At 40.4% G+C, this 72,089-nt stretch overlaps 3 protein-coding genes across 10 annotated transcripts; all 3 read right to left on the bottom strand.

Moving 5' to 3' along the window:
* Positions 1 to 2,944: 2,944 nt before the first annotated feature.
* Positions 2,945 to 4,963, bottom strand: LOC135767073 (polymeric immunoglobulin receptor-like). Its single transcript, XM_065276673.2, has 3 exons — positions 4,664 to 4,963; positions 4,216 to 4,545; positions 2,945 to 4,012 (listed from the first exon to the last, which is right to left on the bottom strand). The coding sequence occupies exons 1-3, from the start codon at positions 4,881 to 4,883 to the stop codon at positions 3,972 to 3,974; spliced, it is 591 nt and encodes a 196-aa protein (XP_065132745.1). The 5' UTR covers positions 4,884 to 4,963; the 3' UTR covers positions 2,945 to 3,971.
* Positions 4,964 to 11,927: 6,964 nt separating this feature from the next.
* On the bottom strand, positions 11,928 to 68,901 carry LOC135767072 (uncharacterized). Of its 2 annotated transcripts, none has more exons than XM_065276671.1 (11): positions 68,749 to 68,901; positions 21,538 to 21,855; positions 21,152 to 21,448; positions 20,806 to 20,896; positions 20,634 to 20,690; positions 20,388 to 20,491; positions 18,501 to 18,553; positions 18,210 to 18,290; positions 13,258 to 13,341; positions 13,071 to 13,129; positions 11,928 to 12,978 (listed from the first exon to the last, which is right to left on the bottom strand). In XM_065276671.1, exons 1-10 carry the CDS (start codon positions 68,840 to 68,842, stop codon positions 13,106 to 13,108), a joined length of 1,203 nt encoding a protein of 400 aa, XP_065132743.1. In that variant the 5' UTR covers positions 68,843 to 68,901; the 3' UTR covers positions 11,928 to 12,978; positions 13,071 to 13,105. The 2 variants fall into 2 exon arrangements, with proteins under 2 accessions (XP_065132743.1, XP_065132744.1); XM_065276672.1 differs by having other exon boundaries at positions 20,634 to 20,687.
* LOC135767070 (uncharacterized) lies at positions 33,130 to 51,900 on the bottom strand. 7 transcript variants are annotated; one of them, XM_065276665.2, is made up of 19 exons: positions 51,081 to 51,887; positions 50,695 to 50,721; positions 43,821 to 45,819; positions 43,519 to 43,590; positions 42,231 to 42,305; positions 42,055 to 42,138; positions 41,865 to 41,939; positions 41,689 to 41,772; positions 41,499 to 41,573; positions 41,335 to 41,418; positions 41,145 to 41,219; positions 40,969 to 41,052; positions 39,718 to 39,792; positions 39,542 to 39,625; positions 38,897 to 38,971; positions 38,368 to 38,451; positions 33,958 to 34,038; positions 33,735 to 33,812; positions 33,130 to 33,502 (listed from the first exon to the last, which is right to left on the bottom strand). In XM_065276665.2, the coding sequence occupies exons 1-19, from the start codon at positions 51,435 to 51,437 to the stop codon at positions 33,267 to 33,269; spliced, it is 3,804 nt and encodes a 1,267-aa protein (XP_065132737.1). In that variant the 5' UTR covers positions 51,438 to 51,887; the 3' UTR covers positions 33,130 to 33,266. The 7 variants fall into 7 exon arrangements, 4 of the variants coding, with proteins under 4 accessions (XP_065132737.1, XP_073671115.1, XP_065132738.1 ...); XR_010541882.2 differs by lacking the exons at positions 33,130 to 33,502; positions 33,735 to 33,812 and adding exons at positions 38,544 to 38,618; positions 38,733 to 38,816 and having other exon boundaries at positions 33,985 to 34,038; positions 51,081 to 51,900; XM_073815014.1 differs by lacking the exons at positions 50,695 to 50,721; positions 51,081 to 51,887 and adding an exon at positions 49,613 to 50,000.
* Positions 68,902 to 72,089: the final 3,188 nt, after the last annotated feature.

Genomic DNA, 72,089 nt, shown 5'->3' with positions numbered 1-72,089 from the left:
ATATAGCAAGATTACGTCCTATGCTAAGTTTTTCAGTAGCTGAAAAGCTAATGAATTCTTTTGTCGTCTCTCGGATGGATTATTGTAACGCCCTCCTAGCTGGAATCTCAAAATCCACACTAAATCGATTGCAATATGTGCAAAACTCGGCCGCCAGGATATTGACTGGGTCCAGGGTTTGCAATCACATTACTCCGGTCCTGGAGTCCTTACACTGGCTCCCAGTCCGATTTAGAGTGGATTTTAAAATTATGATGCTGACATATAAAGCATTGCATGGTTTGGCTCCTGACTACCTATCTGAATTATTAATTCCCTATACCCCACCCCGGACACTTCGAGCTTCGCAATCCAACTTGTTGGTTATTCCTCGTACACACTTGCGATCTATGGGTGACAGGGCCTTTTCTTCATATGCTCCTGTTCTTTGGAATTCTCTGCCTCGTGATCTTAGGGAAGTCCAGAGCTATGATATTTTTAAAGGTAGACTTAAGACTTATTTTTTTAAATTAGCCTTTGATTGTTGATGCTATTGTACTATTTGTGTTTGTGTTGTGTAGCTTGTGTACAGCGCTTTGAGAAGCTGCTTATAAAGGCGCTTTATAAAATAAAGTTTATTATTATTATTATTGCAATCGCAAAGAATCGAGTTGATCATTCAAGTACTAAGCATACAGACATTCGCTATCCTTACATTCATGAATGTGTGCAGAATTAACAAATACAGTACAGCTGCAATAGACCTTTTGCGAGTCGACGTCACAGTTACGTCACGCGCGCATGTGGTGGCAGAAAAACAGTGGAAATGAATGAGACACGAGTGAAACGAACAATATAACTCACTAGAAAATGTTTTGTTGTGCTGTTGAGTGTCAGAATAGGAATGCCAAAATAGATGACCTTCATTTTTATAGTATACCGTCGTCGAAGACACCATTTTAAGATAAACGTAGGTGTTTATGGTTGCAATAAAAGCCCTGAACCGGACAGACTGGAGTGATGAAATCATCTGAAAATCTTTTAATTATTTGAATAGAAAATAATTAGAGAAGATATCCGGTGTTCTGTCGAAGTCTGATCCCTCTATGTGTTTCTTATAGCGTTTTCATCACGTTACGTTTATAATTTATTTAGAAAGATTAAAGATTTGCATTAGTTCATAATATCAATAATATTACCATTTATTAAAGTTTTCGTATTTTTTTTCTTTTTCTATTACTTCTTTTTACCTTATATCTTAGCCTATGTCTTCTTCCTGTTTGTTCTATGATGTTTACTAAACATATATAAACAGGAAATGATGAAATATTTAATAAATGATATTATACAGAATACATAATAGTATTGCTCTTATAAGTACTTCAGCAATTCATACTGTAAAAATAATTGATTTACCAATAAAGAACAATACATATACATTACATACATACATACAATTAGTAGCCAAGCCATTTAAACTTTTAATTTATTTAAAAAATAAACGTAACTTGGTGAAAACGTTATAAGAAACTTTACACTTAAGAGAAATATAGGGGAAACAGACTTCTACAGAGACCGGATCCTTAAAAATCACAGTTTAATGCTAAAACACTTCACACAGCTATTAAGAAGCATTCACTTTCGTCAGAGCCGATGGTGTAGTGGGCAGCGCTCCGACATATGGTGCAAACGCACTTCCGGCTACCCGAGTTCGAATCCCGGCTCGAGGTCCTTTGCCGATCCCATACCCCTCTCTCCACCCTCTAATTTCCTGTCGTCTTTAAATCTACTGTCTATCAATAAAAGGCAAAATGGCCCCAAAAAATAATTAAAAAAAAAAAAAAAAAAAAGAAGCATTCACTTTCTGCCACCAGTTGGGCTCCGCCCACAAAAAACGTCATCTCTGTTTGCAAACACGCAAAAGGTCTATACTGCCCAACAGATGACATTAAAGGAACATGCCCACATTTTGGGAATTTAGCTTATTCACCGTATCCCCCAGAGTTAGATAAGTCCATACATACCTCTCTCATCTCCGTGCGTGCTGTAACTCTGTCTGACGCAGCCCCCGCTAGCTTAGCTTAGCACAAAGACTGGAAATGCATGGCTCCAGCAAGTATACTGCTCCCAATAAGTGACAAAATAACGCGATCATTTTCCTATTTATGTGTTGTGATTTGTATAGTCAAACCGTGTACAAATAACAAGGTGATATGAGACACAGCGATCTTTTAACAGTATACATACTGAGAACTATATTCTCTGAAGACGAAGCACTGCCACATGGGCGGAGTGATCTGCTCGCAGCACACGAGAAGCCCCTGGTGAGGAGCAGAGAGTTCGGTCAGAGTTGTGCAAATCACTCCGCCCATGCGGCAGTGCTTCGTCTTCAGAGAATATAGTTCTCAGTATGTATACTGTTAAAAGATCGCTGTGTCTCATATCACCTTGTTATTTGTACACGGTTTGACTATACAAATCACAACACATAAATAGGAAAATGATCGCGTTATTTTGTCACTTATTGGGAGCAGTATACTAGCTGGAGCCATGCATTTCCAGTCTTTGTGCTAAGCTAAGCTAGCGGGGGCTGCGTCAGACAGAGTTACAGCACGCACGGAGATGAGAGAGGTATGTATGGACTTATCTAACTCTGGGGGATACGGTGAATAAGCTAAATTCCCAAAATGTGGGCGTGTTCCTTTAAGGCAGATATCTTGACCAAACCATTGGCAAGAGAGAAGTTTGAGAATCATAGGAGTAAGATTGGACTTTGTTTCATTTTGTTCTGTTTAGTCTAGTAATAAATGGCTTGGCTGTGTTTAGTGTTAAAAAGGTTACAATTCAAAACTGTTAACATGGTTAAAAAAGGAAGCTATTTTTTGTTAAATGTAATATAATTTACAATAGTATGGCTTAATGCTATTGTAAAATTAAGTGGGAGTGTTTTTAATATCGTAATACGTGTAATTGTTGTGCTTCAATTTTACTTCCTTAATGATGCACTACAAATAACACATATGAACAAAAAACACATATGAAATTTCAACACATAATTTTGACACCATTTGCACCAATATTTTGAAGAACCTACAAAGTTAATTTTTTTTGGATGAGTCAAGTCCTGTTCATGTGACAAGAAGTAATCAGCTACATAGTAGAATAATACATTTGTGAACATAGAGACCTCATCAAAGAATTTAATTTATGCATTATTTCAATATTCAAGCTATATAAATTTCATAAGTATTATAAAGGTTTTAAGACATAATTGCTGCTTAATTTTGCAGGAAAATGAAGAACAGGCCAGACTTGACCAGCTTGTGATGGCTGTAATTGTAACAAATGGATCTTCTACAAGTGACAGCCCAAAGGATGCTGGAATTGTTATGAAGGGAGTAAAGGTTTCGTCATGCCTTGAAGGTGTTCCCAGGGCATGCTATATCCTCCTTGGATTGACTTATGCATTGAATCTCCAGTATCCCAGGCTAATGTTTTTATTTTGAGGTGTTGAGTACAATATCTCAAGCCTACTTTAAATTGCCGTCTTAAAATGAGATGCTTTGAGTGTGGATCAATGTTGCAGAAAACAAACATGGTACCATTGTGTTCAGGAAAGGTGGACGCTTCTCTCTAAGGACTGTAAAGTAATTTTTGAAGTTTACACTGTTGCAAATACACCTTTAAAATGAGATTCTTTCCTGCTCTTTGAATTGATTCATCTTTGTCTGTCGTTCTTAAATTAGATTAAATTAATAATACTTAATAATGTAATATTAAACACTTAAAATTATTAAAAATATTAATAACTGCATTTTAAATCAGGATGATACTAATCAAAATAATATAATTGAGTAGAATTTATTAATATAGTGCTCTTTGTCTAGTATACTCAATATTTTAGTTTAAATTTTAATTATTCTTTTGCAAATTGCAGTATATCTTTTTGAATAGGTAACTATTAAGGTCAATGTTGAGAACAGCTTGTGAATTTATCTGGGCTTGAGACAGACAGAAATGGGCCATGTGGCATCTGAAAAAAATAAAACAAACATTTAGGAGAAATGAATGATAGAAAAACACTGTCAAGAGCCAAATGTGAGCACTGATTAATAAAAGAACAGTTTTTTAATGTGGGAACCAAACAAGTCTGTATGATTCATTACAACAGAAACAGCAAATAAGAAGGAAAACATTTTAGTTTATTTTTTTATCTTAGCAGGAAAAGATCTGCACCTGTAGCTTTGATTATTGACTGAGTTTTAGCAGTGACTGTGAGTTGAACAGGAACCTGTAGATCTTGAAGAAGACCATCATGAACTTTAACAGAACAGTAATACCAGCCAGAATCACTCTTCATCAGTCCAGACATCACCACAGTCAAAGATCCTCTCCCATCATCACTGATCTCAACTGATGCATTCTGGTATGTGTAACAGCTCTTGTCTTTATATCTGCACCACTGTTTGTGTTTATTCTTATATTTAGTGCTGTAGAGACACTGTACACTGATATTACCACCTTCATCTACAGTTACACTGCTGGACATCACAGAGAGATCAGGAGCTGTCATCACAGGAGTCATATGTCATCATTTACATGAGGAACGTGAGAGATAAATTAATATACATTAAAGTAATTTTCCAAAAACAACTGTACTTTAAAGTAAATAATTGTACAATACCAGGTTGAACATGGAGATGAAGCTCATCTGTGGTGGTCATCTTTCCTGATTGTTCATCAGTCTCTACAGCACAATAATAAGTCCCATTGTGTTCACCCTTCAGGTTTCTCATAGTGACAGTAAAAAGACTCTGAGCAGGATAATCAATTACTCTCACATCTCCAGCTGTAGTGTTTGTGTAAATGCGAATGTTATCATTTTCGGAGTACCAGAATTTCATCTGTTGTGTGTATTTCCTGTCATAAAAACATGGGATAGTGACTGATCCTCTAATCTTAACTGAAAGCTGTCTTGTACCATAACTGTATCCATCACTAAAGCATTCAGGACCTGAACAAACAACACATCAACTATTATTAGCTTAACACTAACACAATAACAATACATGTCACTGTAACAATATTATATCATCACAGGAAATAAAAATGAAATTATACACTTGAATGTGTATTTATAAACATGATCAGTTAACATTAGAAACAGCACTGAACATTGAAAAATCTCACCTAAAATGAAGCAAAACCAGATGATGGTGTAGGAATTAGTTGCTTTTCTGTATGCGATCATGTTTCAACTTTCTTGTCTTGTTGTGAACTGTGGCTGCAAAACTGTACATTTCCTTTTTATTACTAACCTTTTTAGTCACCTCAGACAAAATGCTCTGAGATATACTGTGTCTGGCTAAAATCCAGAGTGGAAAGACAAAAAAGATTCAAGGTCATGTGTTTGGTAAAGTTAAGCCATAATATAATATTTATTTTGCATTCATCTTTATTAATCTCTAAATATTCACATTCATGAGCTCCTCTATGCGTGTGAAGCAGAGGTTTAATTGCACACCAGACTGTAAACCACTATGAAGTCCTGTTGATGACTTTACAATAACAATATCTGGATATTCATAAATGTTGTAATATTTCTATTACTGTACCATTTTTAAGTTCCCTTTCAGTTGGTCACTACAACGTCCCGTCGTGGCCGACGTTGGGAACACGCAGGTCAGTGGGACAACACCACTGTCATTAGGTTTCTGAGAGGAGCGCGCAGATTGAATCCCCCATGACCTCCCTCTATTCCTCCTTGGGACATGTTCGTGGTGCTAAAAGCCCTTCAGTACGCTTCCTTCGAGCTTTTAAAGTCAGTCAGTAAGTATCAAGTATCTCTCTATGAAAACTCTGATCCTGGTTGCATTGGCCTCTGTGAAGAGGGTAGGGGACCTCCATAGATTTTCGGTCGCCGATTTGTGCCTTCAGTTTGGACCTGCTGTCTCTAGCGTTACACTAAGACCCAGGCGCAGCTATGTGCCGAAGGTTCCCACCACTCCTTTCTTCTACTTCTTCCTTTATTTCTTTACGCCATTCCAGTATCTATGGCTATATTTATGACGAGAACAAGTTGATCCAAACACAAGTTTTATTCAGACAAGTTGATCCATACACAGGTTGAGGAGGGACAATTTGGCATGTCCAATCTGTCTAACTTGCATGTTTTTGGCCTGTGGGAGGAAACCAGAGTCCCCGTAGTAAACCCACACTAACACAGGGAGAACCAACACTCCTTTCAAAGATCAGCTGGTGAGCCTGCAAGTGCAGCCCTCGGAGGAGGCAGACCCAGCCTTAGCTTTGTTATGTCCTTTACGTGCACTGCGGTTGTACGTGGACCTAACTCAAAGCTTTAGGACCTCAGACCAGCTCTTTGAGCTACACTCATAGTGCCATTATGGAGCTAAATTAGTCCATAAATGTTACACAAAAAGTTTGGTAATCCTCCACCGCCTTTGGCAGTCAATGTTGCAGAGTATCGGCTGTCAGCCATTCATCAGCTGTATTCACTGTAGCCTGTGTTAAGGTCTGGTGTCCATATAGCATCCTCTACATGGGGTTCCTATGTGTGTATTTTCTGTGGGGTTAATACTACCAGCCTATGCTTTTCCTTAGCAGAGTCAACTCTGCGTCCCCGTTTCAGAGACGTATATATGCAAGAACTTATCGGTTGTTCCATATTATATTAAGCCACCCCGTAAACCTTGTTAGGGGGTGGCTTCTGCAACATTCCTAGTTCTGCACAGACGGTTTCGCTTCCCAGTTTGCATAGTTCACTATCGTGGGTTAAGGAACAAGTAGTAACCGGCCTTCTGCAGTTTCCTTTCAGTCGTAGTGACCGACTGAAAGGGAACGTCTCGGTTACGTATGTAACTGTCATTCCCTGAAGGAAGGAAATGAAGTCGTCACATTGTGACCGAACTATTGGGTACGGCCTTCGTAGAACCAATCAACTTACATATGTAACCGAGACGTTTTCTTATGTTACATTCTTTTCATTTCACTGTGTAATTCCTATGTATGTCTGCAGTATGTTTGTCTTTTTTATGCACTGAAAGCTCCTATAACCAAGACAATGAAGCTTTGTCAGATTCTGTATGTATTTCTGTCATTATAATATGAATCCTCCAGATTGAATACAGTAACTATCCATCTCAAGAGCATTCAATACCTGAATAAAACATGTACTACTAGAAGTAATACAACAAAGGATAACATATATTTGTATTTGTGTATTTTTCACAGTATAGAATATTTTTTAATAAAAACACAACACAGTGGTACTGGTATCTAATAGTAGCACATACAGCCATAAAAGACACATTCTCTTACAATCCTTAGATATACATACGTAGACATATAAAATGCAAAAACAGTATAATAAGAAGAAATTATTTGGAGTTAAAAGGATATATCAGTCAGTGAACATCTTCCAGAAAGTTTCACAAAGACGACCAAGTTCGCAGATGCAGATTGTAACTCAGATAGCATGCAACATTGAAACAATGTTAAAAATTGTTGATTTGTCAATGTTAACTGCATTGAATCAATATCAGGTTTGCAACCTCCATTAATATTGAAAAAATATAGAAATTTCAACAAACCACCATTATTGTGATCAGTGTTTTCTTTAGTTGGGTCATTGACTCTTGACATTAACTAAGTACATTTTTTCTTTTCTTGTTTTAGTGTTTGTATGTATTTGTGTAGAAACTCATGTGCATTGGAAAATAAAGATGTGTTTCAAAGTTAAGTTGAACCTGATTGCTTTTTGTGAAGATGTTAAGATTATATCAAATTCAGCTGCTTTACATGATTATGTTGATCCGTTTTTGACAATTATAATTGTTTTGGTGTGTGACAAGACAAACAGAAAAAATGCTGACACATTCAGACATCATTACTCATCCTACAAATCTCAACAATGGTGACAATCATCAAACAAATTCAGATAAAACAATCAACTGCAATGCATGCTGGGAGTTTTAAATTAGTTTAGTACTACGATGATACCCAGCATGCATTGCAACATGAAGCTTTCTTTTGTTGATCGTCACCATTTATGAGATTCATAGACCGATTCATGATGTCAGGGATAGATTCAGTATTTTAATTTTTTAAATGTGTTTTTGTAGTCCTCAAAATAACAGACCTGACACTGTTTCCAACTAGTACTGTAACATCCATTTCTTGCACAACTTTAACAGTATTTAATTAATATTATTTAGATATATCTACAAGAACTAAACTACTTCATAACATTAGATCTTCGTTTTCTTTGCAATAGCAGATGTATTTTAAAACTCTGCTTCAACAGCGAAAGAAAACTTACTATTAAAACACAAAGTGAAGGGCCCAACTAAAGCAAACACGGATCACGGTAATGGTGATTTGTTGACATTTCAATATTTTTTCAATATTAATGGAGGGTGCAAACGTGATATTGATTCAATGGTATTAACATTGACAAATCAACGATTTTTAACATTGTTTCAATGGTTGCATGCTATGTGGGTATGTTTTTCCAGAGGTAGAAGAGTTATGGCCTGACATATCCACATATTAACTGTGGGTATCTGAGGAGTTGACCATTGTAATAATATACTTTTTTTCGCTAAATATATACAAAAGTTCAGTACACTTTCTTTGACACAGTCAAGGCACAGACCAGCTTTACAGTTCAAAAGGTAAACATTTGGAGATAATACAAAAGTCTTTCCAATAATCTTTTGAAGAATCTTAGGGATCTCTTTCCAGAAACTGTTTTTATCACAATCCCAAAACACATGCATCGCTGTGTCAATATCTGTCCTACATTTTAAACATAATTGAGAGGAACTGAGGCCCATTTTATGAAGGCGAACTGGAGTTAGATAAGTCCTGTGGATAAATGTATAATTTTATTCGTGGGCCGATATTGAGACACCTTTGGGGAAAATAGATGTACAAACAGATAACCACTTCTCATTACTAAAATTTGATCCTAAGCCCTTTTCCCATATCACCCTTAGAAAGTCAAAAGTTGAAGGACAAACACTGGACAGCAAAGCATATAACTTATAATAAATAAAATAAGATATCTTCTTCTTAAGAGTAAATAGAGAATCTGTTTTTCCACTTCAGTAAGATCAAATCGTATATTATTTTGACTCTAAAAAGTGCCGTAATTAAAAAAAGTATAAAAGTCTTTACTGGGCAGGTTAAATTCCTGCTTTAATAACTGGATTGACCTCATTTGACATTTATTAAATAAATGACCAATCTTAGACCCTCCTCTCTCTTATCCTCCAGGACAGAAGACCAATATTTTTTACGGTTGGGGGAGATCAAGATTGAAAGCGATGGGAGACTTAAAAGGTATGTTAATTGGAATAGCTAAATATTTCTTATTATCCTTCCACACAAAAAGAGTATTTGAAAATATTAGTCAAAGATTCAATTTTTTGTATATTATGAATAAATGGCAGTGAACATAACAATCTAGGAAAGCATCTTATATATTTTATCCCAGTCTAGTGTGAATCAGATCTGTTAAGAAACCACCTTAACATGTGTTTAATTTGTGCAGACCAAAAAATATAACTGAAAATTAGCGAGTGAATCCCCACCCAATTCCGTTGGTTTCTTAAAAAACAGAAAGTTTTGAGTCTAGGTTTTTTATGATTCCAAATGTCGGATAATTTTTTTTATTAACTGGGAGTTGGTCAACCAAATTAGGCATGGCATTGATAGCTAAATATTGAAACCCAGATTTTGTAATGGCTTCAGAGGGAATGTGCAAATACAAAGCTTGAGATTTGTCCAAATTGATTTTATATCCTGAGAGATTGCTATATTGACCATGTAAGGCAAAACAGTTTCGAGCCGACGAGCTAAAGATTTGGCTATAATTTTATAATCCACATTGAGTAAACTAATTGAGCGATAAGAAGAACAATTTGCTGGGTCTTTGTCTATTTTCAGAAGCAAGCTGATCACAACCAAATCACCATGATTCAGGCATAGAATTTGACTATTTAGCTTGCCGTTAGTTTAGCTGGCGACTGACATATTCCTGTGAGCGGAGTTTAGTCAAAAAACTGTTCTACTGACGTCATTAAAGCAGGTAGCAGAGGCCTGTAGTCCAAACCGGCCGTTCACTGTAGGCTTTGAAAGAGGAATTCTATTAAAGAATATTGCTTGGCAGTGAACTTTGAGCTTTATTATTTTACAGGTATTATTTATGCTATTATAGCAACATTACACACCAACTAGGGTTTAAAAAATGGGATCAGGAAGAACGTGAGCTTTAAAGAAAATATATTGGCTGGCAGCGAACTTTGAGCTTTATCATTTTACAGGTATTATTCATGCTATTATCGCAACATTACACACTAATTAAAGTTTGGAAAATAGGATCAGGAAGAACGTGACCTTTAAAAGTGGACAAAGCTCAGGTCAGATTTGATTATAAAACTCTAACGGAAACCCGTCTGGGCCGAGAGCTTTACCAGTTGGCATAGATTGTATAGATTGACCAATTTTTATCCTTAGTAAAAGGGGCATTAAGCTTCCGAAATGCTAGGAAGAGAAATCTAATTTAGAAAATTGTTCAAATCCTCACTTGAGCCACTGGACCCAGCTGTATAAAGAGTTTTGTAAAAATCAGAGTAAGCAATGTTAATGTCCAAGGGATCATAGATTATTCTGCCTTCAGAAGTCTAAATTGCTTTTATTGTTCTTTTTTCTACTCTTTTTATAAATAAATAAAAAAGGCAACTTGGCTTGTTTTCAAACTGTTTTTCAAACGCTGTTTACTGAAAAATAATAGTTTTTAACATGTTCTGTATGATCTAGATTAAGTTTGGCTCTGGCATTATTTAACAATAACAATATTTAACAATCATCTGCAGCTTTTTTCTCTACCAGCGCATCCGCGAACATAACTGTCATTAGAGTTTAAGCATACTTCTAAAACACAATCGATCAAACAATTGCAGAGATATGACTTCATGAATCTTTGCAAATTTACCTCGTAAATCATGTCAATGCGTGCCTCCGCGCATAGCTGCAACTCCTCCTTCTCATCTTCTACTCATTTTTTTCTTCTGTTCTGTTACTTGAACTTGGGGCTCGAGCCCGACCTAAGGTTCGACCTGCCTTCGAGAACAGCAAGTCAAGTTCGTTTACCGTTAATTATTAAGACTAAATGGGCAGGTAAATTCGTTAAAAAATGAAAGCAATCCGCCAAAATACGGGTTTACAAGTCTATTAAAATAAAGCCATTATTAATTTTCCTAACGCATAGTTCTTTGATCTTTGCCTCCATTTAAAACGTTATAAATTTGGCAAAGGAGGATTTTCAGCAATTTGTTTGAACAGCAACTCCGCAACCAACTATGGTTTCGGTTTATGTTGGTTAGAAATTTGAGTGAGAGGCTTTGTCCTATTTAATTTGTTATTTATATTTCATTATTTTTTCTGTGACATTTTTTCTCTGCTGACAATACAATGTTAAAATAATATTTATATTGGCACGAACACAATTTTTGTATTGCATTTATAATTGTTATAGGCTACTTCATCTCTCTCTTTTGGTTAGAGACATTTGAATGTGAGATTCTAGAAACGAGATCTAACGTTAAGTTTTGCGGACCCGTCAGGTCGGGAAATAAATCGGGTGAACACAGAGTGTATTTTAAGCGGTTTACTGAATAGAACCTTGTCGGAGCTGGACAAAAAAAAAAAACAGTCCAGCCGAGACCTCCTTAAACCTAAGTTGTGTATGTGTGTGTCCCGGATAAATATTAATTAAAAATGAATACAGTTCAAAAGTCGGACTGTAAGTCTTTCATGAGAGCATAAATGCCTGTAATATGTTACCACTATAGTACTTGTGTCACGATGTGCACACGAATTAGGAGAGAACAGATCCAAGTGCAGTTAAATGATTTAATCCACAGGTAAGCAAAGCAAACACGGAAAAAACTCAGGGCACAAACACCGTAACATCAAACACAATGGACCGTGACATGGGAGTGAACAGGCAGTCAATAAATACACAATGTAAACCAATGAAATAACCAGAACAATAAAACACCATGACAACAAACAAGGGGGAGGAGCATGAAGACAATGAGTAACAAATGACTAGGTGGTAACAATAAATCAACACGAGGAGACACAGGCAAGACTCAAATACAAACATAAACACTAGAAATAATACTTAAACCACAGGAACAATACTAATTAAATACAAATACAGGATAAGAAACAAAACAAGATATGATGCAAATCAAAACCATAATCAAAGACAAGACCCCAATCAAAAACAGTACCCAGTACAATAAACAAGAAACAAAAGGTAGCAATAAGTAAAATAAAACAAAGCATGACAAGGAAATAATAAATCTCAAAAACACACAAACCGAATCCCAACAACTTGATCTGTTTAAAATGATTTCATTGATATATTATGCCTATAAAGGTGTTAAAAAATAAATACAAAATTTGTTTTTATCCAGTAATTAATTTTTTGATCTGAGCACACAATCAGAAAACCCGTGGTGGTTAATTTTTTCATTTTTGTTTTTAATTTGAAAAAAAAAAAGATTGAACGAATGATACACAGACCCATAACCATGTTTTTCGCAATTTTTAATGCCGTCTTTCGTCTTTTAAATAGAAAATAAAGACAATGTTTCTTGACAAAAGATCAGATAGCTTATACTAGGCTAATTTAAAATAAGACATGTAAGTGTGCCAACAGCAGTTGGCCCGCCATCTACTGGCTAAAAAAATATTGGCCCGCGGCCAAAGTTACTTGCCGACCCCTGCCCTAGGGGTTGATAAAACAAACAAAATATATTCAGACTGAATTGTATATATAGAGGTGGGTGTGTCAAAAGCTACAATAACTTGATAATGTTTTATCTTATCAAAACAACTGTTTGTTTTGGTGTTTTCCATCAATGTGTTTATATTTTGTCCATGTATTTAATCCAGATCAGACACCTGTGTGATAAAATTAGAATTTATCTTTCCAGTATTTACAGTGTATACAACATTGTGTGTCTATTGTGATTAACACAACAGTAACATCTCACCTATTCACGTACAGAGCTGTAGATCACATTTTCCTCTACAGCACATCTGCTGGTCCACACTGAAAATAATACACATCATATAGAGTCAAACTAATAATAATACAAATGTTACTGCAACATAAACTAAAGCACTGTATTGAGATGAGAGATTTATTGTGTTTGTGTTTATTGTTATGAATTCACTTACTGCTTCAGTCTTGGTAAGTTTAATCACACAACTGTACGTCAGATCACATTCAGGATTCACTGAGGATAAATTAACTGAGTCGTCCTGTCAATAAACACACATCACTTTTAGTCTCTCACATACTTTACTGTCACACATGTTTATCAAGGTACACCAGTAGTAGTAGCAGCAAGAATTCAAGGACCTGTAGTTAACATTGTACACATTAATTTTACACATTAACGTTAGCTCAGTGTAATAGTTGAAACACGTTTATTTTTCTTGTTATCAGAAATAAACTACTCTAAATAATCAAGTTGTTATTGATTTTATGTGAAAGTTGAGATTGGCCACAAAAGCTGTGGTGTTTATGTTGTTTTACTGGAACCGTCTATAGTAGCTTTGATTCTGTGTTTCCTATGGTGATTTCAAGTCGATCAGAGTACCTCTCACGAAGATATTCGCAAATGCATTTTAAACACTATATCGCAACATTGGACTTACCTTGAACTCTGATATGTTTTAAAGAGGCCCGTATAAGGGGCCGATCACACAGAACACGTTTATGGCAGTGGCAGGTGCCTTTTTTGAAAAAGGAAGGGGGGCGCTTCTTTTTATGAATCTCTACCTCCCCTTTATTGCCAAGATTCTTTCTACTGGATCTATCTTCCGCTTTTGACACTGTCAATCTCCACATCCTCCTGTCGACGCTCAAGGCTATGGGTGTTTCTGGAACAGCGCTACTATGGTTTAAATCTTACCTCTCAGGCAGGTTATTTAGAGTATCCTGGGGAGGGGACCTCTCTGAACCACAACGTCTTAATACCGAAGTACCTTAAGGCTCAGTGCTTGGACCCCTGCTCTTTTCTATATGACATCCATAGGTTCTGTAATTTGGAAACATGGCTTTTTCTACCACTGCTATGTGGATGACACACAATTCCACTTGTCATTTCAGAATGATCATCCAGCGGTTTGTACCGGCATTTCAGCATGCCTGAGTGACATCTTATTGACATCTCAGTGACATAATTTGCAGCTGAACCTTGCAAAGACAGAACTGCTTGTCATATCGACTGAACCTAAGATTCATTACATCCTTTCCATTCAACTAGGTTTTTCAACCATTATGTTTTCCATGAAAGCCAGAAACCTCAGAGTGGTAATTGATGATCAGCTAAGCTTCACGGATCATGTTGCCAGTGCCGCCCACTCCTGTAGTTTCATCCTTTACAACAATATTAGACCTTTTCTATCTGAGCATGCTAGTCCTAGTCCAGGCTCTTGTCCTATCCAGACTGGACTATTGCAATGCGCTACTGGCTGGACTCCCAGCCTGCATAACCAAACCCCTATTCAAATCCAGTGGCAAGAGTGGTCTTTAATGAGCTGAAGAGGGCGCACATCACTCTTCTCTTTGTCAGGTTACACTGGCTTCCTATAGTAGCCTACATCAAATTAAAATCTGCTCCTGGCCTTTAAAGCCACCACTGGGTCAGCACCCCCTTACCTTCACTCGCTTATACAGACTTACCAGTAGGAATCCTCTAGATCCCTGTGTCACAGGTCGGAGCGGACCACCAATGTCGTGAGTCTCGCTCCTCCCTAGTTTCCACCTCGAGGAGGTCCCAAAAACACCCCAATGACCAGACACACGAGAGAAAGTACGTTTAAAACAATCTTTATAAAATTATTTAAAATGGTTTAAGGGGAAGGGGAAAAGGGATCTCTAAAATAAGTTCTTTAGGCCTAGAGAACTTGGGCTCCAAGTCGCTTCTGACTCTCACGGGGATTTATGGGTAGGCTTTCCGACTTCCTCTTCTTCTTTATCCACATGTGAATTATCAGTGAATCTTCTTGCTTTTATTCCTTGTGCCTCCCAGGCGAGCTACAGGCAGAACCTCTCGACCTTCCTTCCTGGACGTAAAGGATGGACACAGGTAAGTACACAGGTAAGTGGATGGGTAAGTACCTTAGATTGGCGGCCTTGACGAATAAGTGGCACACTGGCTCGAATCTTGAGCGTCCAGAAGATTCACAAGTACGTCCCTGGGTTTGGAGCTAAAGACGCCTGAAAGGTACATAGGTACTTACACTAGGTTTCCAAAAGTATCCACTAGCTTGGCACTTGGGCTTGGACCTTGGTCGTGCGGGTATGTATATGGAAGTATACTAGGCTTGGTACTGGGCTCTTGGCTTTGGGCGTATAGGTGAGTATACAGGGAGGTACACTGCGCTCTTGGCTTTAGGTGTACAGGTGAGTATACAGGGAGGTACACGGGGCTCTTGGCCATGGGCGTACAGGTGAGTATACAGGGAGGTACACTGCGCTCTTGGGTTTGGGCGTACAGGTGAGTATACAGGGAGGTACACGGGGCTCTTGGCCATGGGCGTACAGGTGAGTATACAGGGAAGTACACTGGACTCTTAGCTTTAGGCGTACAGGTGAGTATACAGGGATGGGCTCTTGGCTTTGGGCATACAGGTGAGTATACAGGGAGGTACACTGGGCTCTTGGCTTTGGGTGTACAGATGAGTATACAGGAAGGTACACTGGGCTCTTGGCTTTGGGCGTACAGGTGAGTATACAACACTCTTAGATGGAATAATTGTAACTCACAGACCTGTAGGTAAGCAGACGTCAGGCTTTAGCTCTTTGAGGCTTAGGTGGCTGGAGAGGACGTATATTGCACACAGCGAACTTCTAGCATTCCACACTAGGACAGACTTCTAAGGAAACACTTGGACGTTGACTTCCAACACGTAGTGGAACAGTGCCACGTCGACACAGAGCCCCTGGCTCTAACCTGCAGACTGGCAGCAGACAAACACACAGAGTCTCTTTAACGATATACTACTTCAGTGAACATGTAGGGAGAGATATAACACCTCTTGACTTCAAACAGAAGAACAGATGGAGGTACAAGGCCGAGGCCGCTGCACATTGGGCCTAACACAGCCACAGATGGGATCACAAACGGTGGGTAGGATGAAATAGGGCACCAAACCAGATGATGTACTGTTCGAGTGGGCCAATCGCTTCCCTCTCCTCTCTTCCAAACAGCGTGACAAGAGATCTAGACAGGGGCAGGCATCTGAAAGCACTCAACAGGCATATAAACATACACAAAGGCAGCACATCTACTTCCTTCCACGCAGCAGCCAATTAAAGCTCTCCCTCCTTCAAATACTCCACACAATATTCACAGCAAATTCTTACTTCTTGCAGTTGGCACGCCACCACCAGGTGGAGGAAGGGATTGCGAGTCACAGTCAGGTTGTATATATATATATCTATCAGTCGTCCACCGACATCAGCTCACTACCTTTAATCCAGGGCTCTCCTCTTCGGCCTAGGGAGTGATCACTGACAACATTGACACAGCACAACACTACAATTCTTCAGGTGTACACACGTCAAAAAGACTCACCCACTGCACTCCACACACTCACGGTGAATTAGGGTCAAACCACCACGTTGGGCCGGGAATTGGTCCTGAACAATTGAAAGGGGTTAGTGCGAAGGATGATCAGATGGAGACGTCAAACCCACGACTTTTAAACACACTCCTTCCTCTTCTTAACTCGCTTCGGCTCACCCACCGCTCCTTTTCACGGGTGGGGTCGCATACATGCTGAGCGAGCACACAGGAAACACACTGGGACGCAATGTTAGCAAGGGTGTCACTGACAAGGCAACAATTCAACGTACTCAAAGTTTCGTTGACGCTTGATGCTTTCCTCTCTCTTCCAGAGGTCTGGTGTATACAAGATTGCTAGTAAAACACTCCTTTGTTCCTTCCAATGCGTTTCACGGGGACTTCTCAATGTACACAATCTCTTCAATGTAAACAATGCATGTCAACACAAATACTTCAACAGGGATGCTTTAATTACCTAGCTCCGTTTGTCTTCAGCCCAATCCTCTGTTTTAACTTTGCCCAGTCTGCAATATCCACAACACTACGTCTCTCCAGCCCACCTATCGCTCCATCTCACCCACCGCATTGGCCGGAATAAACTTCACGCTTCCTGTTCTTTGGGTGCCTTATTTATACGCCTCCTCTCCATTGTATTGCCCAATCACCAATCGCCACATTTATTACACAACTGCTCTCAATAAAACTCAAATTTGGTTGCTCTGAGTTATCGGAACTGACAGGGTGTTTCACGGACAATAGTCCGGGCGGAACTATCTTCGTCATTTTTAGGTTCCGCTACCTCAAGTCACTCCTGACACCTGTGCTCTGCCACTGAACGACAGCTTGTGGTGCCATCCCAAAAAGGGAAAAAATCTGTATCCCGTACCTGATCTCTGGATCTGTTCCACAACTGTAAAATTATCTGCCGGTTGCAACAAAATCTGCTGATTCTGTAGCCATCTTTAAGAATAGTTTAAAAACCCATCTCACCTCACTTACTAATATAGAGTTTAATATATTTTTCTATTTTTTTTCTGTCTTTAAAAAAAGCAAAGCTTGGCTATGTTTACTGTGTTAGACTTGATGAGACTAGTTCCAGTGCACTTATTGTGTTCTTGTGTTGTTCTATTTGCTTCTATTGTTTACCTCATTTGTAAGTTACTTTGGATAAAAGCGTCTGCTAAATCACTAAATGTAAATGTTTGGTATCATTGGAATCGTACACGATTATGGAATCTAAGGAAACAGCTCTCATGAAAATACTCAAATAAAGCCAAAGTAATAGGCATGTAAAACTTTTGTATGACCACTAGGTGGTGCTGTAAAGAAACAGCATGCACCCTCAATAGTTCATGACTGTTATCACATGTACCGTCCTGCTAATAGGCATAAGTTCGGCGAAGTAAGAGCCTTAAATCTCTTGATGTGGATCAACTCCCAGGCCATCAAAACACCAGGGAATACAGTTACTGATAAAATGCACAGTGGATGCACTGCAAGTCACTTTGGATAAAACCATCTGCCAGACATTCACTGTATAAATTCACTTACTGCTTTAGTCTTGGGACGTTTAATCACAGAACTGTACGTCACATCACATTCAGGATTTACTGAGGACGAATTAACCGAGTCCTGTCAATAAACACACATCAGTTTCAGTCTCTCACATACTTTACTGTCACACATAAAACTTTTCCAGCCACTTGTGTAACTATTACATCACTTCTGATATGATCGTCTCCATATAGGATGAATCTCTTGTGTTACGTTCCTCTAAACTGAAGTCACTTAGTATTTAAACATCTGCTAAATAAACACATATAAACAGAAATAAATACTCACTTCATCACTGACTTTGTCTATTTTCTCATTTGAGATGTGATTGTTTTTTCTTTCTGTTAGTAAAAGAAGATATTTTCAATTGCTCTGTTAGAGTTAAACAGTATATCAATAAAAACTGTTGAAACATACAGAAATGTGACCAGTCACGGAAAGTAGTGACACAAGTCGGATCTGGGCCATTTTGAGTTATTCACAGATTCTGAAAGTGCGGTTTCTAAGCTTTCCAACGATGTGTAACACTTTGGAAATTGATAAGATTTGGAGAAGTTGTGGCCATTTGAATATAGGAATCCAGAAAAACTCATACCGAGAAAATCGAGATGAAAGGGACTCTTCTTTACAGCTGGGGAAGACAATAGGGCTCATTTACATCTCGTTTAGCTAAGCCATACCCCATGTAAAGCCGTTTTGAGATACAGATGTTCTAGCATCATATGTAGTATTTTATGACAGAAGTCCGAATGACAACATGCAAAAATAAACATGACCTTTTTACCTTTGTGTTGATCACAAGTCGAATCCAGTCTGTTTCAGATGTGTGAATCATCCAATGACCATTTTTGTCCACAAATGCGTATAATCCGTGAAATATAGATATATAGTCTATTGATTACATCAGATTTCGCATGAACATCTGGTAATACAATATAATATACAATCTGATGACTATTAACATCGTAACATGTAAGGGTATATGCTATTACACTCCGGTAATTTACGTTCCGTTAAACACATGAACAAAGTTTGTATTTAAAATAGGGAGGTAGTATAATAGATAATCCAAACAGCGCAGTCGAAAATGTGAAGTCCTTTATGGATGTAACTAATCGCTCGCTCGTTCCTCCATCAGCCAGTGACTACATGGAAAAAAATTGATAGACAAAACATGTAGCCAATTATATAACGAATTCTCTCTGTAATTTATGTGTGTTTGGACTCATGCTGAGCTTCAAGAACTGACAGAGATGACTTTAAAGTACGACGAGAGCGAGTCGAAATTAAACTACTCCGAATGCCCCAGCTTCTTTTATTTTTGTTTTGTGCGCCAAAGCTTCGTTTATAGTCTGTGGAGACGCACGCTATAAGTTTGGAAAAAAAAACTTAGCAAAACATGTCTGAGGAACAGGGCAGCCTACAGTCACGTAACTTCACGTTTGAGCCGGAAGGGAAGACAATGCTGAATAAAGTCGTAATGCTTGCTATTTTTGGACTAAACTGTATTTTTGATGCTTAAACACATTGTAACTGACCCACTGATGTCACATGGACTACTTTGATAATGTTTATATTACCTTTCTGGACATGGAAACCGTACATAGATTTTTAATGGTTGGGACAAAAGCTCTCGGACTAAATCTCACGTTAAAACATCTTAAACTGTGTTCCGAAGATGAACAGATGTCTTCCAAGTTTAGAACGACATAAGGGTAAGTCATTAATTAAATTATTTTCATTTTTGGGCGAACTATCCTTATTTAGTAGTCACGCTGTTCCCTTTGGGGGGCGGGGGCGAAAACACAAGCCGCACAGTATGTAAATATACACACAGACAATGACGCCCCCCGCTGCATGCTAGAATCTCTGGAAAAACAAGCCGATTTCAACTGCAAAATGTACGCTTTTAAATATACAAAAACTGCTATCTCAAACATGGATAGGCTTCTTCGTGATCTCAACTAACAGATTCTGCAATAAAACGAAAATCACAAATTTTGAAAAAAAACTTTTTCTCATTATCTCGAAACTTGTGCTGCCGACTTGTGTCACTGGTTTCCGTCACGGGTCACAAATCATTAAATATCAACTTTCAGAAACCACAAATAATGACATTAAATGTACATTGAATGCAATGTAAGTCGCTTTCAAAGACAAAAATGTAATACTGACTGTGTTTCCTTCTCAGTATTTCAGATGTCAGAGTAACCAGAATCAGTAGAAGAAGCAGAAGCAGAACAATGGGTATACGCCACATCTTCATATGCTCATAGTGTCTGTGATAATAAATAACAAGGCAAAAAACAAAACAAATTCATTTAAAATCCAGATGATAAATCATAAAGCATTAAACACATAAAATGAATAGAATAATTAACTGAAAAAAAAAATAAAACATTTAATGTCTTTATTCAATACCTTTTTGGCCCTTTACTGCTTGATATTTGATTGTTGTTATTGGGAGCTGTACTTCTGCTAAAAACAAAGAAGAGAAAGAAAGACAGCAAATAAAGAGATAGAGAGAGATTGATGGATGTGTTATTAATTTAGCATTTTTATATGTAATGTATTTGTCAAGATTAAACAGCACCTGTCAAGCTGACTGGCAGTACTCAGATCAGACTGTGTTGTTAGTGTCAGCTGATTGCTTTCTGAGGTTGTTGAACTTCGGAAGGTTGTGACTGACCAATCAGAATCAAGCATTCCAGAGTGCCATGTAATAAATAATGAATTACATTTTTTTTATTTGTTATTATTATGTATATACCACCAGCAAGATTTGAATCATTTTATACTAAGACTGTATTACTTGTCATAGGTTTTGCATTAGTGAATTTAACAGGTTTTACATTTCCAACAGACTTTAGCAACTAAATACAGTTAAAACATTTTAAGATTTTTTTTTCTTTACATGACTTCATAAAGTTGAGTTTTACCAGTGACTGTGAGTTGAACAGGAGCCTGTAGATGTCCTACAGAACAGTAATACCAGCCAGAATCACTCTTCATCAGTCCAGACATCACCACAGTCAAAGATCCTCTCCCATCATCACTGATCTCAACTGATGCATTCTGGGATGTCTCAGATCTTTCCACTCTGTAACATCTCTTGTCTTTATATCTGCACCACTGTTTGTATTTATTCTTATATGTAGAAGTGTAGAGACACTGTAGACTGATATTACCACCTTCATCTACAGTTACACTGCTGGACATCACATAGACATCAGGAGCTGTCATCACACAGACAGATGATATTTATCATTGACATTTATCAGAAACAAGAGCAATCTGATGATGAAGTGTAAAATAAATCTCATACCTGATTGGATTTGGAGGTAAACCCTCTCTGCCACATCATAGGTAACTTCTTTAATTTTCACAGCACACCAGTATTCACCAGTGTTTTGATTTTCCAGGTCTCTCATAGTGACAGTAAATAAACTCTGTTCAGGATGATCAATTACTGACACGTCTTTTGACACAGTGTCATTTGAATATGCCAGATAAGAACAGTAATCGTAAGATGATCTTGTATCAAAGCACCAGTATTTCTTGTGTTGGGTGTATTTACTTTCATAATGACATGGAATAGTAACAGATCCACCAGTCTGAACAGTTACTGTCCTACACTCTTCACCTATAAATCATAAACAAAACAACTGTTAAAATGTTACTTTTTTGCCACTTCATGGTTATTTGGGAAAATAAAATCAGTGTTCATCAAAGTCTGCATCTGGGTTTGTTACTGAATATCTATGAGCATCAATACTTCTTTCAGCATACTGAATTGTCCTTTGTAGTCTTTTTCTAATTTTGTAGCTGACCCAAACCAGACCATGCCCAGGAACCTGAATGACTCCACTGCAGTCACAGTGCTGTTCATGATGGTGAGTGGAGGGAGAGCAGGGGAGTTTCTCCTTAAGTCCACAATCATCTCCACAGTTTTGAGCTTTTTAAGCTACAGATTGCTATAACTGCACCAGACTGTCAGCTCTTTAACCTCCTGTCTGTAAGCAGACTCATCACTGTCCTAAATGAGGCCGATGATTGTAGTGTCATTTGCAAACTTCAGGAGTTTGACAAGAGGGGTCTTTAGATCATTGGTGTACAGGGAGAAGAGTAGTGGAGAGAGGACGCAACCCTGGGGTGCACCAGTGCTGATAGTGCAGATTTTGGATGTGAAAACACAATTCTCACCACCTGTTGCCACTGGCAGATAGAGATAGGGACAGAGAGGTGGGTTAGTTTGGTTTAGAGGAGTGTAGGGATGATGGTGTTATAAGCTCACGTAAGTCCCTGGGTCTGTCTAGGTGTTGCAGGATGAAGTGCAGCCCCATTCTGATCGCATCATCCACCGACCTGTTTGCTCTTTAAGCAAAGTGCAAGGGGTCCAGTAAGGGAAACTAGCATTTTCGCGGGAGTTGAGCCTATTCATATAGATTGCCATCGTACCACTAGTCACTCGGTGGGCTCGTAGACCTTTCGTGTACCTCCATAGACCGCTCAAATAAGCTACGACCGGGTCTTTCGGCCCTTTCGGTGGTTTAGGTGCCGTTTTCCCGCATAGGCCCTGTACGGACACCTCTAGGGGAGCCCTCGTCACACGGGGTAGTCCCACGGCAAGCCTACTCGTCCACCTGATCGCCTACCATACATTATATGGGGCCCGCGGGAAGCCTATTCGTCCCCCTGACCGCATTTTTTCTTCATCTCGTCCACCGAGCGCCTACACTTCCCCCTGACCGTCGACCCTTCACCGTAGTCTTCCTCGCTCCCGCGGAAAGCCTATTCGACAGCCTACGTGTCCCCCTGACCACTTATTTTTCTTCATCTCGTCCAGGCAGTGCCTATTCCTCCCCCTGACCCCCTAGCCTCACCGGAGTCTTCCTCATCCCGCGGAAAGCCTATTCGTCCCCCTGACCGCTTATTTTTCTTCATCTCGTCCAGGCAGTGCCTATTCCTCCCCCTGACCCCCTAGCCTCACCGGAGTCTTCCTCACCCGCGGAAAGCCTATTCGTCCCCCTGACCTCTTAGTTTCTTCATCTCGTCCAGGGAGCGCCTATTCGTCCCCCTGACCCCCTAGCCTCACCGGAGTCTTCCTCATCCCGCGGAAAGCCTATTCGTCCCCCTGACCGCTTATTTTTCTTCATCTCGTCCAGGGAGCGCCTATTCGTCCCCCTGACCCCCTAGCCTCACCGGAGTCTTCCTCGGTCCGCAGACGTCCTATTTCATCCCCCTGACCGCCTACCCATCCCCCACACTCCCGTCTACTGTCGAATAAGCGGCGAACGTAAGGCGGCGTATCTAGGCGACCGTAGGTCGTGGGGCCTCGAGACGGGGCTCGTTTTTCTCGTCGCGACCCACCGGCCCCGCGTATAAAGTTCCGCGTGCCCCGGGCCCCGTTAAGCGCTCGATCGGCCCCAAAAGCCAGCAACAGCCTATTTTCTTAGGCTGTTACAGGACGCCGCGTATCTCTAAGGTCGAAGGTCGCGGGAGCCTCCAGATTTGGGTCGGTGGCACCTGAGGGGCCCCCGAACTGGCCCCTGAAGTTTCGGCCCTCTGCGTCGTTCCTAAGTATGGTTTTTTGCCTCTTGTGCAAAAATTAAATTTTAGAAATTTTTTGCCATTCAAAAGGGTCTGGAGGGTTTAGCCTGATAGAGCACACGAGAGATTTCTTTGAAAGGGTCAAAATTTTTTCGGCTAGCTCCCAGGGAGCAGCCGCTCGGGTATGACGGGTGGGGGCCTCTGACGAACCGGGGCGCAAAGTCTGGGGCCCGTCGGGCGCTCGGGGGCCGTACGGGACCCCCGGACGCGCCCAACTTACGCCATTATACGGTAGGCGGTCGGAGGTAGGTTAGGGGTTGGGGAGGCCCTCGGGCCCCGGGCCTCGAAATTCAACACGTCGCGTCTGCTGGGGCCCTGACAAAGGGCCCCCGAGTTTCGCGGCTCCCGGTGCCCTCCCTGCGAACCGGGACCCCCGGACGCGCCCAACTTACGCCATTATACGGCAGGCGGTCGGAGGTAGGGTTAGGGCTCGGGAGGCCCTCGGTCACAGGGGCCCGAAACACGGCTCGTATTTCTCGTCGCGAGCCACCGACCGCGTCTCAGAAGTTCCGCGTCCCCTCGGGTTCGTTAAGCGTTCGTCAGGCCCCAAAAGCCAGCAACAGCCTATATTCTAGGCTGCTTTTGGACGCTCTGTTTCTCGGAGGTCAAAGGTCGAGGGGCTTCGAAATTCGGGTCGGTGACACCTGAGGGCCCTTCGGACGGACCCCTGAAGTTTCGGCCCTCTGCGTCGTTCCTAAGTATGTCTTTTTGCCTCTTAGGCAAAAATTAAAATTTTAGAAAATATGCCATTCAAAAGGGTCTAGAGGCCTTAGGCTGAGAGAGCACACGAGAGATTTCTTTGCAAGGGTCAAAATTTTTTCGCCTAGCACCCAGGGAGCCGCCGCTCGGGTATGACGGGCAGGGGCCCCAGCCGAACCAGGACGCAAAGTCTGGGGCCCCTCGGGCGCTCGGGGGCCGTACGGGACCCCCTGACGCCCCCAACTTACGCCATTATACGGTAGGCCGTCGGAGGTAGGGCTAGGGTTCGGGAGGCCCCGGGGCCCCGGAATTCAACACGTCGGGTCTTCCGGGGCCCCTCTGTCTGGGCCCCGAGTTTCGCGGCTCCCGGTGCCCTCCCTGCGAACCAGGAAGTCCCACCTGTAACTTATTAGACGGCAGACGGACAGGCCTATATCTCAAGGGTCAAAGGTCGCAGGGGGCCCGAAACACGACTCGGCGTATCGACTCGGGACCACGGGTCGGGGCCCTGTGTTCCGCGTCTCCTGGCCCTTCCGAAGCGCGTTTCGTGGCAAAAAAAAAACGCTCCGCGAGCACATGGTGCTAGTGAGACCATGTGGTGCGGAGGTGTAAGAACGGATAACGAAAAACACTTTCTCGCGCCTGCCGTCCGTCGAGGGCCGCGCGACGTAAACACGTGCGAAGTTTGGGGCCCTTCGGGCCCTCGGGTGCCGTACGGGAGCCTTGTCCGTTTGGCGTCAAACAAGTGGCCGTTGGGAGTTTCCTGTTTGGCAGGAAGGTCGCAGGGGCCCGGAACTCGGCACGTCGCACCGCCTGGGGCCCCAGAGTCGGGGCCCCGAGTTCCACGGCCCCAGGCGCGACTGGAAGTCCCACCTGTAACTTATTAGACGGCAGACGGACAGGCCTATATCTCAGGGGTCAAAGGTCGCAGGGGCCCGAAACTCGGCACGGTGTAACGGCAGGGGCCCACGGGTCGGGGCCCGGAGTTCCGCGGCTCCAGGCCCCTCCCGACCCTGTTTTGTACCGTGAAGAAAATGCCTTCACGAGCACATGGTCTCATAGAGGCCTATGTAAGGCAGAGAGACTTATGAAAAAAAATAATAAAAAATACTTTTTTGCACCACAGGGACGCGACTCCGCCGTACGTCGTCGAGGGCCACGCGACGCAACTTTCTGTAAAGTTTGGGGCCCTTCGGGCCCTCGGGTGCCGTACGGGAGCCTTGTCCGTTTGGCGTCAAACAAGTGGCCGGTGGGAGTTTCCTGTTTGGCAGGAAGCTCGCAGGGGCCCGGAACTTGGCACGTCGCACTGCCTGGGGCCCCAGAGTCGGGGCCCCGAGTTCCACGGCCCCAGGCGCGACTGGAAGTCCCACCTGTAACTTATTAGACGGCAGACAGACAGGCCTATATCTCAGGGGTCAAAGGTCGCAGGGGCCCGAAACTCGGCACGGTGTAACGGCGAGGGCCCACGGGTCGGGGCCCGGAGTTCCGCGGCTCCAGGCCCCTCCCGACCCTGTTTTGTACCGTGAAGAAAATGCCTTCACGAGCACATGGTCTCATAGAGGCCTATGTAAGGCAGAGAGACTTATGAAAAATAATAAAAAATACTTTTTTGCACCACAGGGACGCGACTCCGCCGTACGTGGTCGAGGGCCACGCGACGCAACTTTCTGTAAAGTTTGGGGCCCTTCGGGCCCTCGGGTGCCGTACGGGAGCCGTGTCCGTTTGGCGTCAAACAAGTCGCCGGTGGGAGTTTCCTGTTTGGCAGGAAGCTCGCAGGGGCCCGGAACTCGGCACGTCGCACCACCTGGGGCCCCAGAGTCGGGGCCCCGAGTTCCACGGCCCCAGGCGCGACAGGAAGTCCCACCTGTAACTTATTAGACGGCAGACGGACAGGCCTATATCTCAGGGGTCAAAGGTCGCAGGGGCCCGAAACTCTGCACGGCGTAACGGCGAGGGCCCCCGGTTTGGGGCCCAGAGTTCCACGGCTCCTGGCCCTTCCCGAGCCTGTTTGTTATTGGCTTTGTTATTTGACAGGGCCCAAATAGGCTGTTTCTGGACAAGCCTTTTTTAGCCTAATTATGCAAAATTAAAATATGCAAATTACCCTATGACGTTAGACACGCCCCCCTGTAGGCGTGGGAACGAAAAAACGCCATTTGAATTATGAATTATGACGAGTTAACACTCTAATTAACACTGTCCAGCAACAGCCTATTTGGGCCCTTTCGAATAAGTTACAGTCGGGATGTACATCAACAGCCTATTTCCATGGTGTCGAATGAGTTACAGTCGGGATGTACAACAACAGCCTATTTCGGTCGCGTCAAATAGGTTACGATCGGGATGTCCAATGGCAACTTAATCAACCATGTCGAATAAGTTGCATTTGGGATAAAAATTCAAAAAATCATCCCGACTGTCACTTAATCTAAAGGGCCTAAATAGGCTGTTGCTGTACATCCCGACTGTCACTTAATCTAAAGGGCCCAAATAGGCTGTTGTTGTACATCCCGACTGTAACTTAATCAACAGGGCCCAAATAGGCTGTTGTTGTACATCCCAAACATAGCTTATTTGACAGGGCCCAAATAGGCTGTTGCTGGACAAGCCGTTTTTAGCCTAATTATGCATAATTAAAATATGCAAATTACCCTATGACGTTAGACACGCCCCCCTGTAGGAGTGGGAACGAAAAAACGCCATTTGAATTATGAATTATGACGAGTTAACACTCTAATTAACCCTGTCCAGCAACAGCCTATTTGGGCCCTTTCGAATAAGTTACAGTCGGGATGTACATCAACAGCCTATTTCCATGGTGTCAAATGAGTTACAGTCGGGATGTACAACAACAGCCTATTTCGGTCGCGTCAAATAGGTTACGATCGGGATGTCCAATGGCAACTTAATCAACCATGTCGAATAAGTTGCAGTTGGGATAAAAATTCAAAAAATCATCCCGACTGTCACTTATTAGACGCGACCGACATAGGCTGTTGTTGTACATCCCGACTGTAACTTAATCAAAAGGGCCCAAATAGGCTGTTGTTGTACATCCCAAACATAGCTTATTTGACAGGGCCCAAATAGGCTGTTACTGGACAAGCCGTTTTTAGCCCAATTATGCATAATTAAAATATGCAAATTACCCTATGACATCAGACACGCCTCCCTGTACGCGTGTGAGCAAAAAAAACACCGTTGGAATTATGAATTATGACGAGTTTACACTCTATTTAACACTGTCCAGCAACAGCCTTTTTGGGCCCTTTCGAATAAGTTACAGCCGGGATGTCCAATGACAACCTAATCGACCATGTCGAATAAGTTGCGATTGGACTCTGGCAGGAGGTCCACCTTCGTGATCCAGGGTGCTCGACCCTTCCGACCAGGGAGCCCCATGGCCGGATACGGTGGTGTCCGACAACAGCCTAGTCTGGTCGCGTCGAATAAGTTACAGCCGGTCGGCTTAAAAACTCTAAGTCCAAAACAGCATCCCGTTCATAACTTATTTTCATGGTCGAAATAAGCTGACACTGGGATCAACCTATGCTCCAAAACCTAAGTCGATGGGGGTTGACCAACGGTCGGGGATCGTGTCGGGTTGACCAACGGTCGGGGTTTCCATACAATGGTGCCCAACCACAGCCTATTCTGGTCGCGTCAAATAAGTTGCAGTTGGACACCACTTCCATGCCTCGGGGTGCTCGACCCAGCCAGCCCATCCGACCAGGGAGCTCCACGATCGTGTCCAACAACAGCCTATTCGGGTCTCGTCAAATAAGTTGCAGGTGGACACGGGCGGCTCATCCACATCCATGATCCAGGGGCTCGACCCACCCAGCCCTTCCGACCGGGGAGCCCCACGGTTACGACAGGACGAGATCGGCAAAAAAACTCTAAGTCCAAAAGAGCATCCCGTTCGTAGCTTTTTCACATGGTCAAAATAAGCTGATACCGGGATCGACCAACGCTCCAAAACCTAAGTCGATGGGGGTTGACCAACTGTGGATCGTGTCCACCGACAGCCTATTCTGGTCGCGTCAAATAAGTTACAGTTGGACACGGGCAGCTTATGCTGTCACTGGCTTCGACCAATGCCACATCCACGATCCAGGGCGCTCGACCCACCCAGCCCATCCGACCAGGGAGCACCATGGCCGGATACGGTGGTGTCCAAAACAGCATCCCGTTCATAACTTATTACATGGGGAAAATAAGCTGTTACTGGACAACGTTAACGGGGTCGTATCTCGGCCGGGGAAGGTGCTACGGACACGGGGCACGGCTCGTCGGAAAGGTCTCTCGGCGGGGCGTCCGTGGGTGCCGGTCCCGAAGACCTCGGTCGAACGGGGCCGGAGCTACGGCCGTGGGAAAATCAAGGGAGGGACGCCGTATCTCGGCCGGGGAAGGTGCTACGGACACGAGGCACGGCTCGTCGGAAAGGTCCCTCCGCGGGGCGTCCGTGGGTGCCGGTCCCGATCGGCTAGAGTGAACGGTGCCGGAGCTACGGCCGTTGGAATACTAGGCTGTTTTTGTTCAGTTCATCCCGTGCGTAGCTTATTTTGACCCGTGGAATAAGTTACGACCGGACAAGATCGGGTGAAAAACTCTAAGTCCAAAACAGCATCCCAGTCATAGCTTAAATTGCTTAGGGATTTCGCGTCAAATACGTTACAGTCGGGATGTACAATGACAACCTATTCAACCGTGTCGAATAGGGTACATTTGGGATACAATTTCAAAAGATCATCCCGACTGTAACTTATTTGACGAGACTGAAATAGGCTGTTATTGTACATCCCGAATGTAGCTTATTTTGACCTGTAAAATAAGTTACGACCGGACAAGATCGGGTGAAAAACTCCAAGTCCAAAACAGCATCCCAGTCATAGCTTATTCAGCTTAAGTTCCATAAGCTGTCATTGTACATCCCGACTGTAACTTAATCAAAAGGGCCTAAATAGGCTGTCATTGTACATCCCGACTGTAACTTATTTGACAGGACCCAAATAGGCTGTTGCTGGACAAGCCGTTTTTAGCCTAATTATGCATAATTAAAATATGCAAATTACCCTATGACGTTAGACACGCCCCCCTGTAGGCGTGGTAACGAAAAAAACGCCTTTGGAATTATGAATTATGACGAGTTAACCCTCTATTTAACACTGTCCAAGAACAGCCTATTTGGGCCCTTTCGAATAAGTTACAGTCAGGATGTACATCAACAGCCTATTTATATGGTGTCAAATGAGTTACAGTCGGGATGTACAACAACAGCCTATTTCGGTCGCGTCAAATAGGTTACGGTCGGGATGTCCAATGGCAACTTAATCAACCATGTCAAATAAGTTGTATTTGGGATACAAATTCAAAAAATCATCCCGACTGTAACTTATTTGACGAGACTGAAATAGGCTGTTATTGTACATCCCGAATGTAGCTTATTTTGACCTGTAAAATAAGTTACGACCGGACAAGTTCGGGTGAAAAACTCTAAGTCCAAAACAGCATCCCAGTCATAGCTTATTCAGCTTAAGTTCCATAAGCTGTCATTGTACATCCCGACTGTAACTTATTTGACAGGGCCCAAATAGGCTGTTCCTGGACAAGCCGTTTTTGGCCTAATTATGCATAATTAAAATATGCAAATTACCCTATGACGTCAGACACGCCCCCTTGTACGAGTACCAACGAAAAAACGCCGTTGGAATTAGGAATTTTGACGAGTTAACCCTCTATTTAACGCTGTCCAGCAACAGCCTATTTGGGCCCTTTCGAATAAGTTACAGCCGGGATGTACAACGGCAGCCTATTTTGGTAGCGTCAAATAGGTTACGGCCGGGATGTCCAACGGCAACCTAATCGACCATGTCAAATAAGTTGCATTTGGGATACAAATCCCGGTCGTAACTTAAATAGCTTGTGAGTTTTTGCGTCAAATAGGTTGTGGTCGGGATGTCCGATGGCAACCTATTCGGCCGTGTCAGATAAGTTACATTCGGAATATACATGTTAGACATCATCCCGACCGTCACTTATTCGAAGTTGTCGAATAGGCGGTCGCTGTACATCCCGGCCGCAACCTATTTTGACCCTTGAAATAAGTTACGACCGGACGAGATCGGATGAAAAACACCAAGTCCAAAACGGCATCCCGGTCGCGGCCTAAATTGACCCGTGAAATAAGTTGCGACCGGCATCCCGGTCGTGGCCTAAACTGCCAGTCAAATGAGTTACGGTCGGGATGACCGCTGGCAACCTAATCGACCGTGTGAAATAAGTTACGTTTGGGATAGAAATTGAAAAATGGATCCCGACCGTAACCTATTTGACGCGACTAAACTAGGCTGTCGTTGTACATCCCGGTCGCAACCTATTTTGACCCTTAGAATAAGTTACGACCGGACAAAGGTTGTTGTTGTACCTCCCGGCCATAGCCTATTTTGACGAGGCGGAATAAGTTGCGACCGGACGAGATCGGTCGAAAACTCCAAGTCCAAAACGGCATCCCGTTCATAACTTATTTACCCGGTCAAAATAAGCTACGGCCGGACACGTCTCTGGCGGTCAGGGGGACGAAAGGCCGTCGTTTGGGTGGCGGACGGGAGCTAGGCGGTCAGGGGGACGGATAGGCCTTCCGCGGGAGAGCGTAGGCGGTCATGGGGACGAATAGGCCTTCCGCGGGAGGCCCCAGGCGGACAGGGGGATGACCTCTGGGTCGTTTAAGCTGCTTCCGGGTCGTAGTCGGTCAGGGGGATGTTTAGGCCTTCCGCGGGATGCCCGTAAGCGACCCGCGGGAGTTTTAGGCCTTCCGCGGGAGGGAAGGCGACGATAGGTGGCGAACGGGACGCAGGGCCGTCGGATAAGTTGCGGGCGGGCCCTTGCGAAAGCGCACCAAGGGGGACGATAGGCGCTCGGCGGACGTCCCGGCCGTCACCTAAACTGATCGGTCGCCTAGGCCGCTGCCGGGAGGCGGGGCGCCCCCCTGTGGCGACCGCAGGCCACTGCGGCCGCCCCTTGCCAAAAGCGCACCAAGGGGGACGATAGGCGTTCGGTGGGATGACACCCCCCACCTAATCGACGACGTCGACTAAGCTGTGGCCGGGAGTGGTGGCGCCACCCCATGGCCGAGGCCCGAACTGCCCCTGACTCGACGTTCCGCAGGCCGTTTTTGGAAATTCGCCAGGACCCCCCCTTGGGGTCTCGAGCCCCGAAAACCCCTCCGCATCGTGCCAGGGGTGGGGTACTACCCCCCTGAGGCGTTTTGGGGGCGGGGAAAAATCATCTAGGGGGCGGTGCGCAACGTCCAAGACAAGCCTACCGTTCGCCGTCATTTAAGCAGCTCAGAGTCCCCTCAACGGATTTGCTTCCCTAAGGCGAGTAAGGGTCCAGTGAAGTCTTAAAAGACTTCATGACCACAAACATTAAAGCAACAGGTCTGTAGTCATTAAGTCCATTAATTTCGGATTTCTTAGGGACAGGGATAATGGTAAAGCATTTAAAGCATGAGGGGACTTCACACAGCTCTAGTGATCTATAAAAAATGTTTTGTACTGATTGCATATTGTCACACACACAAACACGAAAAGGCAGGCAGTCAGATGGTAAGTTTTACAATGTTTATAAATACACAGATGTAATCAAATGGATAATGGTAAGCAGTATGATAGAGTTCTTCATATGGGGACTTAGCTGTGAATAATAGAGTCTCTGTGGTTGCAGATGAGTGGCGAGAATACGGAAATAAAAGGAGTGGAACGAATGGCATATGGCTATGAGGGAATGATAGGCAAGTCCTTGAGGTAAGTAGAGAGGTTTAGTCGTTGTCATCACTGACGAGACCAGACAAGGAGTGGCAGTGGGTGAGCAGAATATAAAGGGTGAGGGTGAGGTGGTGATTATTAAAACTCAGGAGAGTGAGAGCGAGTGGGTGGAGTGAATGAGGATGATGGTGAAGGTGATGCAGTCCTGACACACATGCTGTTTCTCAATATGCGTTCTTCAGCGATCTTGCATCCTTGTGTTCTCGCTCTACGTCATCATTAACTGTCGAAGTTCATTTCCAATTCTCAAGAACTGGAGAACATATTGTCACACACACACACACACACACACACACACACACACACACACACACACACACATTCCTGTACAACTACCAAAATGAGGACCGGGTAAATTAACCTGCAGTATGAGGACCACCATTTCTGCTTTAATTTGAGATAAACAAATGTTATATTCTAACACTAGGGGTGCCCATGAGCCTAGTTATCACCTCAGATTCTTAATAAAACAAAGGGAAAGAAAAAGTTTTTTACCAGCAGAGCGAGGACATTTTCATGGGGGCGCTATTGAGTTCATTTGTCAATGTATTGTTTGAACTACATTGATTTAGCTTTCAACCATCTTTGCCATTTAATGTTTCATCATGCAAGCCACAAACTGGGGTTTTTAAAAAACTAAATATTTTTGGTATTATAATCTGACAACAGTACTAAAATGCAAAGAGTTTCCTGTGCAATTAATTATACTAAAGGAACCAAATTTAGCAATATATATACCCACCATCCCGCAATTCCCAAAAAGCTGCAAGAGAGATACCATCTGCAGTAACCAGATGAACATTTATTTTGTTAACATTTTCAGAAAACAGTAAACGTTACAACAAAATGTTAAAACCAAAAAAAAAGGAAAAGTGAGAAACGGAGAAAGAGAGATTGAGATGAACACCACATTTTGCCTTTAAAATTTTAGTTTTCTTGAAGCAGATCTCCGATTTAGAGTTACAATTGTGTTGTACACAAAATTCTTCACATCCTTCCAAGATCGTTCATTTAGGGCTTCTTCTTCCTCTATGCACTTCATGCATGGCAGTTTTCCAGGAACTCTGCGCTCGGCTATAAACTTGGCCAAGTGTTTGTGTACTGCACTCCTCTCTGCCTCACTCCATGGTCTCTTCACATTTACCTTGGCCGACACTACAAATGGCAATGTAGATTTTGTAACATTAAATCATAAACCATTTACATTTATACTTTTGGCAAAAGCTTTTATCCAAAGTAACTTGCACTGCATTTAACATATACATTATTTGCATTCCCTGGTAATCAAACCCACAATCTTTAGTGTTGCTAAGTTACATGAACAACTAAAAGTATCAATTAAATAAAGTTTTTTTTTAAACTGCAACTGCTTGCTCACAGGCAATACCTTTGGCACTTTTGGTCTGTCGTCCTATTTTCTTATTTGTTGTGGGTTTTTTCAGCAGGTTTGCTCCTGAACACTCATCTGTAGCAGAAACGCATGAGAAGCTATTAGTAAAAACATTAGGTATTGTTAACCCTGTGTACTAAAGTGTAAACAGTAAAATGTGACATCAAGCCTTCATGAAACACTATCACACTACTACAAACAAGATTAAAACATTACTTACCATCTACATCTGATTCTGAACTACCATCTTCACGGCATGAATTAAGTCGCTTTTCAAGGAAGGAGAGATCAGCACCTCCATCTAAAAAACAAAGTCACACATAAACCTGTGCCTGTAACAGGAGTTTTGTACGGTCATGCATTACAAGATTTGTTGAGCCACAAACTTTTAGACAGTATATAGTGTAAGGGTGGTTGAATACTGTACTGTCTCTGCTGGAATTATAACATTTTTTGCAATCTACATGGAAATTGTAAGAGTCGGTTTACATCAACAGTGTAAAATCCACCTATGGAAAAGGACTTACCAATAACTAAGCACCCACCCACCAGAGGACCTGTATGATGCGAAATCAAACAGCTACCCACACGACCGTCGGTTTCTTTTGAAACGTTTTTACAGCAAGGTAAAGTTCAATTTCATCCCATTTCATAATTGTTTTATGTAATTGATTTTTGTCTTTATACTAGAAGTGTTCGAATTGTTATAGTTGCCATTTAAAATAAATAACTGTGAATGTGTGTAGATAAATTCTCAGTCTGCGAAAAAAGGGCCAAGATGAGATGATCTTTGATCAAAACCACAAATCAGTATGTGAGGGTTAACAGCTAGCAAATTTTACTGTTTTGTATATTTAACTCATGAAAACCTGCCTTTCAAGACATGCTTGTTGTTTAAAGTATCTCTTTAGATCAGGTCCAAGATTGTGGCATTTAAAAAACATTTTACTTCACTTCATGGATTCCAGATGCCTTTGCAATAAAGTATTTTTTCTGTGTGTACCTTAACCTTATTTTTTTAAATATAAAGTTTATCTACATTTGTGTTTACAGAAATCATGTACCACAGTGTTGACACTAAAGAAGTGGACGTTGTGCCTGCAGTCTGAGTAAAAAAATATGCAAGTTTAATACATAGATGGTAAATAACTGTGTATAATAAATGTGTATATAATTATGTGTGTGAGCAGTCTGCTCTCCAATCACTCACGATCGGTCCGTGCAGCGTGCATGATGTCAAACACACCTCTGTTACCTGGGGTCATTTAGGATGCGATGACGCGCAACTGTATGCATTTGTGCTGCACATGTCCAATTGTTATTGAGGCTGTTTACCCCTGGTATTAAGATGCATTTTGCCTGTTCAGATCACAAGTGAACAACGCTATAGACAAGTGTAAACGAGGTCTAAAACTTTTTAACCTCGTCAACTTTTGACCACATTAAGTTGTTGAAAACACATTCGACCTGATTGCTTTGTGGTGTAGATGCTCATGTGGTTAAATGTGCTTGAGCAGCCACAAAAGACTTTTGACTCTCCGCCTATTGATCTAATGTGTAATGTATTGAGCACAATGTTTTTACATAGGATCTGACTTCTAGAGCGAACACACAATATACAGCGCTATCTTAAGGCTTTCATTGATAAAAATGAAGTGGCTGCTGTCCGCCTCTTTCATTTGTTTTAATTTCCGAGCATGTGAAAGTTGTGTGAGCTTATTTCATACATTTTTCTGAAATATCAGAGAAAGCTCTACATGTACAAAACACTGTGCAGCATGTTTACAAATAATATAAGCAGCAGACTCTAACATAATATTAGTTCACATCAATTTAAACCTGTCATTTCTCCCACTCGCGTTTAAACGAAAGCAGAGGGACTCGCCCACAGTCTCCACAGACCATCCCCTCAAAGCAATCAGGACAGAAGCGGTCGAATGTGGACAAAAGAAATCAATTAAAATACCAAGTGTGAACTTGATGTGTCTCTCTCGTCCACCAAAACGCACTTTGGGCTCAAATAGGGGTGGGCGGAATGACCAAAAATCTATTTCACGGAATGAGTCATTTTATTTCACGGAACGGAATATTTCACGGTATAAATGTTTTTCAGTTTATATTGTTTTTTGATGATAAAAATGTACAGAAATACACCACTCACTATAGCTTTTAACTAAATGCTCACCACAGTTTTAAAATATGAGCAATTTAAAGTTAAAAATGTTAAAGTGAAACTGCCCAGAAGATAACAACAGCTAAGTCTTGATTTGACAGAATCTTGTTTTTAATTAAGTTATTAATTTTATAGACTTTAATTGCTTCATTAAACTTTAATGGCTTCATTGTATTTTTTTATTTATGCATACATTACATTAAACATATGCAATATGTAAAATGAACAGGAATAAATATATGCAAAAACCTACAGACAGGATAAATACCTGTATATGAGAGAAGAAGCTCTAGATATTATAAATGTGACAGGTGCTATGATGTGATGATCATAAAAGTTTGTTTTAAGGTCTTGACGCCCGTTACTTTCTATTAGACCTTGAATCTCTTTCTCGTCTTTCCGATCAAATATGTTTGTATAAGCAAATGGCGCGTCAAACTACATTGTTTCAGCAGCGCACGTGTCACTGATATAAACGCGAGTTTTGTCTTAGCTTGCTTAAAGTTCAGAAAACTTTACAACTATTAGCATTATGTGCAAGAAGAACTCTTTATTTGGCGTCGCAGCTCCTTGCGCTTGCCTAGAGAGACCTCTGCACTGCCAGCTGCTGCATGAGGAGAGAGAGAGCGCGCGAGAGAGAGAGCGCTAGAGCGAGCAAGACAAGACTCTCGCTGCGTGACCCGCGGTGGATTCACTGGCACTTATAAAAATTACACAAATAACTCGTTCATTTTTTATAAGTGAACTATTTTACATGTTTCTCCGTCACACTCAGTCTAACATGCTTGAGGGCAGAGTTGGCCACGCCCACTAATTTGCATTCCGCGGAATAGACGGAATAGAAAAATCTGTTACGTCTGACATTTTATTCCGCGGTAACGGAATATACCGTCATACCGCCCAGCCCTAGGCTCAAACGTACCTTGGTACAGTATGGTTCACATAATGCGAGTACACCCTAACTCTGCCAAACATACCAGAGTACGATGATGGTCCTCCCACACTCATGATGGTCCCCCCCATACATGTTTTATGATCCGGAAACAAGTATGTTTATGTCATTTTGATGTAAATTGTTTTTGAAGGTCAGAAGATATGCATCCTGTCTCCGCAAAGCCAGTGCAATGAAGTTCACGGTAATTGTTAAGTTTGTAGTTTATTAGACATGTTTGATTTCATGTGGCGTTGCGCAGATCGAGAGTAAAACTCAAGCTTTCTGTCATAGTGTTTAGCAACTGAAAATATACTAAAGTTATACTTAAGCTAAAATTATACTTGGCCTCTAAATGCACACAATAGTGAGTAAAATCTAAAAATGAATTAGACAATGGCTAATATTAGACAATACTTAGTTACCCAGAGTGAAGATTTTGACTTATATCCGAGTGATGTACTTGCATTGTAGAAGGTTGCTAGCCGTGATATTTTATGAAGATGTCAAAGGGAATGACAGGCACTTTTGGTAAAAGGTAAATGCATAGACAAATAAGTTTAAAAAAAAATAAGTTAAAAATATACCATTAGTTTTGAGCACGTTTTGTGAATGTCTTTTACTTTCAGTCTCTCTTTGTTTAATGGTCTGATTAGTTGCTAAATTGAACCATTGAACAAATACCTTGTCAAAAATAACAAATGTTTTGGTTTCCTAGGTAATCTACGTGTTGTTTAATTTGCTTGTTATATAAATAAACTACTTTAAAAAGGACTTTGTTGTTATTTATTCTTAGCAGGGTTTACCAGAAGTTACATGTGTTCCACAAAAGCCGTTTGTTTATGTTGTTACTGCTGAAACCATCTACATGATCTAGGGATGCCACTAACAACTATTTTTATAACGACTAATCTATTGATTATTCTAAACAAATAATTTACCATGAAAAAAACAAACTTTCAATCAAACATCCCTAAACCCTAATGTTCTTTTAATGTGGGATACTCTTTTTATATTGTATATAAATACTATTTATAATGTGATTTATATATATTTTTCACGTTCTGGAAAGGGAAGCACGCTCAATGTGACGCATATAAATTTACCTGCTAACATCAATTGATCCACAACAAGTAAAATGTATTATTCTTGCAACTGTATTTGAAGAACTTATGCAAAGCAGAAATACAAAGATTTAAGCTGCGGTCACACTGGAGACCAGTTCATTATAAAGATCTTTGGCTTCATTAATTTATGCTTTTTAGTAAAGAGAAAGGTCACTCCATAACATAACGCTTTTCTGCTGGTCACATATCTCAATGTGTTATACCCCTGTCTGCCTTGTTGCCCTGATTACTGGATTGTTTACCCGTGTATGACCTTCTGCCTGTTTACTTGGACTTATGTTTGTGGATTGCCCTGATATTAAACTGCATTTGGATGCTCAACCCTTCGTGTCTCTGAGCAGTTTGTTACAGATTTAAATGTCTGTTGTATTGTGTTTACTTAAAAAATAATCAACTTACCCTTTGCTTCCCCACTCTTGGTCTGTCGCCGTCTGTTCTTATTTGGTGTGGGTTTTTTCTTCAGGTTTGCTCCTGAACAATCATCTGTAGCAGAAACGCATGAGAATCTATTAGTAAAAACATTAGGTATTGTTAACTCTCGTGGTACATGTCTTCAAGATTCAAACATTACTTACCATCTACATCTGAACCATCAACTTCACGGCATGATTGACGTGTCTTTTCAGTGGATGAGAAATCAAAACCTCCATCTAAAAAACAAAAAGTGTAACTGTGAGCTTCATACATTATAACAGGATCAGGTGTTTTATTAACTGAGCTTGACACAAAACAGAGATTTGAATCAGGTCATAAAAACAACTTACACTTTGTTTCCCCACTCTTGGTCTGTCATCGTCTTTTCTTATTTGGTGTGGGTTTTTTCTTCAGGTTTGCTCCTGAACAATCATCTGTAGCAGAAACGCATGAGAAGCTATTAGTAAAAACATTAGGTATTGTTAACTCTCGTGGTACATCAAACATTACTTACCATCCACATCTGAATCATCAGCTTCATGGCATGATTTAAGTCTCTTTTCAGGGGAGGAGAGATCAAAACCTCCATCTAAAAAACAAAAAGTGTAACTGTGAGCTTCATACATTATAACAGAAAGTGCTTCAACTCTCATTTTGTTAACTAAATAAAATATGATCAGTAAATAAATGTTCAGATACCAATGGTGCGTGTGAAAGACAGGGTGCATTCTTGTGCTGCTTTTTTTATAGAGTTGAGGGCTTAAACTAAGTGCATGATGGTCAGAGTAAGTGGAGTAAGTTTATGATTGTCAAAGGAAGTAGGGAATGCAATATCAATGATCAGTTTTAACTGCTTGGAAGCTCTGAAAGAGATTTACTCTCCTTCATTGGTCAGATGAGATGGGTTCAGAATAGTTTCAGTCAATCTGTTACGAGAAGACGAGTCTGTTACGAGCAGAGAGAAAAAGTTCGAAGAAGTTCTTGGTGAAACTTTGAGTAGTGAACATTTAACTGACGATAGAGCTAAAAGAGATGCTTGGATAAATCCTTTAGGTTTGGTTCGATGTAGGATGTACATGTGGTTAACAGGATCAGGTGTTTTATTAACTGAGCTTGACACAAAACAGAGATTTGAATCATGTCATAAAAAACAACTTACACTTTGTTTCCACACTCTTGGTCTGTCGCCGTCTGTTCTTATTTGGTGTGGGTTTTTTCTTCAGGTTTGCTCCTGAACAATCATCTGTAGCAGAAATGCATGAGAACCTATTAGTAAAAACATTAGGTATTGTTAACTCTCGTGGTACATGTCTTCAAGATTCAAACATTACTTACCATCTACATCTGAACCATCAGCTTCATGGCATGATTTAAGTCTCTTTTTAGGGGAGGAGAGATCAGAACCTCCATCTAAAAAACAAAAAGTGTAACTGTGAGCTTCATATTATTGTGAGTGTAACTTCACATAAATAAACGAACACCATTACGGTTTTGAATGTTGTTTTACTTTTATTTATATGACCATAATTTAAGGTAATTTAAGGTAATGCAAGATGCAAGATCATCACGCGTATCATTCCATCACTGGCCGGGTTTACGCAGGGCAGCGATAAAGAGATATTAAACTTTAAACATTTAAAATTTTACTTTAGGGTTTTTTTGGACATCCCTTTGGAATCACTGCCATCATATCATCAATTTATCAGGTAATTATAAATATAAGCGCAGCGCTTATGAGTGTTCAAACACTGCTGAACCCTCAGCTGTCAATCTGCCGACCCTCACAAAGTTTTACATTAAATGATAATATATTTGTCTAATCATTGCCCTGTGCTTATTTCTGTCAATGTTCTGCATGATGATCTTTAAAAGTTTCTACTTCTTACTTCACGATTTGCGGTGCGGCCAGTCGCAGTCTTTGTCAAATGGGCGGGTATGAAATAAATTGATGCTGATGTCGGATAACAGGTCAAGTGTTATTTTAATCGCGCGGATGCGGGTTATCAAACAGGACTGTGCATGCCTCGTATAAGGAAAATGGAATGACAACATGAAAATTATAAAATAGCCTACATGTTTATATTCTGTATTAAACCACCATGGGCGCTAAACTAGCGGTCTTAAAGGGACAGTTCACCCAAAAATGAAAATTCTGTCATCATTAACTCTCCCTCATTTTGTTACAAACCTGCAAAATGTCTTTGTTCTGATGAACACGAAGCAAGATATTTTGAGGAATGTTAATAACCAAACCAAGCATGAGTCCCATTCACTTCTATAGTAGGAAAAAATTATACTATGAAAGTGAATGGGGCTCATGAATGATTTGGTTACAAACATTCCTAAAAATATTTTCATTCATGTTCACCAGAACAAAGACATTTATACAGGTTTGTAACAACATGAGAGTGAGTAAATTATGACAGAACTTTCATTTTTGGGTGAACCACAAATCCGATGCGGTCAAAAATTTGGGTGCACCTAACTTTTGTGCTGGTGCACCTAAGAAAAAATGTTAGGCGCACCAGTGCAACCAGTGCAAAAATTTAGTGTAAAGCCCTGATCATGTCATAAAAAACAACTTACACTTTGTTTCCCCACTCGTGGTCTGTCGTCGTCTGTTCTTATTTGGTGTGGGTTTTTTCTTCAGGTTTGCTCCTGAACAATCATCTGTAGCAGAAACGCATGAGAATCTATTAGTAAAAACATTAGGTATTGTTAACTCTCGTGGTACATGTCTTCAAGATTCAAACATTACTTACCATCTACATCTGAACCATCAGCTTCACGGCATGATTGACGTGTCTTTTCAGTGGATGAGAGATCAAAACCTCCATCTAAAAAACAAAAAGTGTAACTGTGAGCTTCATACATTATAACAGGATCAGGTGTTTTATTAACTGAGCTTGACACAAAACAGAGATTTGAATCATATCATAAAAAACAACTTACCCTTTGTTTCCTCACTCTTGGTCTGTCGCCGTCTGTTCTTATTTGGTGTGGGTTTTTTCTTCAGGTTTGCTCCTGAACAATCATCTGTAGCAGAAACGCATGAAAAGCTATTAGTGAAAACATTAGGTATTGTTAACTCTGGTGGTACATCAAACATTACTTACCATCTACATCTGAACCATCAGCTTCACGGCATGATTGACGTGTCTTTTCAGGAGATGAGAGATCAAAACCTCCATCTAAAAAACAAAAAGTGTAACTGTGAGCTTCATACATTATAACAGGATCAGGTGTTTAATTAACTGAGCTTGACACAAAACAGAGATTTGAATCATGTCATAAAAAACAACTTACCCTTTGTTTCCTCACTCTTGGTCTGTCGCCGTCTGTTCTTATTTGGTGTGGGTTTTTTCTTCAGGTTTGCTCCTGAACAATCATCTGTAGCAGAAACGCATGAGAATCTATTAGTGAAAACATTAGGTATTGTTAACTCTCGTGGTACATGTCTTCAAGATTCAAACATTACTTACCATCTACATCTGAACCATCAGCTTCACGGCATGATTTAAGTCTCTTTTCAGGGGAGGAGAAATCAAAACCTCCATCTAAAAAACAAAAAGTGTAACTGTGAGCTTCATACATTATAACAGGATCAGGTGTTTTATTAACTGAGCTGGACACAAAACAGAGATTTGAATCATATCATAAAAAACAACTTACCCTTTGTTTCCTCACTCTTGGTCTGTCGTCGTCTTTTCTTATTTGGTGTGGGTTTTTTCTTCAGGTTTGCTCCTGAACAATCATCTGTAGCAGAAATGCATGAGAACCTATTAGTAAAAACATTAGGTATTGTTAACTCTCGTGGTACATGTCTTCAAGATTCAAACATTACTTACCATCTACATCTGAACCATCAGCTTCACGGCATGATTGACGTGTCTTTTCAGGTGAGGAGAGATCAGAACCTCCATCTAAAAAACAAAAAGTCCTTTGCATATAAACTCTTTACTGAGATAATTACGTTTCAGGTGCTTCTAACACCATGTCCTAACTACATGCACCACGGCGACATCCGATAAAAGGTATGTTTTCCATGATAATCAGAGTTTTGTCCTAACCAACCACAACGTGATACCACAATTACTCTATTTTAGAAACGGTCTGACATGTCATGGCTGACAGCACCACCTATACAGAGATCTTATTTGATGAAAGCTATGCGCATTATGAATATTATGTCTCTCCTCTTTCATGTTTGTAGATGTTTGATTCAAAAGCAGAAATAAATAACAAATCCCTAAAGTTGCACAGGGGAAAGCACCAAGAAGCGTAGGAATGTGTCTGTGTATGTGTGCATGCTCTTCAGCTGCAGTGTGATAGGGCAGCAAACAAACAGAGCAAACTGTTATGATGTGGCACGCCCCTGTTTAAGCCCGATTTATAGTCGTGCATAGGTTCTACGAGCGTAGCTTTGCGTAGCCTGACACGCACCTCACAAAAATTTTAACAGCGCGTCAGATCTACGCGGACCACAAGCGCTGTGATTGGTCCACCAGAACCCCTCCCGTCAGGTAAAAAAAACTGCGTCATAGGTATTTCCGTTTGTGATGGTGAAAATAAGATGAGCCAAGTTGAGGAGTGATTTAACTCAAACTGCATCAAAAGTCGCTGTTTATTTACTTCCATCATTGCTGGAATTCTCAAATTATACACAACAAGTTGCTGTTTCTTCTTCGTTTGTGGGTTAACTTGCTAAGCTTCTCCTTCTTTGACGTTTGCGCTGCTTCTGTCGTGACACGCATGGTTACTGCCTACCAGCGGTCTGTGCGTGTGTTTGCATGACGATGCAAAAGTATAAATGAAAACCGACGCGGAACCTACGCCGTCGCGGCTATGCCATAGGACCTACGCACGACTACAACGAGCCCTTTAGTCCTGTTCAGTATGGACAGACAAACTGCCTGTCGCTGGAATCATATCGCTTCACATGTAGTTAGGACACCGTCTTAGTTAGGGTGACCATATGTGCCATTTTCCCAGGATGTGTTCTCGATGACGTATGCGTTCGACAAATTATACTTCCAGAAGATGCACACGAAATCCTGGCCAAGACACGTCCTGGGGAAAATGGCACGTATGGTCCCCTAGTGTTAGTGCCAAAAAATTTGAAACTTAAAAACTTACCCTCAGCCAGCTTTACTCTCTTTCTCTTTGTTCTCGGTGAGACACCCACAGAATTCAGTGTGGGACCTTCACCTGAAACAGATAACAACATTAAAATTTTATAGAAATATACTTTTACATGGACTACTTCTAAATTAAAATAATTACATTGGTAGTATACAGTAAATGATAAATCTGCTATCAGTTGTCCAATAAAGTCAATGATTAGCTCTTAAAAATTACCCTAGTGGGTAAACCACAGGCAGTTAAAAGATGTGTGGCTACACAATAAAAATGCATTGGAGATAAAACTGCAAACGTACCACAGGCCGGTGCAAGTGTATTAAGGTTCTTCCCCCTTAAAGTCTGAGTGCCTTGCTCCATTGCAAACAGAAGCTTACTTATTTTGGCAATTTGAAATGTTTTGTCCGTTTGCCTATAAAAGTCACGGTGAACTCTGATATCATGTCCCATGAACCTTGCAACTTGCTCCAGTTCTTGTTCACTAAGGTCCAAGAGTTGGCAGAGTGTGGCAACTTGCTTTCTTAATTTAGTTGACCTCAAGAGTTCAGGGTTTTCTGCTTTGCTTTTTTTTGCATATTTCCGCAGACAGTCACATCCGCGTATGTTTGTCATCACACCGGGTCTTGCAAAGAGATAGGGATTTTCAGCAGGTACACCAGCTTCCACTCGCTTTTGAACCAACAAATCAATTGATGCCTTCATTCTCTTTGTCAAGAAAACTGGAACTTTCTTTCCTCGTTTTCCTCTGATTTCTATGCGAGTTAATAACTTGCTGAGCTGCTTTTCCAATGGTGACAAGGTTTTATAAATGTCCTCGTTTATGGCACTTGTGCTTGCTTTCATGTAAACGTCAAGAGTAAGGCGTGATGCTTCCCCTTCACGCCGCTTGTTGAAGATAATGACCTGTGCTAGAACGGACTCGTTTAATGTTTTGTATGCATGTAAATCCATTTGTTCTGTCAATTCATTTCTTGCTTCATCTTCTACCATCCTAAGATGGTCTCTTAAAGCAATAACATTTTTTGTGAGGGGGATGTCATCATCTTTATTCCATCTTTTTTCCTGTATGGTTTGGTGAGCTGTGACAGAAACACTGTTTCTCCAGTTTTTCTCCAGAAGTTCCAAAAACTTTTTAGCTTTCTTTTCTGCAAGATCATCTTCATTCATTAGAGTCTGTCCTATTAGGACCTCCACAGCCCCTTTAAGACAGAATCCAATTTTGACTGCTGTTGAAGGTTTTCCAAACTCATTTTTGCCTGGACTAAACTGAGTTAGACACTTGGCAACACTGACAACAAGCTGATATTTTGATGGCACACACAAATCTTCAAGATAATTGACTGTCTTGTCCATGTCCTTAGCCACTAACATGAATCGGCCAAGCTCTCTCATTCTTTGTGCAATGTACTGGTGCCTGGACTTCACTCGACCATGTTTTGCGTACAGTGATTCACCATAGTTGCAAATTAAACTATCACTCCTGATATGAAACGAAACATCATCTTGTCTCATTTGGTTAATGATGCTCTGACAGCCATCTGAGGAAGCTGCAATAGGAAGCAGGGATGCGGCGCGACTTTGTATTCTACTTCGTCTATTCTTTGTTTTTTCATCGGTCACACAAGATTTTCTTGTTCTGCATGATGATTGATGTCTCCAAAGGTCTTTTCTCTTAAACATTCCAAAACAGTATGGGCAAGGCAAATAATCCTTAACCGAGGCTTTATCAGATGGCTGCTTCCACGTCACTATTTGTCCTCTGCCTTTTTCCAGAACTTTGGAATTATGTTTAAAGTCTCCTTTGTTGCGGAGCTGTTCTAAAAGACTTTTTCTTTGTTTTGATCCTAATGAAAAGCTGAAGGCATATGCCACATCTTTGACATCCATGTGTTTTCTCTCTAAATGTCTTGAAATCTTTAACTGAGATTTCCCACAGTAGAGGCAATAATGTCTTTTGTCCCAAGCTCTTTTCTTGTCTTCCCGCCTTGTGCAAATTTTTAGGGTCACATTTAATTTGGATGTATCTGTCTTTTTTATCTTGTGTAGTTTATGGTGTTTTTTTCCATACGTTCTTGTGTTTTCAGTTTTTTTGATGGCACCGTCGCTAGAATTTGTGTCGGAACATTCAAGTATTTCACTGGACATCATTGGGTTCTTCCACGATGAACCTTTGTCTGGGCTCAAATCACTGGACGATGAACTCTGACCTGGTTTGTAATCTGGGTCTAGTCCTGCACAACTGGATAACTCTGATTCTGATGAATCACTATCCTCCTGCTCCTCAGAAATAGCATCCAGCTACAAATTAAAAGTATTATTATTATTATCAGAAAAAAAGCAGAGAGTTGGCTCCTAGTTATATCTATTAAATCATTTAAAATCTTTCACATTAATACATAAAGAACTTTTAATGGTATAATCCTTATGATCAGAATGTCAAATTGAAATCGCAGGGTTCATGAGTTAATAGCAAATGCTTACAATTTAATCGTAAAATGAATTTAAAGTACGTTTAAAAAAAAAGAGGAAAAAAACTGGCAACACTTTATAATAAGACTATACTTCTTAACAATTAGTTAATGCATTAGATAGCATGAACTAACAATGAACAATATTTCTACAGCATATATTAATCTTTGTTCATTTTAATTTCAGCATTTGTTAATGCATTTATAAAATCAAGCGTTATAACTTTTAACATTAGCACCATGAACTAACATGAATAACTAACATTAACAAGACTTAATACATCTTGAAAAACTATATTGTTCATTGTTTATTGATGTTAGTTACTGCATTTACTAATGTTTACTAATACTACCTTATTGTAAAGTGTTACGAAAAACTTACTAAGATTTGTATAATTGAATGTCATGTAACCATTATGCAATACTACAGTACATCATAAAACCGAGAATTCATGCGACAGACATCACTTCGCCCAAGAAGCAGTGCTTCACCTTCTGAGAATATAGTTCCCAGTATGTATACTGTTAAAAGATGGCTTATATGACCTTGTTATTTGTACACGGTGTGATTTGTATAGTCACAACACATAAATAGGAAAATGTTGGCGTTATTTTGTCACTTATTTGGAGCAGTATGCTAGCTGGAGCCATTCAATTCCAGTCTTTGTGCTAAACTTAGCTAGCAGGGGCATGCGTCAGACAGAGTTACAGCATGCACGGAGATGAAAAAGGTATGTATGGACTTATTTAACTCTGGGGGATACGGTGAATAAGCTAAATTCCCAAAATGTGGGCATGTTCCTTTAAAAACGTCATGTGTCTTTACGGGATCTTTGCTGTATCTGTGTGAATGCAAGCACAGATTCCGAGAAGTCATTGACAGTGTGAATGAAGATCAAACTATTCCAGACAAAACCAGGATGCATTTTCTGTAATGTCTGTGTAAAAAAGGGCTGAATAAACTTAAATACGGAAGAAAAATTAATGTTTTTAAAACGTGCAAATGAGATATTAAAATATTTACTGGAAAATCACAGGGAAATTCTCAAGTAAATAATTTAGGTCAAAGGTGTTCAGCTGACAAAAGTCTGAAAACCAGTGGTGGCTGGTGACTTATTTTTCGAGGCCAAATGATATAAAGCTCGTCACAACATGTATGTAACCTGTTATGTGTGTGGTTCATCATTTTAAAAATATGTGTTCGGCACGTCATGTAAACTGTGCATCACGTCATGTCAAAATATGAGCCTGCTGCAGATGCTTCAAAGGGGTTTATGATAAGAGAGACGCTCACATTTGCCAGATACTCGCTTAATCTTATGTGTAATCAAAGTTAGGGTTAAGTTGGTGTCGTACGAGTATTTTGTGAACATGAGCATCTCTTTTATCATTCGATGCGTGTGCACCAAGCACGTATTTTAAAAAGAGGCATGATGCACATGGTTCACACAAACAAATATTTTGACATGACGAGCAACACACGACACTGCGAACACATTATGAATTACGCACCTCAGAAGAGAAGTCATCAGCAGCCACTGTTAAAAAAACCCTGTGCTATAGCATAGAGGCAATGGAAGTGTCCAGATACTTGATGTTTAATATGTGGAACATACCTAAAAACACAATTAGACTGAACCACAGTCTCTATAAATAGCAATGCTGACATTGCGGGCACGTGTGTCAAAATTGAGGCATAAAATCTGTTTCCGCCACACAGGACTTTTACAATGCATCTCATGCAATATCCACCCCTCGCCGCATGGTTGTTGTATGTTTTTACTAAATACAACAATAAATACGTCAAGTCTGACCACCAAAAGCGTTTGATATTTTGAACTTTCAACCCAGAGGTGTTTGTTTTTAGTTCAAAGCAACTGTTTGAAAATGTGTGACACTTTCAATCATTCCGTGTGCTTCCACTAAACTCTGGACACTAATGAAAGCTAGGTGGACATTAAATTATATATATATATATGTATATATGTATATATATATATATATGTATATGTATGTATATGTATATGTATGTTTTTATATGTATGCATTTATATGTATGCATATAAATAAAAATTATATATATATGTATGTATGTATGTATGTATGTATGTATGTATGTATGTATGTATGTATGTATATATATATATATATATATATATATATATATATATTAGGGCTGTCACTTTTTATTCGATATTCGAATATGCATTCGAACATGACGTGAAATATCCGTATTCGAACTATAAATAAACCATCCGGTTTTTTAAATGCCATGTGTAGCGCATTTTTTACAGTAACACCTCGTAATAGGAAGGAGGCTGAGGGCAACTGTGCGCAAGAGAGGGAATCAAATGGGACCAAAATGAACCTCATGTGCATGTCAAGATAGAATTATAGTTTGTATAAAAAATGACATATTGTTTATAGTGTTAAATATTATAGCAGAATAAAAAGCTTGTGTTAATACATTCACATTATGAAATTAGCATGTATGAAGATAATTTCATCATGTTTACAACTCAATGTAAACTTTATATTAAACAACAACAGCATTTGTCTTGTAAACGGATTTGAAATGATCATGTGCTGACTGTTGCGCGTCACATTGACGACAAGTGAGATCTGCTTAAAGCGGTAAGTTTAATTTCATCTCAAGTATCAAAGGGTTTGTGCTCTCTATCATTGAAAACGGGCAAGCAAACAGCACGCGCAGGGTTAATGTTCTTGTGAATGACGGCTCACAAACGCGCGGGATAGGCTTTGTATGTGTGGTTGTTTTCAATGACAGATTTGGTCACAAACACGCTCAAGCGCGGGATATGTGTGCTTGTCAATGACAGACATTAAATCCGCGGATTTCCGCGGAGTTTTCTGCCGAAATCTGCGGGCGCGAATTCCGTTTGCTTCAGCCTATATACTCCTGCTGCTATTTAAGTTGTCACGTTATTGTTTGTAACTGTTCTGAATAATTTTTTTATATATATAAGTTTGTTATTCATAAGTTGATAACCTGCTGTTTCAAACATTAAGTAAAAAAGTAATGCAGACAACCCTGTTTATGACTGTCACTGTTAATAATTTTGTGATTGAACCTTCATTACGGTGGGGTTTTTGATGCGTGTGGGGGGGCGGCGCCTAGATATTCGAATATATTCGGATACATTGCATGATATTCGAAATCCGTTCGAATTTGATTTTTCTCAAAAGTGACAGCCCTAATATATATATATATGTATATGTATGTATATGTATATGTATGTTTTTATATGTATGCATATAAATAAAAATTATATATATATATATATATATATATATATATATATATATATATATATATATATATATTTGAAGAGTTTGGTTACAAAACGCAATAAATCTATTTTGACAAATTTTGGTAAAAACGTGTTTTCTATACCAAGAAAGTGTCAAGATGAAAACCACTATTTTCTGTTACAAACTTTCACATAAATCCATGACAAGTTTTTATTCAAAATGCTATAAATCTATTGAATCAATCGCCTATATAAATGTGCATTCATCTTCGCCATGTTATATTCATTTAGTTGACTAGTTGTACACACTGATTTAAAAAATAAACATTAATCATTAATCAAAACACTTACTTTGTGATATTAAGAACACTTTCATTGCTGCGGTTATACTTGACGTCTTCGCTTAACGTTTTTCACAGCGATCAGCTGTAATGTTTTGGTCCTGCTCGATTTTCGTGGACTTTGAGTAAAATTATGGAAAGTCTTTCATAAGATCCCCTGGGGTCAATGTGTTAGCATGACAGAAACTTGATGCTGTCGGTCCGGGCAAACAAGCGATCGTCTCCCAAAGTGCCTCTTGTGTAAATTATTAGATGTTGATGACTTACGTTTCCATCACAGGTTTATCAATGCTATTAAAGTATTATTTTGATTTTGTTTGTTTGTTGATACAAAGTAGATGAGGAAAACTAGGACTCCGTGTACTCAGCGCGGCGCCATTGTTTGTTTACATTGCGTGAATGGTGCGCTGTAATCTGTGGAGTGGATTTATGGCATTCTGTAAAAAAGGAGGAGTGGCGTTTATTGCGTTTTGGGAAAAAGGGAGAAAAGATGACAGAATAACACGGCGGATATTGGATTTTGCGTAAAATTAAGAATTAACTTTTTAATACTGACCTGATATAATACTGGTTCTGGCAGTAACTCATTTTTTTCAAAAATGGCGTCGTTTATTGCGTTTTGGAACCAAACTCTTCATTTATATGTTTGCATTTATATGTATGCATATAAATAAAATTTTTATATATATATATATATATATATAGGCTATATGGTGTCATCATTGGAAGCAGTGACCTTCGCAACTCCTTCTCGTACTTTTGAGTGACTGACAGCTCTGTGCAAACACTTTAAAGTCACAACCAGATTCATCGAAACAAATAACGCAATTTGACGCGAGGTACAGAGGAGCGATTTAAATCCGATCAAGCATTACGTTATCCTCGCCGAGCGCAGCTCGTGGTTGCTAAGAAACACGCCACGGGAGCGCGCTTTGGAAGAAAGAAGGGCTTTGATCCGCGTTTAGCACGTGTTTTAAAACGTGACACGCGAACGGCCACGGAACGCTGTAATGTAACATTACGAAATACACATTTCCTCCTTAAATTAAATGACAAATGCAACTTTTTAAAAGATTTTGAAAAAGCACATACCTGTGTTGAACGCTCTCCCATTGTTTCCTGGACACAAAGATTGAAAATGTATATCAGCATAACACATATTTAACATATCAAAATGTTAAGACTGCACAAATACAACCAAATGAATGCATCCTAATTTATCTTAATCTATGATCACATGACTCTTAAAGTGAGGCCTACAGGCTGTACTGATGTTACAATCTATGGTCTTAAGTTCTGATTCAATTTTAAAACATTAAACAAGGGTTAAAACATTGAGATGTTTTACAAAAACGACACAGTGTAATGTTAGTCTGTGAATTGATATGCATTATGCTTTCTGGACAATTAAGACAATTAAAACAAAAACATGCATTTAAATAAATATGAAGAAAAATAATAATGTTAGGAACACTTACCTGACGAAGAAAAGTTTGTTCATAACGGCTTGCGCATTTATTGTGATGCTGTCTAAGTCTCTCCAATCTTCTCTGAAATCGCTCCATCAACCATGAGTTATAAACAAACGCTGATGAGCAGTGAAGTGAAATGGGGGATGGGGAAACAGTGTAGCAGTGTAGCGCTGGTCTGGGGAGTGGGGGTTGGGCGACGCAAACACGTGCAGTGTAGCACTGGTCTGGGGCATTGGGGGATGGGCGTTTACTTTGTATCACAATATTCTCACAGTGTTTCACATGGAAGAATCTTGACTTTTTCAGCATTAATAAGAATATATGATATTTTAACACTGTATTCATTTTGTTAAAGGCCTGCATTAAAACTTTTATTAAAGTAAATTTACAAAAGCAGTACCATTAAGCATTATATGCAAACATTTAGTGATTATAATCCAGTATGTAAATGATGCATTGATTAAACAATTCTTTAAATTGGAATTATATGAGAAAATGAAGACTAAACTAAACTTCTATTAAATTAGTATGTCTACACTGTATTTAATGTACTTAACTGGCTCACAGAGGTACAGAGTTATTAGTTTGTGAGCTGAAGTTATATGGATGTACATTTACTTTAATGTGTGGCTACAAACAGTTGTGTAGTGCAAGGTATACAGAATATACCCACTTTATTAGATGGCATGGGGTAAACCCACTTTTAAATTCCAAATATTAAGGAATAATATTAATTTCATAATGATCCTTACGCTGAGAAGTCAAGCAGCTGTAGTAAAGCGACAATACTGATTCCATTTTGGAGTTAACCAAATATGCAAGATTAATCAAACATGTCACTGTTTATAACACAGGGCATTCAACCTTAGTTTGGCCACTATGTACTGTGTCTTAAGAACTAGTCTGATCAACTAGGGCTAATCAGTACATTTTGGATTGAAATGAGATCAGTCTACGTTCAAACGTAACTGACTTAAAACAGTTATAAACAGTTTTGAAGAAAATAGATTACTAACTTGTATGACTAAACAGTTTAGGCAGTCGACCACAGGACATACTGTGTGAGTGACTGGAAGATAGCATTGTGCTATCAGCACTATAAGATAGGGTATCTAATTTAAAAAAAAATGCTAACGGTAGCCGAATAGCAATGAAATCACGATGCCACTCTCCATTCAAATCGCCATTCAAAGTCACACCTCTTTCAAAACACATGAACATGCACAGATCAGACGTTTACATCTCATGTCTCGTTCACCAGTGAGAAAACTTTGCAGTACAAAGTGAATAACATTACCAAAATAACCAACATAAACAACTGTTTTACATCAGAATTAGTTAAAGCACACTTTCGGCTGTGTAGACGTAGTAACATAACTATATCGTTATGCTAATCCGTAAACGAACACAAATTTCATAAGCAACACAATGTTTCATCAAAGTAGAATATCTGAATCCATCTCAATACAAACATATCGCGTACCTACCTTACCAAAATAAACTTTTAGACCTTTTGCCTCCTGCAGCTGTTTGCAAATCGTGGTAAAGCAGTAAAGTTGCCGATGTTCATTTGTGTTTTTGCTCTTTGCTGATCCAGACAGTTTTTGCTGTTGTTGTTATAAAAGATGTCTTTCGTTTTGTGGCTCCTGTGCAGGTTGTCAATTCAGCAGAAAAGTTTATCATTATCCCTCTGTTTACAGACAGGAGATGAGCGCACGTGAACGCACCGATGATGTATGGTGTCTGCGTGAACAAGCTGCGCGGTGACATTCAAATTATGCTTACGGATGAGGGACAAAAAAAGGCAACGTCCGTTCGAACCGAGATCTATGATTGGTTTAAAATTTTTTGGTCCTACGCCTTTCACAGATGACATACATTTCAACTTAACATAGTGATTGCTATCAGGATGTGAGGAAACTTTTAATCAGCATAACTAAAAGTGTTTTTGGATCAAATCAGATACCCTGCCTTTAACCAAATAGCTGTCTCCCTCCAAGTGACCATGTCTGTGTGGCCAGGTTATACAACATCTGACTTCAGTAAAACTCCATCAACCTCCAAAATAGACAGCATAACACTAGTGATGACAATAGAATAAATTATATGAAAAATAATAAAGTATACATGGAAAATGAACAGTCACCTCCATAAGTATTGAAACAGAAGCAGGTTTTGTGTTATTTAAGCAGTTTACCAAAATTTATTCCAGTTAAAGTCATATAGTAAATATAGGCTTAAAGTGCACACATCCAGTTTGGATGAAAAGTTTAGGCAGTTTAAAATGTGAGAGTAAAATAAGATCATCCACCACTGTTATCCTATATAGGTGTACAGGATTTTTATGTTGCTAAGCTCACCATTGTGTTTTTTTAGTTAGAATGTTGATTTGGTCACTCTTAAGGTTCCTGCCATCTCTCTGATGGATTTGTTGTGTTTTGATATATATCTAAAAGGGGCAGTTACATTAAATGGCTGCTATTCCCCTGCTGAAAAAAACAGCATCAAACCAGCATGGACCAGCATGGGAATTATGCTGGTCTATGCTGGTTTAGCTGGTGTTCACTAGCACAGTGGTTCTTAATGTTATTCCTGGAGGCCCACTGCCCTGCACATTTTGTATGTCTCTTTTGTCTGACAGACTCAGTTCAGTTCATGGAGATCTCTTCTAATGAGCTGATGATTTGAATCAGGTGTGTTAAATAAGGGAGACATAAAATGTGCAGGGCAGTGGGCCTCCAGGAATAACGTTAAGAACCACTGCACTAGCAAATAAACACCAAAACACAACATATGCTGGTCTTGCTGGTATGCTGTTTTTTTAGCAGGGTCCTAAACTATTTAGACAATCTGGATCAGACAATCAGATGCCCTCTGAGTAAAGCTGAGAGTGTGCACTATTAACTATGTAACACAAAATGTGCTTCTGTTCCAATATTTATGAAGGTGACTACATGTAAGGGTCAAAGATCACATAAAGTTGAAATTTGGTATCATAGTAGCACCAGACCCCGAGCCTAACCCTCATTTGACTTGACATTGTTCATTTAAGAGCATCTCTGTGGCTATTAGACACAGATGCATATAAAGGCCGTATTCCTGCATAAAAACTAGAAAACTCCTTATTTTAGAGACTTTGTATGACATCTTTGTATGACACTCAGGGGATGTTGCAAAACCACCATGTGAAGTTTGGGGCTGGTCAGATCTGTCTAGAACAATATATTAATGACACAGCAAATTAAAAGGAAATAGTTAACCTCAGGTTATTCTAAACCCCGGGTTAACTGAATCCTGACATGTCTGTTTCACGTTTCACACTGTGCATTCCTAAACCCTAGGTCATGTAATTATCAAGCAACCCTGAACACCTTGATTAGCTGCTTCAGCTGTGTTTAATTGGGCTCATAACATTCTAACCCTGCTCCTGAGCATTTTACCCTGGGTTAATTTTAGGGAAAACCCCGCTTCTAAATTACAAGTGTGAAATGCTTCTTAACCTATGGTAAAAAGCAGGGTTTATAACAAAGATAACAGTAACTTACTTGTGCAGTGTTATGTGTAATGAGCATGCATGACACAGATACGGACGTGTTTACCTCTCACACTGTTTACAGACGTTTATCAATACATGCACAATGTAAGCACACCTGAAGCGTCGCTTATAGACCTTTCAGCTGCAATAACACAAACAAACGGATTTTGTGGCCCAAACTAATGCTGCGTTCCAGGCAACCTGTAACCCGTAACTCACGACTTCAAAACCATGACTCACGACTCTGAACTGGGAGTACATCGATCTAGTACGAGTTCACGGGTGGGAAGTCACGGGTTTGACTGCCGTTCCAGTGCACTTTCACCGGTAGAAGGTTGTAAAAACACGAGTTACAGGCTGCCTGGAACGCATAGGGTCGTGAGTCGTGGTTTTGAAGTCGTAACTCACGGGTTTAAAAACCTGCCTGGAACGCAGCATTAACTTCCAGTAAACGTCTGCATAGAACAGAAGTCCATCTAAAGTACAGATTATTTCTGATAACAAGCAAAATAAATAACCACAAAATTACTCAAATCAGAGCTAAAGTGTATCAACCATAAAACTGAGAAACAATTGCTTGGAGGAAGAAGACTGGAGACTCAATGAAATAATTAATATAAACTTTAATTACAGTAACAAAAACCAGGCAGACTTAAAGTTCATTTCCACATCCTTTTTGTTTCCTATCTGAATTTGCTGAATTGCCCATGTCCTTCACACGTGATGCCTTATATTTAGACATTAAATAGGCTATACTGTCATTCTGTCAAATGTTTAGATGAAGGTTGTGATTTATTTAACCTACAGTTCAGTTTGAAGTCATCTAATACAACATTGTTTAGTCAAGAGAGACTACACGACTGTCAGCGTGTGCCACAGTAGTAGAAACAACACAAATATGGATATAAAGTCATTAACCCACTGTAACTGTACTATATATGTCTTAATACATAAAGCTGCGTTTAAGTAATAAGTATACATGCAACCAGAGGTGAGTAGGAACGGAACATTTACTTCGTTACATGTATTTGAGTAAGATTTCGGAAAATATTTACTATTAGTACATTTAAAATGCCCTACTAAAAAACAGCTAAAACTATTATAAGCTGGTAGCTGGTTTTAGCTGGTTTAAGGTGTCAGTAGCTGGTTTAAGTTGGCCCATCCAGCCTGGCAAAGCTGGTCAAGCTGGTGGGGTCTTCCAACCTGACCAGCTGTACAGCTTAACCAGCTGTACAGCTTAACAGCTTAAAAAATGACCAAAACACAGGTAAACCAGATGGTTCATTAGCAAAACCAGCTAACCATTAGGCCTACGTAAATTAACCATGGATTTATTGTGGTAAAAGTGTAGTAAGTTTAACTATGGTTTTTGAAATCCATGGTTGTCAAAACTTATTTTGTTGTTACCATGGTTTTACTACAGTAACCATGTTTTGTTTTTTGTTTCAACTCAAAGAGCTAAAACCAGCTCACCAGCTTATGCTAATTTTAGCCGTTTTTTCAGGGTTCACTTTAACTCTTACTGGAGTAAATTTAATGGACAATTTGTACTTTTACTGCGTTACTGTATTTTAATTCATTATTGTTTCTTGGCCATTTGCTCATTAATTACTCATTTGAGTCGTTTCCTTAGTGTATTGCAAATAAATGAGTCATTAGAGTCGATTCTTCATCACGAATGTATTGAACAATGTTTTGAACTGGATCGCGATTCAGTTTGAATGAATTGTTCAGTACGCTGCGCAAACTGAACCGTCTGTTGCGGTTTTTTTCAGTCATATAAAAACACGGAGAACACAAAGAGTGTTGGATGGCATGGATATGAATCTACTACTACATCTATTTACTAAAAGCAAACTTCACACGTGTACTATTGATGAAAGCCCGGCAGTATAAGCGCGCGACCTGTTCGTCGTCAGACAAACGCGCGCACTCCATAAATACTGTAACAGCACAGACTGAAGAAAATCCGTCGATGATTGACGTGTGATTCGCTGTATCTTCAAATGTAAGTGCTTCTTATTTTACACTGTCGATGCCATCAGACCATTTTGGCAGATGCTCTGAGTTTAGTTAACTTTTTTGCATAGTGAATTCGAAACTGTCGGTTTATTTAATATTGTCTGTACTTTAATATTGACTGTACATCGACATGAAGACTAACTGTTAAGAGATAATTTCACAGAAATGCTTCTCTATTGTGTGTTTGTCATTACAGTACTTGTACAGTAGTCTTTAACCTGTACTGTTTGTGAATGGTGCAATTTTTACACATATTGTGTAAATACAGTAACATAACGTAATAAATGTAATATTTTAAGGTCCATTTAAATTTCAGATACTGATCATGCAATCCTTGATAAAAAAAGTGCAATACCTAAATTCACCATGGTTTTACATTTTTAATACATCATTACTGTAGTAACACAGGTAACTGGACTTTAATAAATACACTCATAAAATATAATTAAAATAATATATATGGTTATTCTTGCAGAGGGTTATAAAAATGCATAAAATATGTAGGGTTTTGGTAAGACATTGAGATGTCACATGGAAGTTGACCTTTGACCTGAGATATAGCCAAAAATTGTTCAACAAACTTCAAAATATCACTAGACATGTATCCAGATGTAATGAAACCCCCTTCCTCTGTTTTTGATATCAATATATAGAGATCTAATCAGCTTTAACATTTGTGTCAGACTTAAAGAAATTCAGGCATTCGTGAGATATTGAATTCACAAGTTCAATTATGGCCAACATTTTGATTTGTGAAGTCACAGTGACCTTCACCTTTGAACTCTGCTCCTCAAATAATTTGCACCCTAAACATTTATGACAAATTTGAAGAAATTCCCTAAAAGCAGTCTTTTTAGAGCTATCGCAAGGACTATTTATAGGCGCAATATGTTGTAAATTCATAGGGGGCGATAGAGAGCAAACCGTGTGTGTATCCAAGGTAAAAAAAAATATTGGTCCCTCTCATTTTTCCATCAATCTGAGGACCTCTTTAAAACTTAGAGAAAAGCCTATATTACAGCCATTGGAGGCCATTACAGTGAAAACATAGTGAGGACCGGCCTAAATGTCCTCACTTTGTAAAAAGGTCCTCACTCCAAAGGTTAAAAACTCACGCTGGTCCTCACAAAGATAGCCAAACAAACACACACACACACACACACACACACACACACACAAAAAGGCAGGCAGTCAGATGGTAAGTTTTATAATGTTTATAAATACACAGTTCTCACGAGAACGCAAGTCTGTTCTTTGTGTTCTTGGAATTGAGAAACAGCCATATACTCTCTTTAGCCAAGTCAAGTCAGTAGTTAAGTCTAGTCAAGTTTATTGTGAAGTCTTGTAAACAAAATCTTGGTGTTCTTGATATTGTCTTGACCTTTGATAAACAGGTAAATGCAAAGTTAAATCTAGTTTCTTTCAGTTAACACTCCTTCCTATGGTTAAGAACTTTTTAACATTTGCAGAGTTTGAGAGATTGATACATGCTTTTATCTCAGCACAACTACTGCAACTCAATGTACTGTATATAGGTATTAGCATATTAATCACCTACAAATGATACAAAACAAAGCTGCTAGACTTGACTGGCACCCACAAATATGGACATATAGTACTCCAGTCTTAGTCTCTTAGCATTGGTTGTCAGTGTGGTTCAGAATAGAGTTTACATTTTTACTTTTTGATTTTAAGGTTTTAAATGGACTAGCTCCATCCTATCTTGTGGATCTTTTGAGTACAAACACTCCAGTCAGACATTTAAGATCATCTCATCAGAATCTCTTACTGGTCCCTAGATCTAGGCTAAAGATAAAGGGTCTTTGGGCTTTTGTCATAGCCGGCCCTACGTTGCATACCCGATCTCTTTTAATCAACGAGGTCACATGGGCTTTTTGTCTAAACATTAATTTGCTGTATTGTCTTCGTGTTTTATTTTTATCTTACTGTTTTCTTTTTTTATTGATATTGTTCAGGACAATGGTCAACAACCGTTGTTTTTATTGTGCTTTATAAAAAATGTAACTGTTTTCTGTTGTTTTTTTTAATTGTATATAAAGTCAGTGTTCATCAAAGTCTGCATCTGGGTTTGTTCCTTAAAGGGGCCACTTTTTTAAGATGTCAAATAGATGGTGTCCCCAGAGCACATGTGTGAGGTTTTAGCTCAAAATACCAAATAGATAATTTATTATAACATGTTAAAATTGACACTTTGTTGGTGTGTGCAAAAATGTGCCGTTTTGGGTGTGTCCTTTAAAATGCAAATGAGCTGATGAAGTGCAAACACTGATCACAATGATGGTGGTTTGTTTCAATTGAAACTCAATTGTGCTGTGAATTATTTTTTTCTCCCTCTTTTTCTCTGCACTAAATGGCAGTGCTGTGATTGGATAGTGCAGATTAAGGGGGCAGTATTATTCTAATAAGAGCTCCTTAATGAAACGACCTATTTTTGTATGTGCTTGTAGAGAATGGTTTACCAAAACTTAGTTAATGGGTTGATCTTTTTCACATTTTCTAGGTTGATAGAAGCACAAGGGACCCAATTATAGCATTTAAACATGGAAAAAGTCTAATTTTCATGCCATGGCCCCTTTAATATCCATGACAGACACTGACGCATTTAGCGTAAGACTCACGCAATTGACCCCATTCTCACACCACACATCCATTTTCTCATGCAGGCTCATGCTCACCATTGCAATTCCCATTGGGTCTCATTCATGAAACACGAGCAGAACGAATTTTTGTGTAAATCGTTCGTAAAGTCCTTTTGGCTAACATTTTCGGATTCATGAAAATGTTCGTATTTTCCAAATGTTAGTTGATACGAAAGAAATCTACACCTGCTCCCAGCCACGCGTAAATTGTGTGTTTAACATCCGAACGTTTTGCTCATCAATAAGGCTGTATTTTAATTCACCGTAATCATGTACATATTACACAGCATTTTGTAAAAAATATTATACAGTAATTATATACGTTTTTTCTTTTAACTTTTATGATAAGCTCCAGTAATAGCATCTGCAAACGGAACACTTTAATCAAATAAATTATTGATTTCAATAGGGCTGGGCAAACGAAATTGTTAAGGAAATTGTTTCCTATAATATGGCCAAAATCAGGCATAACACATTTACGATGGCTAATATATAGATTTGGCAGAGCGCTGCGCAAAAGGCGTATTTTTAGAGACCGCGCAGACTTACTTGCCGAGAATGAAGACTGTCAATTAGTCGTTTCATACTACCCAGACCAGTTTTTTTGGGAAAAGGTAAATCTGCTCAAATGTAAACTGCTGGTGTATTTCCTCTAAAATTATATATTTTTTATTTTTGAATAAGATTTTTTCGAAGTTAACTAATTCATAGTTAACTAATGTGGAACTGTTTGATTAACAGATGAAATTTCATTAACAGCATCTGTAATGTGCTGCCAAGCTTCCTTTTTTAGGACCCGAGACGCCACTATGTATGCTTGAAAATAAAATTTGGCTTTTTGAATTAACTTCTGATAATAAAACTTCAATTTCTGCATCTGATACATTTTTCTTTTTCATTTGCTTTTAAGAAGACTAAAAGCTGAAAATCCTTCGTTTGGTGTCATAATATGATGCCCATATATAGTTGTCAGTCGGATTTAATGGGCGGGATTTATGGTAATTGAGAATAAGCGTGCACGCGCGTCCCATGTACGACTGATTGGAATTCATTAACAAATACACACATTTAACTATCAAATCTGACGTTTACGAAGTATTTGTGAATCAGGAAGAGAGTTTTCAGGAAGGTCTGTTTACGTGCAAATCACTCACATATTTACTCATATATTTACGAATGTTTCATGAATGAGACCCATAGAGTGTAATTAAAGTCACAAAAGAATTGCCTAAAATATCTTTAACTATAATTACTGTAAAACGCCTATCTCTATCTGGCCTGCCTCTATCAGCATATGAAAGTGCTCATCAAAATCAAAATGATGCGATGGACAACCATTAAAGAAGGTGGAGTTATTGCTTACAGAAGCCGAAGCACAAGCTACAAATTACAGAGCGAGTGCACGATTGCGTAATGGTGAAACACACGATGTAAGTAGCTTAACCAGTGCTTGCAGTATTGACACTTTTAAATTTAAGTGTACCTTCAATTTCTTTTGCGTGCCACCACTTCTCATGTTGCTGGTACTTTGCTCTAAAGAGTCAAAGGGCATTTCATGTTATGTGGCACTGCACAGAAGGTCTGGCAGTGAGGACATCAGAGTACAGCGAGAGCAAGTCGAAATATTACAAAATTGTCCACCTTTACCTTTGCTCTCGCGGTACTCTGATGTCGTACGCCGATCAGTCAGCGCCGCACCATATAAAGTCGAACACACAAAACGTCAAGGTCTGGATGAAAAGTAGAGACCTGCCCGGATTCCACGCATGCAGATACCCTCAGAAAACGGCAGATTTAATTAACCCTCACCTGCGTGTGCATGTTTGTAAGCAGTACAAGCCTGCGTGATGTTTACAAGCCTGCGTGATGTTTAAATAAAAGAGAAAAAAATCTATTGATATTTGAAATCTATAAACAATAATATATTTATTTACAAAATATAATTATATGCTTGAAATGCACATTATCTGTTGCTTTAGTTTAATATATATTATATTAAGTGCTCATTTGGTTTGGTGTATTTTGAGTGTGACAGTCCCTCTATTAGCACCAATCAATCACAAATCATCTGCAGTTATATACATTTTACAAAGACTAGTATTCATTAGATGTAAAAAAAACTTTTTTTGGCACTTTTATCAGAAGGATAGTAGAAGCATAATAGAAGTGCATAAATTAAATAATTACAGAGACTATAAGCTCCGGCATATAAACTCAGTAAAAGCTTTTATTTCAATTTAATTTCTAAAATATGATTTGTATTTTAAACCATTTTTCCGCAGTCTTTTCCAACAATTTAACACAGAAATAGATAAAATACACAGTATTATCAATTGGAAAATGGTTAGTTTTGTAAAGAACGTAGTAGAGAAAATATTCTTTAATAATCATTTAGTAAATAATAATTATAATAAAAATGACCCACCCCCGGTAAATCTCACTCCAAGCTGAACTCAAAATTTGACATCCCTGCTGACTGAAAGCATTTGTGCTGTCCTTGAGTGTGTCATGACTTCTGGGTGATCGATGGTGGTGTGTGGGGTATGTGTTTGTTTATTTACCTGTGGTGACGGTTCCTCATGTGTTCACTAACCCCGCCTGCTCGTTTCGGTAATTGTTCACCGGTGGTGTCTTGTTTACTTTTCCCTTTATATATTTCACACCGTCCTGTCTCTCGTTGCGCGCTCATTGTTTTGGTCACAGTCTTGCTACCCAGCCTTGTCTTGTCGGACGTTTCTGTGTATTCTCTCTAGTTACCTCAGGTTTGGCTTTCGGCGTCCAGAGATTCGTCTTCACCCGGGATCCTCTCGCCTGTGGATTATATTTGCCATCCTCATTGACTCTGTTTGTTTCCCGGAATCAGCTGGTTCACTTCGTATTCAGGCGGTACACCAGTTGCCTTCGGGTTTCTCCGGCTCTCTCCTTTTTGTGAGTGGTATATCCAGGTATCGCTCATTGTGGATTATATATCTCCATTGACTCTGTTTCTCGGAACAGCTGGTTCGCTTCGTATTCAGGCGGTACACCAGCCACTTCCGGGTTGCGTCAGCTGCATCCGCAGTGGATTACCTCCCGTCTGTGAACGTTGGATTTAACATCTTCCATCTTTGCCTTTTGAGTCGAGGGTATTGCCGTGTGTAGTTCTAGAAACATTGACTTTGCTCTGCATCTATCTCTTTTATAAATAAACATTGTTAACTTGCTATTGACTCTGAACCCTTCTTTGTGACAGAATGAGCGCGCCAACAATGGAGTCAGCGAGTTCGGAGAGTTTGGAGGTGCAGATCGTCCTTCACCAGCAGGGGGCAGTCATTGAACAGCACTCATCGTTGCTGAATGCAGCGGCCAGAGATTTCAGTCTTCTGTCTGAGCAACTAATGCAGTTAAGCAAACGGTTGGACCGAGTTGCCTCACTCGGTGAACTTCCATCTTACACCTCTGGGGGAGCCGCCTCGGCTGAGCGAGAGCCACACACGGCGACACCCCCTACCTATGACGGTGATCCTAATACCTGCCTGTCCTTCCTGCAACAGTGTTCTCTCGTCTTTGCGCTCCAGCCTCGTCGCTTCTCATCATCCACTTCCAAGGTGGCATTTGTACTGACGTTACTCACCGGGAGAGCGAGAGACTGGGGTATGGCTGCATGGGGGGCTAAGGCTCCATTAACGTTCTCTTTTGAGGCTCTAGAGAAGGAGATGTTGAGCCTATTTGACCGTTCACTCAAGGGAGACATGGCGGCAGCTGAACTGGTGAGATTTCGGCAATGTAATAACTCCGTCACTGATTTTGCCATCAAGTTTAAGACGCTTGCCATTAGCTGCAACTGGAACGACGCCGCCCTAAGAGCTCAATTTCTCGAGGGTCTCACACCTGCCATTCAAGACGAGATTGCACTCAGGGAACCACCCAAGTCACTGGAGGCTGCCATCGACCTGGCTTTGAGGGCTGGGACTCGTCATCGTCAAAGAGGTCTGCACCACTCTTTTCGTCATCTGCTATCTGAACCAGAGGAGTCTGCTGTTGGGATGCCCTCCGAGGAACCCATGCAACTTGGGAAGTTTCGCATCACTGCTGGGGAAAGGAATTATCTGTATTGTGGTAAGCCAGGACACATGGCGGCCACATGTCCGGTAAAAAGGTTCCTCCCGCCGATGAATTTGGGAGTCTCGGTGGGCGCATCGTCATTTAAATCTCCCGTAAGCAGTACCACACTACCCGTTATCGTTAATTCTTTTCATTCACAGGCGTTGCTGGATTCCGGTGCGGAGGCCTGTCTCTTGGATGCTGGGTTGGCCAAGTCCTGGGGTATTTATTTTATTTCTCTACCCTCCCCCTTGTCTGCCTGGACTTTGAAGGGTCAGCATATGGCTGTGATCACACACCGCACACCCCCTGTAAGTTTGTTTGTTTCTGGCAATCATCGTGAGGAGATTGAATTTTATCTTTTAGAGGATTCACAATCGCCTGTCATTCTAGGGCATGACTGGCTATCCAAACATAATCCTCACCTTGATTGGCAGAACAACGTTGTGTTGTCTTGGAAGTCTTCGTGTTATGTTTCATGTCTTGGTCCTGCTTCCTCTCCTGTCTCTTGTTCTGTTTCGCAGGTTCCGGCTGTCGATCTCTCAGGGGTCCCGGCGGATTACTCGGATCTGCATCAGGTATTCAGTTAAGCCCGAGCTACTTCTCTGCCTCCTCACCGGTCGTATGATTGTGAGATCAAACTCCTTCCCAACACTTCTCCGCCTAAGAGTCGTATTTTTTCCATTCTAAACCTGAAAGAGAGGCTATGGACAAGTACATTAGTGAAGCTTTAAGAGCCGGTCTCATTCGCCGCTCCTCGTCTCCAGCCGGTGCTGGATTTTTCTTTGTTAAAAAGAAAGACGGGTCTCTTCGTCCGTGCATTGATTATCGAGGATTGAATGACGTTACTGTTAAGAATAAGTACCCCTTGCCATTAAAGGGCGTGTTGCAGGTTAACCACCACTGTCGATTAATGGGTACATAAATCACTCAAGATATGTGTATAATTTTTAAAATGTCTCAAAAATGATCTTAAAGAACACTTTTTTTTACGTTTTTGGTATTAACGTTTTTTTTACGCAATTCTGCGATGACGTCACGCTGGGGAGAAGTGGAGAAAGCCTCAGCCAGAGCCATAGAGATAGATGAGACATTTATTGCTGTTTAATACTTGCGTATACAATTTGGAAATCATATATACATCGTAGGAAATATATAATGTGTTATACTGCAAAGATACCATGTTAATTATTATTTATGATATCTGTGGAGATAAATAAAACTTCGCAAATCTGCTGATTTGATCCATTCATGTCCTGACCACCAGGCTAGAGATTTTTAAACATCCTTTATCCACACTTACTAGTCTATCAAATAATATCTCAAATATATTGTTTTGTGAAATAAAAGGATGCTTTGTTATATTGTTTATGCGATTATAACGAATCACACGATCATTTTATACGCAGCAGTCAGCAGCTGCAGCACACTCGGATCCGACCGCATACATACTGTAATAAACAGGCGTTCGGCGGCTTTTTACATCACGACAGACTATGCCATTTGAGGAGGAACCGCTCATTGATCACCGTATTTTTATAAATCCTGTACATGTTTGGACCTGCCGAACAGGTTGAGCACTTTCATATACTTTGTTGAGCAGAGAGGCTGCACTTTGACCAGCGGGCTGCGGGAACCGGACGCACATCACGCCGCCAGACGGTGTTGTTAACTCGAAATGTATAACTATTATCAGATCGACCCACCGGGAAAGTCCCGACTCTGCCGATTGCCATTCCGCTACTGGCTGTAAGAAAGTGAGTGCGTTTGGGTCGCTGGTCCCCGCGAACAGATGTGACGTGCCTCACTCACCTTCCTGGATTAGAGACATGCTGCCAAAACCGTTTGTGCTGAAGATCGCATAAAGTTACACCCATTTCAGGCAGGATCATGGACCCCCTCAAGCCAGCATGCACGAGTATGTTAATTGTTTGTTTACTTTCTACACGAAGATATGCTAACGTTATGCTATCTGGCTGTCTGCCTATCTCTCTATACTAGCCTATCCATCTGTCTGTCTGTCTGTCTGTCTGTCTGTCTATCTATCTATCTATCTATCTATCTATAATCTGCGCTATCAGAACTGTACTTTACTCGTCTTTCTATAGTCATTCTCAATGCTCTCAATGCGGCTTTGGTAAATTCTCTCCCAAGCGTGACGTCATACAGTGCGTTGTGGGGGAAAGGAGAATCATTGCAAGCCGCTGTACTTTTTCATACTTTTTCGGGTTTTGTGATACCCAACAACATAAAATACAATGGATAACACTTTAAATGGTTATTACAAACAAGCAAGTTGCACAAATTCGTAAAAAAAAAAACCTGCAAAACACACTTTAATGTCATCAGCTTTCGAGTTGTTACAGGGAGCGCACGTGTTGACCAAGTTAGATCTGCGCAACGCTTATCACTTGGTACGTATTAAGGAGGGCGATGAGTGGAAGACAGCCTTTAATACACCTTCAGGACACTGGGAATACTCTGTTCTGCCGTTCGGGCTTTGTAACGCTCCGGCTGTCTTTCAGACCATGGTCAATGAAGTGCTGGGTGACATGATTAACAGATTTGTCTTTGTGTATCTCGATGACATTCTCATCTTTTCTTCCTCCATGCAGATACACACCCAGCATGTTAGCATGGTTTTGCAACGGCTATTAGAGGATCAACTTTTCGTTAAGGCGGAGAAGTGCGAGTTCCACAAGCAGTCGGTTTAATTTCTGGGTTTTGTTATTGCAGAGGGGGAGATTCTTTTCTTTGATCGTTTTAACTTCACCCTCTCGTACCAGCCTGGCTCGAAGAATACAAAACCTGACGCTCTCTCCCATCTGTTCGAAAAGTCTGATTCCGAGCGGACTGAGACCATTCTCCCAGAGGGGAGAGTGGTCAGTGCCCTCGTATGGGGTATCAAACAGCGGGTGAGAGAGGCCGGCCGGGAGGGGGAAGTTCCCGAGGGGTTTCCAGCGGGTCGCCTATGGGTTCCTGAGCGGTTACGTTCCGATGTCATCTGGTGGGGTCACGAGTCCAGATTTGTCGGCTATCCAGGTATTCGGAGAACGTTGGCTGCCGTCCGTCAGCGTTTTTGGTGGTCTTCTATGACCACGGACGTCAGACAGTTTGTATTAGCCTGTTCGGTTTGTGCTCATAATAAAGCATCTAATTTACCTCCTGCTGGTCTGCTTAAATCTTTGCCCGTGCCCTCCCGCCCCTGGTCTCATATAGCCATTGATTTTGTCACCGGCTTACCGGCATCTAATGGTAACACTGTTATTCTAACTGTGGTGGATCGCTTTTCTAAGACAGTTCATTTTATTCCCCTACCCAAGCTTCCTTCTGCCAAGGAGATGGCTCAGGTTTTGATCAATCACGTCTTTCGGTTACACGGTATTCCGACTGATGTAGTGTCAGATAGGGGTCCTCAGTTCATCTCTCGTTTTTGGCAGGAGTTTTGTAGACAGATTGGTGCTACGGCCAGCTTGTCTTCTGGTTATCACCCACAGACCAATGGGCAGTGCGAACGGGCTAATCAGGATCTCGGTAGAACGCTTCGCTGTCTGTCGTCACAATATCCGAATTCCTGGTGCGATCAGCTCCCGTGGGTTGAGTATTCTCATAATTCTCTTCCCGTTACGTCTACTAATATGTCCCCGTTTGAACTTTCCATCGGTTATCAACCCCCCATTTTTCCATCACAGGAGCCCGAGGCAGCGGTTCCGTCTGCGTTAGCTTTCGTGCGCAGGTGCAGACGCACTTGGAGGAGTGCTAAGACACTTTTACTATCTAATTCCAGACGAACCAAAGCTGCGGCTGATCGTCATCGGCGACCTCCACCCCGTTATGTTTGTGGTCAAAGGGTATGGCTTTCTACCAAGGATCTGTCTTTCCATGAGCCTTCTCGTAAGCTGGCTCCGCGATTCATTGGGCCATACAGCATTTCTAAGGTCATTAATCCGGTGACGGTAAAGCTTAAGTTACCCCTTTCTCTTGGTCGGGTTCACCCTGTTTTTCATGTATCCAAGGTTAAACCTGTGATATTTGCTCGCAATAACCCTCCTGTCTCTGCCCCTAACCCCCCCGCCCCTCGTCTAGTGGATGGTGCCCCTGTCTATACTGTTAAGAGGTTACTAGATTCTCGCCGCAGGGGCAGAGGTTTTCAGTATCTAGTGGATTGGGAAGGATACGGTCCGGATGAGAGGTCTTGGGTTCCGGCTCGGGATATACTGGATCCTGATCTGATCGAGGACCTCCGTCGGCGACAGGGTGAGTCTCCTGGTCCGTCTGGTGCCGGCCTTGGGGGGGAGGCTACTGTCATGACTTCTGGGTGATCGATGGTGCTGTGTGGGGTATGTGTTTGTTTATTTACCTATGGTGACGGTTCCTCATGTGTTCACTAACCCCGCCTGCTCGTTTCGGTAATTGTTCAGCGGTGGTGTCTTGTTTACTTTTCCCTTTATATATTTCACGCCGTCCTGTCTCTCGTTGCACGCTCATTGTTTTGGTCACAGTCTTGCTACCCAGCCTTGTCTTGTCGGACGTTTCTCTGTATTCTCTCTAGTTACCTCAGGTTTGGCTTTCTGCGTCCAGAGGCTCGTCTTCACCCGGGATCCTCTCGCCTGTGGATTATATTTGCCATCCTCATTGACTCAGTTTGTTTCCCGGAATCAGCTGGTTCACTTCGTATTCAGGCGGTACACCAGTTGCCTTCGGGTTTCTCCGGCTCTCTCCTTTTTGTGAGTGGTATATCCAGGTATCGCTCATTGTGGATTATATATCTCCATTGACTCTGTTTCTCGGAACAGCTGGTTCGCTTCGTATTCAGGCGGTACACCAGCCACTTCCGGTTTGCGTCAGCTGCATCCGCAGTGGATTACCTCCCGTCTGTGAACGTTGGATTTAACATCTTCCATCTTCGCCTTTTGAGTCGAGGGTATTGCCGTGTGTAGTTCTAGAAACATTGACTTTGCTCTGCATCTATCTCTTTTCTAAATAAACATTGTTAACTTGCTATTGACTCCGAACCCTTCTTTGTGACAGAGTGTATATGAATGAAATATTAAAGGACTTTAAAATTACACTTTATGTAGTATTGCAAATTGCACATACATACACAGCTTAAAACAAATGACATACCCACTGGGTTGTTACAACCTAACAAAAAACAAGCCCTACCCATAAGATGCTTGGGTTAGACTGTCACCCTGTAGTGTTTGATTAAAAAAAAACATGCATCTTTGGGTTTGTTCATTTTTACCCATCGTTGGTTTGCAAAAAAAAAACACAGTTTAGTTACTTTAAATCCAATGTTTTTACAGTAGCAGATCACTCCAGGACATTTCAACAACACTTAAGAGTAAACCGAATTAAAGACCTACTGTACCTGTAATAAGCCAAAGAATGACCAGAATGAACTTCAAACTGGCTGTCTGTATACCAAACAAATGTGATGTTTCATTTCTCAGTATCTTCATCATGTCCCTGTTGATTTTTATTGGTTTGTTAAAAATTAAACATGAAGGAGACCCACACCTAAATGAGATCACCTGTCATTATGAGTCTATTCACAGTGTGTTAAACATTTATAGCACCTCTCACTTCCTGAATCTCATTTCTGGTTTCTTCTGACAATAGTTTCCAAACAGGCTGATACACATAATGTATACTAACTTACAAATGACAAAGTTTAACCTTCAAATTTTCCTTATGAAGTTTTTGCAGTATCATTTTAATTCTTTATAAGAATCATTTCACATCATTTTTTTTTTTAATCAAGGGTCTTTCAGAAAACTATGAATACATTTTCGGCATTACATCTTCAAAAGTGTAAAAGCTTTCTACATCGCTCTTGAAATATGTTGATGTCATATGCCGATCAGTGAAGTGAAACACGTCACACAGTAAAATCCCAGGTGTTAAATAAACACTGCTTGGTGTATATATAATCCACTCCCAGATGGGTGTTTTAAAAGACTGGTGTTAAAAATATAACACTGAAGCAGTGTTAAAGTTAACGAGATAATGAGTGATGATTAAGACATTAATGGTGAACACCTGCTGGTCATTCTGTTTCAAATTAACTAAATTTTCCTGGAATTTTTTTCTGGAGAAAGTAATACTAAAATGATGAAGAAAGACAAAATGCAATAGATGAATACAGCGAAATCCGTATTAAATGAACATTGTTGGGTGTATGACTCCAAAAGCTGCAATCTTTCACGGTTGCCTCTCTATCATCATCTCTATTAAAAAAAAAACTAAAATTATAACTTGCAGCATTATTTTCTAAACTGGGTTTAACTTCTAAACTGCTGTTAGAACAAAAAACAAGTGCTCAACTATTCCAGCATCCACACACGCGCTTTAGTAGACAAATCTTCTTTCTGACATGATGTAATCACAGAATGTATCACATTAAATCTTAAGTTTGTGTTTGTTATAGGTTCATTTGAAGTCACCATTACTGTGATTAATGTTTCCTTTAGTTAGGCATTTGTCCTTTAACCGTCACTAAACTAATTTTCCTCTTTTAGCATTTGTAACATTGTTTTATTAAGACTGCTTGTTCATTGCTTGATGTAGAGGGAAAACTTTTCATAGCATCTGAGGTTGTTTATGTATATTATACTCTACCAATCATTAAAGGAATATTCCAGTTTCTTAAAAGAAAAATCCAGATAATTTACTCACCACCATGTCATCCAAAATGTTGATGTCTTTCTTTGTTTAGTCGAGAAGAAATTATGTTTTTTGAGGAAAACATTGCAGGATTTTTCTCATTTTAATGGACTTCAATAGAGCCCAACATTTAATACTTAACTCAACACTTAACAGTTTTTTTCAACGGAGTTTCAAAGGACTATAAACAATCCCAAACGAGGCATAAGGGTCTTATCTAGTGAAACGATTGTCATTTTTGATAATAAAAATAAAAATATCCACTTTTAAACCACAACTTCTCGTCTAGATCAGGTCGTGATGCGTGATGTGACCCCACGCAATACGTCATGACGTCAAGAGGTCACAGAAGACGAACGCGAAACTCCGCCCCAGTGTTTACAAGTGTGGAGAAAAAGGACCGTTCCTACGTTGTTGTATGTCAACTGATACTAATTAATGTCTTTGTGTCAGTTTATTGTTTACATTTAAGTTAGGTTGCGCTGGATCAGACCTAGACGAAAAGTTGTGGTTTAAAAGAGCATATTTTTTATTTTTCTTGTCAAAAATGACAATCGTTTCACTAGATAAGACCCTAATGCCTCGTTTGGGATCGTTTATAGACCTTTGAAACTCCGTTGAAAAAAACTGTTAAGTGTTGAGTTAAGTATTAAATGTTGGGCTCTATTAAAGGCGCAAAAGAGGATGTTTCCGCCGACTGAGAATCCAAAGACCGTTACTGAGTTTTTTAAATGAGCGCATGCTTAAGAACAGCCTCCCTCCTTCACAGCTCATTTCTAGGGAACGCCTTCCAAAACTCGTGCACGAGTATTTGAACACGAGTGTTTGTTTACCACTGGCATATGCTGTGTCGCGTGACTCGCGTCAGTGGATTCATTATGCGAAATTATGAAGTTAGATCATTTGACGCTACTCCCATTTCAACTAGCATGTAGCAGACTGGTCACTGCCTTACAACTACAGTACACAAACAACGTCAATATACTTGAATAACAGTACAACAATAATTATTCCACAAAGAAAGAATAATCACTGTTACCTGTCGAGAAGAATTTTTGTGAACTGCGCGTCTGTCTTGACACCTCTCTGTTCCTTCATTGCTCTCCAGTGTTGAAATGTTTCTCCAATAACGACTCCGTTTACATTACGTTCTTCTGACAATTTTCTCCTCTTCTCAGCGACTTAAAAAGTCTTTCTTTTACGTCCTCCTTTGGGTTTCTTCTCTTCCGTGGTGCAAATTCGAGGAGGAAAGCAGGATTGACAATGAAAACAAACCGAAACTTAAGACGGAGTTTCATGCGCTATGCGCATGTGTCACTCGTGTAAAGTTACTGGAGCGTGCACGTCTCTCACAAGGAATGTAATGGCAGTGATTGACAAGCCAAAGGGTCAATCGCTCATGCGATGATTACGTCAACGAATGGCTGATGTTTTTAAGGCCCTACCTTATTCACAAATGACATATATTAAATTTATTACTTTCAGTGCACCTAATAAATAGTATTTTATCATTTAGTAAAGACAGTTTCAAGTAATATTGCAAAAATGTATTAAACAAACATCCTCTTTTCCACCTTTAAAGTCCATTAAAATGAGAAAAATCCTGCAATGTTTTCCTCAAAAAACATAATTTCTTCTCGACTGAACAAAGAAACGCTCTAGAAAACTAGAAAACGAAAACTAGAAAACAACAACGGAGTTATTTTAAAAGCCTCTTTGTTTGAGAACTACTTCTTCCGCCACGGATTTGAGGGCGGCCAGAATGACAGGTAACACTTTCGGCTGCTTTGAAGCTCATAAGGCAGTGGCCTAGTGGTTCATGTAGGTTGTCTGCAAACCGGAAGGTTGGTGGTTCAATCCCTGGCTCCACCGGACCAAGTGTCGAGGTGTCCTTGAGCAAGACACCTAACCCCAGCTGCTCCCGACGAGCTGGATGGCGCCTTGCATGGCTGACACCGCCGTTGGTGTATGAATGTGTGAGTGAATGGGTGAATGTGAGGCTAATTGTAAAGCGCTTTGGATGGCCATAGGTCAGTTAAAAGCGCT

This window comes from Paramisgurnus dabryanus, chromosome 6 (genome assembly GCF_030506205.2).
Source record: "Paramisgurnus dabryanus chromosome 6, PD_genome_1.1, whole genome shotgun sequence".
Lineage (NCBI taxonomy): Eukaryota > Metazoa > Chordata > Actinopteri > Cypriniformes > Cobitidae > Paramisgurnus > Paramisgurnus dabryanus.
This window is presented reverse-complemented; position numbering and strand designations above follow the sequence as displayed.

Excerpts from the sequence above, each read along its gene's own strand:
- LOC135767070 (XM_065276665.2), bottom strand. The coding sequence starts at position 51,437 with ATGCAGGCCTTTAACAAAATGAATACAGTGTTAAAATATCATATATTC. Across the intron at positions 41,574-41,688 it reads CAAGAGTGAGGAAACAAAGG|ATGGAGGTTTTGATCTCTCA; the intron begins GTAAGTTGTTTT and ends TTTGTTTTTTAG. Across the intron at positions 41,419-41,498 it reads TGATGGTTCAGATGTAGATG|ATGATTGTTCAGGAGCAAAC; the intron begins GTAAGTAATGTT and ends TTTCTGCTACAG.
- LOC135767073 (XM_065276673.2), bottom strand. The coding sequence starts at position 4,883 with ATGAAATTCTGGTACTCCGAAAATGATAACATTCGCATTTACACAAAC. Across the intron at positions 4,546-4,663 it reads TCATCTCCATGTTCAACCTG|CTCCTGATCTCTCTGTGATG; the intron begins GTATTGTACAAT and ends CTGTGATGACAG. Across the intron at positions 4,013-4,215 it reads GTCAATAATCAAAGCTACAG|ATGCCACATGGCCCATTTCT; the intron begins GTGCAGATCTTT and ends TATTTTTTTCAG.
- LOC135767072 (XM_065276671.1), bottom strand. The coding sequence starts at position 68,842 with ATGATGAAGATACTGAGAAATGAAACATCACATTTGTTTGGTATACAG. Across the intron at positions 20,492-20,633 it reads AGCAGTAAAGGGCCAAAAAG|ACACTATGAGCATATGAAGA; the intron begins GTATTGAATAAA and ends TTATTATCACAG. Across the intron at positions 18,554-20,387 it reads AATACTGAGAAGGAAACACA|AAAGAAAAAACAATCACATC; the intron begins GTCAGTATTACA and ends TTTTACTAACAG.